Source organism: Chrysemys picta, chromosome 6, assembly GCF_011386835.1.
Source record: "Chrysemys picta bellii isolate R12L10 chromosome 6, ASM1138683v2, whole genome shotgun sequence".
NCBI classification, from domain to species: Eukaryota; Metazoa; Chordata; order Testudines; family Emydidae; genus Chrysemys; species Chrysemys picta.
In genome coordinates, this window is record NC_088796.1 from 20,602,530 (window position 1) to 20,657,263 (window position 54,734).

The window sequence follows — 54,734 nt, forward strand, 5'->3', positions numbered from 1 at the left end:
TCCCTTCCAGTCCTACATTTCTGTGATTCTATAAAAAGGCATCTGTATGTCAATTAAACAATAGTTCCATATTCTAACTGTAGGGGAATTTTGTTTATGTATGCGTGCATGCATATGCGGGATGTGGGTGTGTGTGTGTGGTGGGGGGTGTTTGTTTTTTAACAGCTTGCAGAACCAACGGCTGACAATAACAACAAGGGAAATTGATGTTTAAAAGGAAAATGTCATGAAATACGCTGCCAGTATGAGCTAAGGCTACCCATCTTCTTGTGCAGTGTTTGAAACGTGCATATATTTTTGGAATAGACGGAACAGGTAAAAGCAGCTTTTGTCAAAATTCTCTCCATCACCTGGGTCATTTCCTTATAGTGGGATCTAATGGCATGGCATTTGTGATTGCAAGAGATTAGTACAGGCTTCAAAATTCAGGGTATGCAGTTCTTGGTTCATCCATTATAAAGATATAGTCACTCAGATACTATGGTGAGGGACAACATAAGATAAAGATAAGATAAGCTATTCCTCTCTGGGTTTGGATTCTGAAACCATCCCCACCGCAACACATCAGAGTTTTGATTCTGGTCCATGTCTAGTGACAAGGTGTTAGCAAAGCCCTACAGAGAACCTGTAGAACCTCTATCAGTAAAATGTATCGTATAGGAGAGAAAAGTGGGTTCCCACAGCAATAATAATCAGAACAACTGGAAGGAGAGTTGACAACTGGTGAGGGTAAAAAGTGCTTTGCCAGCAAAAAATAGAATAAAATAGATTACACGGAGACAAATGCAGTCCATGGTGGGTCATTTCCATTTCTCTTGCAAGTTCATTCCCCTGGGAAAGCATTTTGCAGGCACTTAACAGTGGCCACAGCTGGAATAAGGTGACCGCACCATTTCATTACGCTGACAAAGAGCTGAGAGATGACCTAAGTGCCTGGCAGGGTTTAAGTCAGCACTGCAATGGCATGACACATGTGGCAATCAGGTTGACTTCAGTCAGTGAGGAATTTATATGCACAGATGCTTTGAGTGGAAAGGATTCATTGGGTCAGATTCTGCTCTGCGTTATATCAGTGTATGTCTGGAGTAACTCTATTAACTTTCAACACTGGCTTCAATGGGAATTGGATTGTGGCCATATAATTGTGTGGGGTTTTAACCACTTAAAACATTGGGAATCACAGTTTTAAGTGGTTAAATCCCTGCATCCTATTTTGGAAAAAAAGAAATGATGTTAATGGAGATATCCCATCCCCTAGAACTGGAAGGGACCTTGAAAGGTCATTGAGTCCAGCCCCCTGCCTTCACTAGCAGGACCAAGTACTGATTTTGTCCCAGAGCCCTAAGTGGCCCCTTCAAGGATTGAACTCACAACCCTAGGTTTAGCAGGCCAATACTCAAACCACTCAGCTATCCCTCCCCCCAGATTTTTGAAAATTCTGCCCTCTATTTGCCCATTGATTTGTAAATGTGCTTGTTGATTTTTGAGCACTTACCAGCGGAGTTGCATGCTCTGCCTGGGAAAATGTAGAGCAGGTATCAGCAACCTTTGGCATGCGGCCTGCCAGGGTAAGCACCCTAGCGGGCCGGGCCGGTTTGTTTATCTGCTGCATCCGCAGGTTCGGCCAATCACGGCTCCCACTGGCCCCGGTTCGCCGCTCCAGGCCAATGGGGGCTGCGGGAAATGGTAGCCAGCACATCCCTCGGCCCGCGCCACTTCTAGCAGCCCCCATTGGCCTGGAACAGTGAACCGCGGCCAGTGGGAGCCGTGATTGGCCGAACCTGCGGACGCAGCAGGTAAACAAACCGGCCTGGCCCGCCAGGGTGATTACCCTGGCAGGCCGCATGCCAAAGGTTGCCAATCCCTGAGTAGAGCTATCATTTCTGACAATTGATTTCAATAGGAATCACACATGTGCTACTGGGGTAGAATGTAGCTCTGAGTGATCAATTTAATTGTGTCTTGTCTTTATAGCAGTGTACTAAGATACATTCTTTCCTGCAATAATACGTGCATTTATATAAGGCCTTCCATCCATAGACCTCCAAGATGTTCGCGAAGGCGGATAAACACCATCATCCCCCTTTTACAGATGGGGAACTGAGCCATGGAACGTTGTTGTGATCAGCCTCAGGGTGTCCAGGCTACCTTGAGACTATGATGTCCTTATTTCTGCAGTGCCTTCCCGACATTACAAACATGAGAAAATAGCTGTTATTCTTTGTACCTCGTCCTTCGCTAAGTATATGGTATTTGGCAGCATGGAGAGAGAGGCTTGGAAATCTTTCTGGAACATTTATAGGCATTGTTGTATCTGTTGTTATGATGAACCACTTAGTGGAAAGATTTGGGGATCTAGTTACTCTCCCTTCAATGCTTATAACTCTCACCTTAGGCCAGCAGGGCAGAGCAATGAGGGTCCTCTGTGTCCTGGCGTTATGGTTTGTCTGCTTCAAGTTAACTGAAAAAGTCAAAATATTGAGCACAAACAAACCCCAAAGGAGGATTTTGATCCCTCAAACCCCTCCTGCCCGTCCCTTAACCTACCCAAACACACCCCTCACATGCCACAGAGTTCCCCCCGAGAGCTTGGAACAAGGATCAGAATTTGGCCCTAAAAATGTTTAATGTGTATATTGTATTCTTACTCTATGTTATGAGGCCAGTCCTGGCCCATTGAAGACAATGGGATTTTTGCCATCAACTTCAATGAGAGCATGATCATCTTATAAATGTAAGAAGGGAGATGAGATGATACTCACCATAGCTACTTCACAGAGGTGCTGGAAGACTTAATGAACATGTGTGAACTGTTTTGAGATCCTTTCCCCAAAGGCACTACACAAGTGCTAAGTGGTGGGAGGAGAGATAGCTCAGTGGTTTGTGCATTGGCCTGCTAAACCACGGGTTGTGAGTTCAATCCTTGAAGGGGCCACTTAGGGCTCTGGGACAAAATCAGTACTTGGTCCTGCTAGTGAAGGCAGGGGGCTGGACTCAATAACCAAGGTCCCTTCCAGTGTGTGATTTTTTTTTTTTTTAGTATTATTATTTCATGTTACTCTATGTTGCTTTCTACAGACATTCGATTACAAGATTTTCAGTCTTGGTGTAATCCCATTGTCTTCAGTGCAGTCACACCAACATACGCCTGGCCCTATGACATAACCTCCCCCTGCCACTGCACACACACAAATAGCAGCAAAGCAATTTAAACTCCTGTACTGGCTATCATACCTTTCAGACTCTAAATCTTCTTTAAAATCTAGGTGTAAATTGTCAGCAGAGGGATTTAGAGGTACAATTTTAATTAGTGGCATTGGGAGTCACATGGTGAAAATCCACCCACTCACGACAATGAAAATACCTCTCCTTCCCCTCCTGTACCGGCAAAATGTCAGTGAAAACCTCCTAAGACAAAAATCACTTTTCTGTCACATTGTTGTTTCTATCAGTTTAAGGTCATGCCATTTATACTCAATTTGCATTCGGTGCTAGCAGGATTAACTTCCTTCATGTGTCAATGGTTTATTCCTACGGCCTTGCCCTCATCTCGCTACTTCTTGACCCTACTAGGTCTCACATGATTATTTCAAATTAAACCATGTTACAAATCCCAGTTTCGTTCCTGGAAAAATACTCATAGAGAAAGATTTGGCATCTCTTGGTTATGTGCAATTCTGAAGCTCTAGGGAAAGCGGCAGCTCTTGCTTTGTGAAATGTTCACAGCTGATAAAACATTATTATTTGATATTACAGCAGGGCCAGAGTCACCAACCAAGCTCAGAGTCCCATTGTGCTACGTACTCGTGCGTACACATAAAGACAGTCCCTGCCCTAAAAGCTTATTTTCCTAAATTCATAAAATTTCACACTGAGACTATGGTAGTCTGCAATTTTCTGTAGCACTCATCTTGAAGGGAATTCAATCAATGGGAAGAAATGTAAAATAATGCAGGTGGTTGGATAATGCAGGAGTGGTGTATAACACAAACTGCAGCACCGTTTTTTTTTTTATGTAGGTTACAGAACTTTGCACACCTACAATTTTGTGACTGATACTAACTCTCCTTTTATTGCCTTTGTGCTTTGGGTTTATACACACCTGCCTTCCAGGTAAACCAGACACCTATATGTCCTGATTTCTAGAAGTGCTGGGCACCCACAACGTCCACTGAGGTCAATGGGAACTGCAAATGCTCAGCACCTTTTTAAAATCAGGCCAGTAGTGGCATTACCTTCCTTGCACCTATCCTCTGGATTACAAGGAGAGAAGGAGGTCATGTTGAGGTGCACGTGGATAGGTAATATAGGAGGGGACATGATTTTAAATCAGTGTAACATCTGAAGTGGTGTGTTTTTAGAGAAAACCTGGTTCAAGTAGCTTCTTGCTATACTTAATCCTGCCTCAGTGTGGGAAGGGGATAGACCAAATGACCTCTTGAGGTCCCTTCCAGCCCTCCTTTCTACTAGGATTCTCAGTAAACCCATTAAGGAACACCAAAGATTTTAGATTATTTTTAAACAGCTGCAACTGCTGTTGTGTTCTGCTGGTATTCGTTGTATAGACACTTGTCCCTCTTGGTTTGTTTTATATTTACCAGATATTCAGCAATAGTTAGATGTCTAGGAAAATCACGAATCACGCACACGCGTGCACCCACCTACACACACATATACGTATTCACACTAAATGCTTTTCACCAACAAGCTCAGCACTCAGTTCAGAAACGAACATGTCCCCTTCCACACCAATTTGCCATAATCAGTGAGATATGTAATGGAACTGAAGGTTTAAGAGGGAGAGCTGAGCTTGCTTCTCTTGGAAGGGATTGAGCCCATGTTGTGCCATATGATTCCACTGTTGCCAGCTCTCATGATTTTACTGTTAGTCTTCCGTTGTTTGGTGTTTTCTTTAAATCACTAACTTCTGGAGTCACGGGGTTACATGAGAATCTCAGCTTTCATTTAAAAAAAATGTAAGTTCCAGGCTGTCATGGTTGTGGAGAAAATGTGACCCGAGTGTACCGAAAGCTTAAAAAACAGAAAGTAAATTAAAAGAAAAAAAATGTAGGATTGGGGGGGAGGGTGTTAGGTTTTTGTTTTGTTTTGTTTTGAAATCTCGTGATTTTAAAGCAAATCTCATGAGCTGGGGGAGCCTGACTCATGATTTATGAATGCTTGCAGTTGTCAGTACTGTGCTACACATACCTTACTTCTGATTGGCTCTACAAAAGCACGTGGTGTGAGATCCTCACCCTTGCTCCAGCCTCTTTACACTGCATAAAACACCAGAGGGGCATAAAGCGGCCCTGAAAGTCCCATATCCAGCTAAGGAAGGATTCCTTGGGGCAGACAGTGGGGAAGGCAGACATAAAGCTCACAAGCCCCTCACAAGCCCTGGCCTAGGGGGCATGCCTGGGGTGGGGACAAAGCACGTAGCACGGAGGAGATTCCAGGAAGTCCACAGAGTAACCTAGGGAGACTGCCACAATTTAGACAGCTCGTCATAACCTACACAATCTCACCCTTGGGCCTTTAATTATTTAGTCAGTAGAAGAGGAAAGAAGTCCTTGGTGCTTTTCTTTAGCCTCATTTTTGGCTCTCTCCGGTTGGTTACTTTGCATTTCCATAGCACATGTCACATAAGGATTTTAAAGTGCTTCACAAATGTGAGTAAAGTAGTCTCTTCCCATTTACACATGGGGAAACTGAGGCACAGACTGGCTAAGGATTGATGTTCAATGAGCCATAACGGGGTCAGCAACTTTGCAATTTGATTTCAATGGGATCTAGAGGCCTAAATAACTTTGAGGATCCGGGCCTAAATGAGTTGCCTAAAGTCATACAGCCTCCTTCCAGACCCTCACTCTAGACAACTACTGTTTCCTGAATGTCTAGATATGGAAAGATGTGCTCCAGGGTTGCTGCTACTCATGCCCAGTTTTGCAAATAGCCTTAGACAACAATGTCGTATTTCAAGACACAACACCACAGATGACAACATTTTGAGGATTTTGCCACTATCCGTGATAACTAATCTGTCTCATGGACCATCTGCATTACTACTTACTTTATTTAAAACAAAACAAAACCAAACAAAAAATTCTTCCTCAGCTTTGGATGCCTGAACAATACACACCCACATTCCTCAAAAATCACAAAAGTTAACTCCCTAGGCCTTAGATTTAGCCCCTGAAATATGGTTTGTAGATTCCGCACTGAGATAGCCATCACAATTGCTTTTGAGCATTTCCCTTGAAATATTGTTCTTTTAAAAGTTTTGGCTTTTGATGGTATCTTTTCCTAACAGGCTCGCTCTTCTGCGTGTTACACGGCTGCAAGTTCTTTAGTTCTTTTTACATCTAAAGTGCCACTTCTCCTTCTTCCAGAAGTTCATTGTGTGGTAGAGAATAGAAATAAGAGCCAGCTGACTCAGTTTTGTTTAACACGTCAGTGCTGGTTTACTCAAGCTGACAGCTGCCTGCTGTAGAACAAGCATCTAGATACTTGGATATTTTCTAGACTTCGCAGAGAATAGATCTGAAGCATCAGACTCACCATAATTCTCTTTGATTGGAAATGCTGCCTATTGTTGTAGTGTAGAATGGTTGGTTGGTTGCTTGGGTGGGGGCGTGGGTGGGTTTGTGCTGCATTTTCCGTACTGCGTTTCAGGAAGTGATTTTTGCTGGACAGTTCACCAGTAATAATGGCTATATTTGGTAGCAGCAAAAAGCAGGTTTGGACCTTAGATTTATAGAATAGGTATGCATAATCGCTAGGGTGAACTTTCAGAATCATTACCCTCCCAAAATGTCTCTCTTTGATCTTTTCTTATTTCCTTATGGCACAATTCACATCAGACCCCAGTGTTTCCACTTAAGCATCCAGTGTTTGTTCTTAGGAGCCCAAAACCAAGTGGTTTCCTTGTGTGAATCTGCTAGGGATTTTCCTGCTAAGAAAAATACCAATGGGCTTTTTTTTTTCAATGTAGTGAGATATCTGAGCTTGGGCAAAGCCAGTTTTATAGATATTTATTGGTCAGAAATGTTATTAGATCCGAGCTAAGTTCCTATTTCTCTGGTGTCTCCTAAAGCCCCTTGGTGAATTATTAAGGATACCGCTACCATAAATAAGATGGTTAGTAGGGCACAGCACATGCCCTTGGTCTTTCAGTTAGTTGCAAAACTGATGTTTGGGCAAAAATCTTCATGGGAACAGGATTTGTGACCTGTGATCTCCTTAGCAGGCTGCAGCGATCTCCTTAGTTAGCAGAAACTATCCTGATTTCATCTAAACATAATTTGGCCCAATTTAAGCATATATAGGGGTTGTATTATTATCCTTGTCTAGCACAGGTTCTCAAGCAATAGGATGGGCCTGGAGAGAACTCAAGACATTTCAAAAGAAAGGGGGAAACCTGGATACTCATGAACAGTGGGCTTATAAAAATCCCTTGGCTGGGCTATCATGCATACCAGATATCTTGTGCAGCCAGACAGTTGACCTGATTATCAGACATGCATGGACAGCTTTGAAAATTCCCCTGCTTTCAGAGGCTGCAAAATTGGCCACATAAAAGCAGGTTCACCCAGATGAGACCCTTTGAATACGTGACTATGTTCCAACATACTCGATGGGGTATATGTTGTCAAAATCTCCTCCTCATTCACCAAGGCCTGAAATAGCAGACTATTGTGTTTGCACTCAGTGTACTCTATGGAACTTAATAAACTGAAAGATTCCGTCTGTCACATTAAATAAATCCCTAAATACATACTTATTTACTTCTGCTTCTATCTGTTCTCAAACACTGTAGCTCTGTACAGTACCCTGTGATTCTATTATGAGGGACTCTATAAAAATGTATTGCTGTTTAAGACATGGGAATACTTTAATATTACTATGACATGGATCATTTTTGGTTGCAGATCAAATTATTTGGAAAGGACCACCTCATAGAGGATATCAATAGGCAGACTTTCTTCAATACAGTAAGCCTCTCAGAGGACTTACTGTGCCCAAATCAGTGGAAGAGAAGGAAAATTGGAAAAACTGGATACTCTCTTGCCTTCTGTCAGCAGGACTCGAGGCGAGATGTACATGTATAAAGGAGACTCAAGAATGTATAAACAGTCAGATCCAGGCAGAAACACAAAGAATTAAAATTCTTAAACATCAGACTTGAGTCTCTTTCTGTGAGATTTGTCCCTATAGAGAGTTTCACAGGAACAGGATTTGGCCTGGAGTGAGAACCTGTCACTGATACCACTGGCACATCTATGGCAGATGACTCATGCAGACGCTTCATCATAATAGCCAACAGGGATAATGCTTACATAAGGAAGGGCAAACTGTTTACCATCTCATGCACAAACTTGCTTCCCTTAATTCACCTATTTGTTTAACAAAGAAATACGGTGGCTGAGATGAGGAACATGCCACTCTCTGAGTTTGAGCCCCAGTCTGTTTACCTCGTAATATCCCTGGGTATGAACACTCAACAGGATTATGTGCCCCTCCTATGTTTTCTTGGTGAAAACTCCTTTCAACAACCCAATGCAGAATTGTAAAGCCTCCAGGATGTATTTCTTTGGGCACTGACATTGATTCCCCCTATCCTTACATGTGAAGACCCCAAGGATCACATTTTGAGGTAGTCATGTGCAGTTTGCACACCCGACACTCACCCCGCTTACCTGTGGGTACACATCCCCCATTGTACGTTCGTGAATCCCCAGGTATTTGTTCCTATAAGTTGGGCATATATAAATGTGGCAGTTGTGTATCGTAACTTGAAAAATCTGGCCTTTGTGTGTCCTTGGTTTCATTGCCTAAGGATGGGTAACAGCACTAATAGCAAAGGATGATGGGACACCAGAGATGGCAGCGTCTGGCTCTTGTTGTAGCTTTGTTTCAAGCCACTAGCACATGCTCACACCCACACACCCTGCCATACATAAAAGCCATAGGAAAATAAGATTAGCGCTGCCTATTATAGGGCAGGCACATCTGAAAAGTGCCCTTCAGATTCTGTACATATAAAATCTCGGCGAATGACTCTAGGGTCCATCTCAGAAAAGCTTAATGGCAGGAAGCCATAATATATTAAAACAGTAGATTAAAACAAACAAGAGCATTTTGGATCAGATTACACATCACTTTCCTCACGTCTGACAACAGAAGAAATCAAAGGCAGTAAAAGACAATCGTAGACCATAATGGTCTAATAACTCTGTGATAAAAGTACTTGTGGGAGTAGGCTGCTACTAGCTCAGCACAGTCTTCAGGATACAAAACAATCCTTAAAATCCACAGTGGTGTACTCAAGAGCATTACAGCTTAAGTGCTCGTTTAAGACTTCCTCGAAAATGCAACATGCTCACTTGAGAAACGTAATTAGGCCTCACTTGCGGGTGATGTTCACACATTGTGGATCATCCTTAAAAATGACAGGGTGTGGGGGGGGAGGGGGAAATGTCCCAGCACACTGAAGTGTGCATTATGCCTCTCTCTCCATCATCTCACATGGAAAAAAATCCACTAATAATGCATTGCCTGAGTGTGTCACTCAGGGTGCTGTTGTAGCATGTGGCAATGGCTGAAGGTAAGAAGATGGTGCATCTTAGTCTAATCTGAAAATGAATAAATTGTAGTAATTTAAGACAGTGGAGCGAGGGAGAGCGGAGATTTTTAAACATTCCATATTTAACACATAGCAAAAAATGAACAGCAAAAGTTATTACCTCTATTAGAATAGACCTCAATAGGCAGTGGGGCCTCATTGTGCTAGGTGTTGTACGAATATATGACAAGAGACAATCCCTGGCCCAAAGAGCTTGCATTCTAAATAGGCAAGACAGACAATGGATGAGAGGGAAAACAGCATCACAGAGAGGTGAAGTAACGTGCCCAACTCACACAGCAAGTCAGTGGGAGACCCAGGAATAGAAGCCATATCTTGTGACTCCCAGTCCAATGCTCTATTCACTAGAAGATCATGCTGCCTCTTGACCAGTAAATGTCTGATTCTACAGATCCTTACTGGCATGAGTAAGGACTACTCCAGTGACTAAAGTTTTGCTGGATTGGATTTCCCCCCCTGTAAAGAGCAGTGCACATCTATAGAGCTGCATAAATTATAATATATCTATATCAAGCCAACTGCCTTTAAAATATTTTTAACTTTGTTTGCAATGTCCTTCTAGCATCTCAAACACAAAATTAATTTTGACCTGAAATGGTGACAGACCTTTTAAACTATCACATCACCACCGGTTATGTTCTAAATGACGGGGAAATCCAGGGAAAATACACAAAATACTCCTGACACAAAATTTGATGAATGCGGCTGTGTCTTTGGAACTCTACAGGGGTTGGAATTCACCCAAATCTCAGGTAAGATGCCGTTTGTAAGAGCCCTTTTACAGATTCTCCCCCAACCTATAGATCAGAATACCCCCTTAATTGATTTTGGATCACTGGATCCACTAGTTGTAGGTTCAGTAGTCCCCCGCACCGGTCCTGCCTCTCCTAAAGAGAAAGGATTCAGTACAACTGGCAATATCCTCAGACCCAATTGTGAACTGCATGTATAGCATTTTGTTTTATTTAACTGTGTTGTTAGGTTGCATTGTTTGCAATGGTTTGTTAATGCCATTTAATTGCACAGTATTTGTCACATGACTCCTCAAAGTTGCTCTACAGGATAAATTTCGTCTGACTAAAAAAATAGTACAGTCTTTCCTCCACTGCTGAGACTAAAATCTGGTTTCCATCTCATCCCCCATAGTATTTTGCTTGCAACGTTAGGGTTACCATTTTTTAAAATAACAAAAAGAGGACATAATCAAGCTAGCCCAGTATTACTTATTCTCACACTTCTTATCAAACTGTCTGTACTGGGCTAGCCTGATTATCACTTCAAAAGTTTTTTTTCTCTTAATTGGCCCCTCAGAGTTGGTAAGACAACTCCCACCTGTTCATGCTCTCTGTATGTGTGCATATATATCTCCTCAATATATGTTCCATTCTATATGCATCCGAAGAAGTGGGCTGTAGCCCACGCAAGCTTATGCTCTAATAAATTTGTTAGTCTCTAAGGTGCCACAAGTACTCCTGTTCTTTTTGCGGATACAGACTAACACGGCTGCTACTCTGAAACCGGTTACTAGAGAAAGTAGTGCAGGGCTGGAATGGTTCCCTCTGGTTTTTATATAGTACTTTAAATCTCCTTTGAGTTGTGTTATTACTCTTTCAAATGAGTGTTTACCCAGTGGTTTTTCTTGCCTGCTTTAGAAGGTAATGTGGAGATATCATCAAAATATATTCTGACTCTAAATAATTCATATAAATACTGGCCAAAGCCCTAGTTAAGCACTTGGAAATAACATGGTTGCCATTTCAGTACATAGACAACGCACACACCCTACCTTGTGGCAATAAAATGAGAAATATTAATTCAAATCTGAGATGTGTTATCAAAAAATCTTATATTTAAGGCTAGTCAAAAAATATTTTTCTGCAAATCATTTCAAACATTTTTGCTTTGATCAAAGTTTTTCAAGATTTTTTTAAAACTTTTATTGCAAAACAAATTACATCTAATTTTTTAAAAATTTAAATAAATAAAAAGTGTTCATTTTAGTTTTGTTCCCTCCTCCCCAGACCTCTTTTCTCTCCCTTTTCCCCTCAGAGATAAAAGGAGGGAGGGGAAGGAGAACCTCCCCAAAAATACAAAATTTTCAGTTCAATAGGAAATAAAATGTTTTGAGAAGTTTTGTTGAAAAGTCATTTCCTTTGAAAATCCGTGTTTAATTAAACAAAAAATGTAAAAAACAAAAACACAATCAGCTCTACTTATGATGATGTTGAATGGAGAAAAATGGTATTGTGCGAGGATTCTCAGCTGGTATAAATCAATTTAGCCAATTTACACCAGCTGAGGATCTGGTAATGGATTGTTGCATACAGAGGTATCATCCCGGGAGACTCCTACTCTGTAGCATATAGAGGGACAATGATGTAAGGTAAGGATGGATTCTGAATTTCCCTCATTCTGATATACCAAATGGGATTGATTCTACCCCTGATTTGGGGCACTGATCCATGTGCATGGGAATGGTTTTACATGTCACTTGAATATTTTTGTGTATGTTTAATAATTTTTAAGAAAGGTTCAAAATTACCATTTGGATGGGTTTTTTTTTTTTTTTATAGTTTGAGCATATGCATGGGGATCTCTGACTTCTACAGGCCTGCTATTAAGGGAGTTATTAGAAGGGCAAAAAGTTTGCAGGAAAATAGGAAGAAAAGTTCTTCAATTTTTTTAATTGAATTCTTCAGTTCAATTAATATGCCTGAATATGTGGCTTAAATGTTCACCCTCTTGTGTCTCCACGAGCCCTTTTATCACCATAACCTGAAAAGCATCAGAGAAAAAAATTCACTTAAATTTATCTCCTGGACTACTGTTTTAATCTTGTTCTTAATCACTTAAGTTCTGATCAGAGCCCATTGGCATTAACAGAAATATTCCCATTGGGTCAATGGGCACTGGATTTTTAAAATCTTCTTAATTAAGTTCCTGGGAGTTGAAGTTATTATAAACATGTGTGGGGAAACTCAGGGCATTATTTATTGAATACTCGATTCTCTCTCACTCATAGTAAGAACTAAATTCTGAACCCACTTAAGACAATATCAAGGCATTTCTTAACGTCAAGAGAGTTGAGTATTTTGCCATATTGTTTCTATACATATGTCCTGAGTTTCAATTTGGATTGCTTTGTGCCCTGCCTACCAATTAGTTCCTCACTGGCTGTGGTTATGGGAGCAGTAATCCTAATTTTTATGCCATCATTTTAGACAAGTGTCATAATATTTTAAAGAGCCTGTCTCCTACAACGATAGGCATTACAGGAGTCAGTATATCAGGTTTGAACATAATATTCACACCTTACCATTGAAAACTATATGTGATGGATAACAGCGAGTTCTATAAATTCCTGGGTGACAATAGGAATTTTGTCATTGACTCCAGTGGGGCCAGGATTTCACCCCTAATCTTCATCACAATAAATGATCTCTATGTATTTTGACATCTCTGTCCGACATTATTATAATCTCTGGGATTTCTAATTCAGAATAATCTCCAGATCATCCTTTCCTTATCTTGCCCGTTGTTTAGATCACCACAATTCAATTTCCCCTTTAAATTGTATTCACCTCCACTGCGGTTTTATATTGTTCAAAGCTTGTCTTCTGCAACTGCATTAGGTGCACTGCTGCGTCTGTCTGGGACTATTGTTTGGGGAGAGATTTCTATTTATAATAGCTCTTTTCAGATGCTGCAGTATGTGTGTAGCTGTTATGCTTTCAGGTCTGCTGGAGTATTTCTCCTTTCTGCTGCTGTGGAAGGTTTTCCTTGCCACTAGGGAGTGTAAATGTTTCTTCGCATGCATTTCTGAAAGACCCTTGAAACCTTTCCATAAATCAGTACAAGTTAGTTTTGGTTTTTAGATTATTGTGGATAATGTATTTTATGTCAAGATAATGAGACTAAGCCTTGACTTTTAGTTCTAAGTCCTTCATAGTGGGTCTTATCCCTGAAAGGTACTGAGCACCCACAGCGGTCATTAAAGTTAATGGGAGTGTTCAGTGGTCAGTACCATTAAGCATCAAGTCCATTATATTTATTTTGAACTCAGCAGCTCTTACCTTTCATATTAATTTTGCTTTATACTGAAATGCTAACTAGCCACAAATATAGCTTTACCCTTATTCCAAATAGACTTTCTCCTTCTAATGACATATTGTTCTGAGGTTTGAATCACTGCCAATTATTCTGTATTTTAAAAACAGTAATAGCACTAATATAGCACTTTTCTTTTTAAAGCTACTTACCCCAGTACTCAAGCTGCAATATTTTTTCCTTTGTTCGCCACTGTGAGAGAGAATGAAATATATCCTAGAGTTTTCAGATTTGTTCTACTCTGGACTGGTAACACTTTGCGTATGCACACGCACAATCATGCAGCGTCTCCACACAGAGGGTATGTGCTTTTTCACTCATTTAGGGGGCCACACAAATAACCACCCACACACATGCAAAAAAGAGAGCGGAAGATTACTATTCCTACAGAGATCACGTCAACAGTGTACCAGTAATGATCAGAAAATATCCCACAAAAACAAATCTGTAATACAGTTTCGATACCAACTAGTTCTTAATTGCAATGTGCACTCACTATTTTTCCTGATCTTCCCTTACATTATCTCACCCTTCCCTACCCCATGAATCATGTGATCTAGTCTTAAACTCTTGTCCTTTGAGAACAATAGGAATGACACCTTTAGTGCTTTCGCCTTACTTTATGGCCTCATGATCTCTTGCCCTTTGGAGTTCAAATGTCACATCAGGCAGCAGGCAGGCAATTTTTGATGTAACCTCTGAACTCCAAATGATAAAAGACTGTGCAGCTCAAGGAGACAATCCATCTCAGTACAGTCACATAAAGAATGCCACTCAGACAGTAGATGCAAATTAAATAACATTTTCCTGGCAGTTACTGCGGAATCCAGATTCAGAGGGGAAACAAACCAGATTTGAAATGCATTCCAAATTTAGAACTCAACGTGTTCAAAGTGAGAGAAGAGGGTTGTGAATGTGGTAACGGAAAGGCTTCAAAGTCATGAATTATAAATAAGTCACTTACACGTTGTCCGATGGATTTATAAATCAGTCTTTTGTTTGTTTGTTTAAGGTTTAGTGTAGTTTGTAATCTGCTGGCTGCTGTATCACTTGCCTTTTTGGCCATTAGAACGCCCTACAAACCCTGTGTCAATGGTAGATAAGTGTTAACAGGTGTTATGCAATATAAGCGTTAACGTCACCGCATTGGCATATACGGGATAAGGGATGTCCTAAAAACCAGATGGTATCTCCGGGACTATGCAGATTCTCTCTAGGTACAGCATTCATTGCATGGCACACATGCTACACAGCAAAAGTCCAGTTAGGATAGCAAAGGTCGGACTAAATCGTGAATGCTCATAGAATCATCTTAAAAGTTTGGCACAAAGAGAGGCAGCCAAAAAGGATAGTGGGCAGGATCCAGGGACCTGTCTTCCCCTCGACTCTTTGCAGGAACATTTTTCTGGGAGATAGGTAGTGGTTGAGGAGGGGGAATGCTACAGAGTCTGTCTGATGTCAGCAGGGGCCTTCTTGAAGACTGAAGGGAAAGGTTACTGCATTCTTTGTTCCTCATTGCAGTACGAGGCTCTGGTATCAAGGCAGTTGCAGATCCAAAGTGCAGTCTTGCAACCCAGCTGTCTGTCTTTCTCATTGCTTGCCAGCATTGACTTTCTCCCATTGAGCAAAGTGAACTTCTGGGATGCCATCCCATGGGGTATATTTTCTTCTCAACGTGGCCTACTTCCTGCTTATGCAGACAATGATGCCTGTCTAGCTGGGCACACCCACCCACACAATAATAGGGTGAATCATAACTTTTGCAAGTTAACCTAACAGAGGAGATGTCAGCATCTTTAAAAGCACCACGTGGCTCCTGGCTCTTGCAATACCAAGTCACATCGGGGATTTTTAAAGATACTCTTGTAACTTAAAGTTGTAACATGTTGGGCCGTGTCCAATTAAAATCACATAGGTACACGTTTTAAGCCAGCACTCAGAGGAATTAAAAAGCCAATGGCAAGCTCTTCCGGCTGGCTTTGTAATAAGAGGTAACAAGAAGCACTAAGCCCATTCTTTCTTGTGGTCTGCCCCTGTGTGCTGCTCCAGTGGCATATTAGGGGCTGGCTTTCACAACAAGTTCAGAGCCAAAGTAAGGGGTCTGTGCTGGCCCCACCTACTAACCTTCAGCCAAAGGGGCTTGGGCAAGGTGGGGCATCAACATGGCCTGAACAATCTAAGCTCTGGCTATTCTCGGTCTCCCATGTGGTGTCACGGGAAGCATAGTTTTCAGAGTAGCAGCCATGTTAGTCTGTATCTGCAAAAAGAACAGGAGTACTTGTGGCACCTTAGAGACTAACAAATTTATTTGAGCATAAGCATAGCGAACGTGAGAACAGCTTGATGAGGTCTAATTTAGGCTGGCACCCAGGTAGCTACATGGCTGACCCAGATTACTGGAGGCATAAAAGTAGCTTAAAGCAGTGGTTCTCAACCAGGGGTACGTGTACCCCTGGGGGTACTCAGACGTCTTCCATGGGGTACATCAAGTCATCTAGATATTTGCCTAGTTTTACAACAGGCTACCTAAAAAGCCCTAGCAAAGTCAGTACAAACCAAAATTTCATGCAGACAATGACTTGTTTATAGTACTCTCTCTGTTATACACTGAAATGTAAGTACAATATTTATATTCCAAATGATTTCTTTTATAATTATATGGTAAAAAATGAGAAAGTAAGCAATTTTCCAGTAATAGTGTGCTGTGACACTTTTGTATTTTTATGTCTGATTTTTGTGAGCAAGTAGTTTTTAAGTGATGTGAAACTTGGGGGTACCCAAGACAAAATCAGACTCCTGAAAGGGATACAGTAGTCTGGAAAGGTTGAGAACCACTGGCTTAACTCCATCACCCCACTTGTGCTGAGGCATAAAAACAAGGGAACTATTTCAAGAATTGTACTGCCAATGCCACGGATGGGGTCTCAAAACAAGAAAGTAGACAAGCATGTTACCTTGTGCTTCATGACAAATTTATGGAGAAAATAACTTAAATGTTTCCTTTCTACTTTGAGAAAACAATAATTAGAGAGACAAATTCTATTTTCAGATTCCTAAGAGGTTCTTACCACCCGAGTAAAAATGAGTTTTATGATACCTGTCATTAACAGAAGATTTATAGTTATCTTCATGCAACTGTATCTATTTTTCAAACAACAAATACAAATCCTGCCATGCTTACTCCGGCAACACTCCATTCTAAAAGATAGGGACCACAACTGGCAGAGCCCCTAAGCATGTGTTTAACTTTATGCACGAGTAGTTTGTTCATGTGCTTGAAATTAAGCACACACTTAAGTGCTTGGTTGAATTAGGGTTTATAGCAAACAGCTGGGGGGGGGGGGGATTCTGTTCCCTTTCCCCATGCAGAGATCCCCTGTGCTGTCTATTACCCAAGCATTCCACAGGAGTCCAGAATTATGCTCACAGCAATTGAAGACATGAAAGGTCCATTTCACCCATCCCCCAGCCGGTGCAGGATTGTTCCCTACATTATGTTTTCCAGTGCTTGTTCAGTCTAGTTTTAAAAAGTGTCAAGCGATGAGGCTTCCATTTTTAAAAATCATATTCTTCAGAAGCTTGGATGTTATTTAGACCTATTGAAGTAGTCGGTGTCTTTTAAAGATGGAAAATCCCTTTGGAAATGCCCTTGAAACAGAGCTGCTAGAGAAATGGCCCACCACCACCCCCTTGAATTCTCCCTCCCTTCCCCCATCCAACCATGTCGTTCCACACACACACACACACACACACACACACAGAAAAGAGATCAGTAATGAGAGCTCACTAATGGATTGGCTTAAGTATAGAACAACATCCCATCACTGTTCTAGAAAATAATCAATCAAGCACTTAATTTTAAACATAAAAAGTAAGCTGCCTAGAGACTGTTAATAGATAACCAAATAAATTAGCAGTTGTAGGTGGGATTTGAAACTAGGTCAAATCTGTCTCTCACCATCTTTTTGAGCCTACTGTTACAAATGGTGCCCTTGGATTTGTGCTAAATTTCATACCTTCTCATAATGGAAAATCCTCGGTGATCCAATACTGCTTCACAGCTGGACCATGACTACAAGGGATTGTGAATAAATTTTATATCTACTTTCATATATTGATCTGAACTTGGCTTTGTATCAAACACTCAGTGGTGTCATAGCAAATGTTGGGGGTGGAAGCAGAGCAGAAGATACGAGAAAACAGTAGCACATGCATCAGATGAAGTGGGTATTCACCCACGAAAGCTTATGCTCCAATACATCTGTTCGTCTTTAAGGTGCCACAGGACTCTCTGTTGCTTTTTAAAGAGAAAACATTTATCCATAAGAAAATAGACTGTACATAAGCAGCCCAGACGTATACTGGACCTTACCCCTTATATAGAGAATGACAAGAAGAAAGTGCTGCAAGTGATCTTCTGTGGCGGTGTTTCTCCTTACATAAAAGTCTTGTTCTCAGTTGTTTTAGCCACCATGTTATGTGATGAGTTAAGATACTAAGGTCTAATTGTCAAGAGCTGCCAATAACCCAATGGAAGTAAGTGAAAGTTATGGGAGCTCACACCTCTGAAAAAGTCAGACCTAGATTGTATCGATTACTGAAAGATATACAGAAGGATAAACTTCTACCCTAACAGAATTAACAGCTTTGACTATTGGGATTGTTGATTTACCAAAACATGTGGAGATACTTGCATGTGTAGAGAATCCACTACTCACCATGGGGGCGGGGAAGCACATCTAAACTGATTAGTGAACTCCAACCTGGATGTACCCAGAATGTGCGGCTGTAGGACACCAGGCTACCACACAGGAATAAAACGCCATTATTTCCACTGAAAAGCAAGGGCATCTAGAATAGATGAGTTAAACATAGAAAGCGTACGCTTTCTGTTTATCACGCAAAGAAAAAGAAGTTAGCACAGAGAATGTTGGATATTGGTCTGGAAAAAAATCTTCCTTCACATATTCAGAGAGACATCTCAATTATTTCTTTAAAAAAAAAATTTAATGTCAATATCCATCTTAATGGCAAGTGGTACATCAGATTATACAAATAATTCATTGTATACTAAACTGAAGTTCCTGTTCAATTTAATATCCATGTCTTGCATTTAAAGCAAATATTGGAACATGTAAGGTATTAAAAAAATAAAAGGAACTATTATCTATTTCAGTTCATGCTAAGTTCCAACATTCTGAGTGGGATAGAGGGGGGAAGTTAAAAGGAGCCTCTGAATGCCTTGTGTGAAATCCCTGACCCCACTGAACTCAATAGCAAAATGCTCGTTGACTTTACTGGTGCCAGGGTTTCTCCCCTTATGTATTAGAGAAAAGCCCACACTCCACTGTGGAAGTAGGGCACCACTTTCGGAAGCTATCACTTATTTAAGTAGATAATTAAGGAGATAGCTTTTCTTACTTGTGGTTGAATACAATTTCAGCATCCAGATGGACAGCAAAACTACCATGACGACAACCTAGTCACAAGCCAATTCTTCCAAAACATATTGTTTGCAAATGTTTATAATTCCTGTTTCTTCCCTCAGGACACCATTGCTTCTATTTCCCGTCTCCCTCTGGTTTTTGAAGTGACCTGTTGGGATTTAGTTGCTGAGCTCTTATTAATGAAATAGGGGTTACACAGCCAAACCCAGGCAGCCCACCTGCAAATATTTACATCCGCCCTCTCCTCCATAGGTCTTTTGAGCAATGCCTTGAAAACGAACTGTGGTTCTGTAAATGGAGTACCATTTATAACCACCATGAAGCTAGATTATTGTCCAAGGACCTGAGCCTCCCATCCAATTCATCCAGAGCAGAGAAGCTCAGAATCTGGTAAGTCTGGAGTTAGTAGCCACAAACCCTTAAAACTTGCCTCAGCTGCAGCTGAATGCATACAAATGTACCAACAGGTAAAAGAAGATTTTAACCTTCCAACTACAACAGTTACAAAAGATGTTGACTATTAGAATGCTAAACAATGACGAGGCACAGAGATAGAAAGTTCCCAGAAAACGCTTGGTTATTGTACCCATATATACTTCCAAGTATGTACTTCCAGAGTACAATGACTTTGGCTGCAATGGAATTCGCATTAGCGTCTCTGCTTTCACAATTATTATTTTAACATGCAAGAAAAAAAAATGTAGTTTCTAAAAACACAATCATTAATAGTGCTGGTTAACTGTAATCGTATTTTATTATAATTTTGATGCTGTGATGAAATCTGTCAGACAAAACAATGTGTGAAATAGTAAGAGAGAGTGATACTATACTCTAAAAAAAGAAAAAAAACCACCAACTCACTGAGAAAGGATCAGTCTGCTAAAAGCTAGAAAATTAAATGACTTCCACACTATGGGCTAATAGCAACAATAGTCTGAACAGGTTTGTTAATTATCCCACTTGTGGTTAGCATACATAAAAACTGAATATCTTCTAGTACTGGGGATAAATGTAATGCCTCATAATTAATGCCAACTAATATTCCCTCTACATTCTTCAGTACGAAAACAAAAAGCCAATCAATTTGTATAATATTACAATGTTCACATGAAGTTAGCCTTCCATTTCCAACTTTGGGTAGATTCCTAATTTTGCTGGTAACAGTGCATATCAGAAGACCTATATATTCAAGGCTTTTAAGAGGCATTCACAGGAAAATTTTATAAATACACCTCTACCCCGATATAACATGAATTCGGATATAACGCAGTAAAACAGCGCTCCGGGGAGGTGGGGCTGCACACGCCGGCGGATCAAAGCAAGTTCAATATAACACAGTTTCACCTATAACACGGTAAGATTTTTTGGCTCCCGAGGACAGCGTTATATCGGGGTAGAGGTGTAAACTATATTCTGTTACCCCATAACAGTCAAAGCAGAGAAGTGGGATTGGAGACAAGCAGTTTTCTGTATAATGGGAGGTGTACGGTTAAAAATGTACTCCAAGGTATGCTGCAAGAATTGTTATTCTGGTGTTCTGATTTTTCAAATCCTGGTCAGAGGCTTTCCCATGTTAGTGCTCAATTTCGCCCAGCAATGCAGGTGGATAACTCTCACGGATTCCATCTGAGGGAAGCAGTTGGCTCTTGGTGGTCTATTCTCCCATCTGTGTGGTGGGTGGATGCAGGGAAGAGGATAAAAGGAGAGGATGGAAACGTATGTGACTAACTCCCATTAGTGCCAAGAGGAGTTATGAGCATACCAATGCTCCCTCTGGCCCCTCATTAGGCAAGAGAATAGACTCTGACTGGGACTGAAGGAATTTAAAGGCAATTGGAGCTCCTGGAGAAAGACAAATTTAGCTATACAGTGCCTGGCCATCACTCCTTCAGTCTCTCCAACACAGACCCTACTAAGCAGGGAAAAGGCCATTGTAATAATGTACATAGAGAAGGAAAAATGTCATATGAAATTTGTCGCAGTGTAGAGACTATACAAACCCATGGGCCAGACGGTGTGGATCGTGGAGCAAGATGCAGCGTAAGTGTTGAAAATCAGAACGCTAGACAGAGAGTACTCTCAATTCATCTGGCTTCCACGGGCATAAATCCCAGCACAACATATCAGCGGCAGGGAGTCGAGCATGAAAATAGGGCGCGGCACAGGGGTGGGCAAACTATGGCCCACAGGCCACATCTGGCATGCGGGACCTGCCCGGCCTCCAAGTTTCTGGCCCGGAAGGCTAGCCTCCGGCCCTCCCCCGCTGCCCCCCGTCTCCCGCAGCCTCAGCTCGTACGCTCTGCCGCTGGCACAATGCTCTGGGCGGCGGGGCTGTGAGCTCCTGGGGCAGCGCAACTGGAGAGCCCGGCCTGACCAGGTCTCTGTGCTGTGTGGTGGCGGCGGCAGCAGCATGGGCCAGCTCCAGCCGAGCGGCGCGGCTGTAGCACCGCCAGTCACTGGTGCTGCAGGCAGTGCGGTAAGGGGGCAGGGAGGTTGGATAGAGGGCAGGGGAGTTCAGGGTAGTGGTCAGGGGTGTGGATGGTGGTCGGGGGGGGGGAACAGGGGGTTGAATGGAGCGGGGTCCCAGAGGGGCCATCAGGAATGAGGAAGGGTTGGATGGGGCGGCGGGTGTCCGGGGGCAGTCAGGAGACAGGGAGCGGGGTGTGTGTGGATGAGGCAGGGGTCCCAGAGGGGCCATCAGGGAACAGGAGGGGTTGGATGGGGCAAGAGTCCCAGGGGGTTGGGCCACGACCCCCACCCCTAACCGGCCCTCCATACAGTTTATGAAACCTGATGCGGCCCTCAGGCCAAAAAGTTTGCCCGCCCTTGGCACAGCAGCAGAAGCAGCCTCCTTTCGGTTGAAGAGCTGGGGGACTGTAAGAACCTGCTCAAAAAAAGTGGAGGGTGCAGGCCCTGTATACGATGTACTGAGTCAGCAGCAACCTCCTATGAAGCCCCCGGAGTAGTTTAAATGTAGCCTTTCCCTTTACACACACACTGGGAAGCTGAAATAGGGGTGGCAGTGGAAAAACCTTGTTCCTCCCTCAGGGAGAGTATTAGGCACAGTGTGTGTGTGTGTGGCTGAGGCAGGAAGTGTAATTTCCAACTCCCCAAACCAGTGTATCTAGCCCACTGGCTGATAAACAATTATGTTAATTTATGTCTCCAGCATCCTAAACGTCAACTCTTTCAACATAAAATGGAGCAAAACAAGGTTTTATGGCAACAGGGGCCTATGTTCTCCTTAAACAACCCTATCCCTGGAGAATCAGGAGCACAAACTATGTGCATCTCACAATTACCTGAGCAAGTAAAATTGTCTAATAATCACATCCCCTGCACTTCCACATCTTATGATTAGTTGATTCATCAATTTAAGCAATATGTGCGTGTTAGAACGACTTGCAAACAGCCTCCGGTATTCGGTGCTAATTATATAGGATAAACATTTGTATTCATGAAGCTGACAGCTAGACCAGTGCCTATAAATGAGCTCTCCCACAGAATACTTTTAATGGATTCTTCTAGCCCTCGAGGGAACGTCCCCAATATGAAGGGGCTGCTAATCCACACTCTATGATAATTCCATTCTGAATGTATTTCAAGCCAAAACCGAGAACTGCTGGGTAGTGGCCAGCAGCTGGGACTGTGCTGAATGCCCACTGCTTTATTTTATAAAACCTCCATAATTTAAATAGTTAGGACTAGACTGCATTCCTGGTGTATCCAAATGCCCCACTGAAATCAATGGAGATTTAGATGGGTCAGGATCAGGCCCTAAAAATAGCCCAGGGAATGTAATAGGGCAGAACTCGGTTTCTGGGTTAGGGAATTTATACCCACCGCAGCTGTTAGGATAAGAGGCATCCTGCACCCCTCATCTGGCACACCCACCACAATGTAAATTACTCCTAATATATCACTGGGGTTTTAATTGACAACATGAATTAAACTGGATCGATTATGCCCATGTAGCTCCATAGATATCCCACAAAAACCACAATGTCCTGACGCAGTGGAAAGCACAGAGCAGATCTATAAATCCTCAGAAGAGCCAGTTCAACTTTCTGAATTTGCTTAATCAAACAGAGAAAGCCCTTTGGAGAAGAGAAAAGCATTGGTTTGAAGGATAAGCCAACCCCCCTTACAACCAGCTACAGTGTTTGCTGTTGACAGTAACGAGGTTTGAAATATAGCTAGAACTCCATTTAAGTGGAGTGTGCTCCAAAAATATAACTCAGTCCTGGGTCATTTCTTTCACTTCATGCTCTCCACAGACAGAGATTTTCCTTCAGACAATGAGAAAGTTTCAAGAAAATGTAAACAAATCTCCTACAATGCCACTGTTCCAATGGGGCAAAGCTTGTCTGGGCTTTTGCAGAATCTCTTTTCTCCCAGGAAAACCAAAATAATCTTCTATGTTTTAAAAAATATACATATTTTTTTAAAAAATCAGAATTCAAAACACATCTGAAAATATATCTGTAAGAGAAGATGACTGGTAACTGTGTTAGCAATACTGCACCAGTAGCAAAAAATAATAATAATAGTACACTCTACCTGGAAGGCTGAAATGAATATATTCATGACATTAGTGCATATAAAGAACTCCCTGCAAAGAGCTTTAGATGCCAGTTTGTATCAAAGTTTTTTCAGTGCTTACTTTTGGGCCTGATGCTATGAAGTGCTCATTAGACCCAGGGGAATTGAGACCTCTCAGCACCTCACTGCATCAAGCCCTTCCTTCCTTCCTTCCCTTCTACCCACATCTCTCCAATAAAAAAAGAAAAACTTCAAATTCACGTCTCTGTTACAAAACTGCAACCCCACTGAAGCCACTGAGGTTAGAAGAGTGTACCAGAATGCTAGAGTTTGGCTATCTGTGTGCAATTTCTGATGTCTGCATTGTTGCACCATTAAGTGTGTTCTTCTATGCTGCACGTCACAGCTGTTGATTAGTGAAGAAGGATTTTGCCTCCCTGCAGACAGGATTTACACAAAGCGGACAGCGGAGGGTTAACTGCTTGGAGCAGATTTCATTCGACTGGATATGTGAATAGACCAAGTCTGCCAGTGCCTGAAAGACAGAGTATTAAAAAGCAGACGTGAGTGAACCACTTGCAAAAAACATGCACATCACCAAACTAACGAGTTAGCCAGACCAACAATCGGTCAGACCAAGGGATGTGTCGTGACACCAATTTTTTAATATAACTTCCCCTTGATTTCAATGGGGACCTTGATTTTAAAAATTCATTGGCATAATATTGACCCTAAAAAGGAACATTTCTGCTTTTCTGGCAATCTCAATAAATAGGTGACTGAAAATGATGAGAGAAAAATTGCTTTTCTTTGTCAAAACAACATTCAAAATAAGTATCAATTAAAAAATAACAGTGACAAAGGAAAATAGCTTGTGGTCTATGAACTACAGAGTATGGGGAATTCTATTTTAATAGTCAAACTCAGAATGTTTTAATAATAGGAGAGGAAACCAACAATCTGCTAGAGCTTTCCAGAGGACTGCTAAGCTGTATTTTCTACTAAAACTATGGTAACAATACGGATACCTTGGAGAACAATGGATTTCCATTAAGAGACTCTGCTCTTCTGATGTTTTCAACTCCACACTGAATCAAAAACAAGAGAGGAGAGAAAAATAAAGAGCTGTTGTGGAAAAAAACCCAATACCCCAGTAGCTTTTTTGAAGAACATTTTCTACATCATTTAGAGGTTGCCCTAAAATGACTGAATTAACTGTAATAATATTTTTTCAGCACGGCTAAAATGATGAGCAGACAAAATTTTACTTTGATACCAGGTTCCCCAAACCCCTTATTTATTGATCATACAAATCAGTTAAAATAAAATGGGTCAAAATCAGCTCTCAGCTACACTGATAAAAATTCAAAGTAACATCTCTGAAGCCAATTCAGATTAACTCCAGATTTACACCAGTGTAACAGCAGAACGTGACCCAAATCCCATACCAACATTTAACCATAAGATCGGCGCTAAAAACAGGGGGAAAGAAATTTGGGCGCAGAATTGCCCAAGCAATGATGAGACCTGAAGTGATGTTTACCTCATTTGCTAAAACTTGTGCATATTCAATATCCAGCTCATAGAGAGTTTCAATGTGGTCACTGGTAAATGCTATTGGAACCAACAAAATGTTCTTCTTTCCCCTTTTACAGAGTCCTTCAATAGTTTCATCTGTCTGAGGACCCAGCCAGGGCATTGGGCCAACCTACGAGAAAGTGGGAGGAAAAAAAAAAAAAAAATCTTTCTTCAAGCTTTGATAAAATTAATTCTACAAGAATTATATTCTGTCATCATTTAATTAACCTACACATATTCTTATTTATTCAATGAAGAATCAAATTTGTGTTTATCTTATGTTTAGCAGTATCTTTGTCCACCTCTCCATCTATTACTTTTTGATGAAGAGACACTGCCTCTCTGTTTAGACCCCCAGACAATCCATCATGACAACAAGCAGACTCCTATGACACTGCATTTACTTATATTAAACAACACATATTTTGAGTGGATGATTGGCTTTTAGAGGGGCACTTAAAAAAATTACTACAAATAAAATAAGCGTCCTTTGTTTTTCATTCCAACGCTCCCCCGCCACGGCTATTGAGCAGGATTTACCTGCCTTTAAAGAATTTTTCCATTTTTAAGACTAAATAAGCCGATGGTGTTCTTTAACATCCAAAAAGTACAGATGCAGAGCTAACACGATACTTTACTTGCTGCTTCCTAGCTTTAGAACAAACAACTCTGCCCCCGTAACTGTAACACATTTGAGAAATGTAAATTACTGACATGTAATTCTGATGAGGCTAACATTTCTTAAAGTTCCTTCATTTCAGTTGGAGTTTACAAATGTCATGTGCAAAGAGAGATATAAATCAACCCATTCTGCATTACCTGCTTTAAAAAAAATGAAGTCTATTTGGATTGGGCTCATGTCCTTAACAATGGACGTAATCATATAAGCGATCTTTTGGAAGGTCTCTAAGCAATATTTCAGCAGACTTTATCATAGTTCATTTGCTTCCCATTTCCAGCTGCTAGTCAGAGAAAAATCCCCACCATTGGGTGAGCATATGAGGAGTACTGGAGAATCTCTGGGCTATCAGAAGTTTACTTGGGAATGATGCATCAAGAACTTCTGTGAAATGGCAAAAATTTTACGTGTGGCCGTTAAATATATATAGAAGATAACACCCAGGCACAAAGAGCACCATTCCATTGGAACTCAGATACGTCCAGAAAGTAGGAGAGAGAGGAAGAGAGAAGAGATCATACTAAACTTTGATGACTAAGGGGCTGCAGGTGGCTTTTAACAACTTCCTTCTGACCACATACCTTGGACTGCCACACGAGCCTATAGGGGTTGGAAAAGTTGAGCTTCTCCATGACTCTTTGGACAGTAGCTCCCACCTCTTGAGGGTATGGATCGCCACGGTTCACTACCTGCAACACAGAAACACTGGCCTTTCAGTCTTCGTGAATGTTATGTTTTCTCATGTGCAAAGAACATCTAAAAATGTTCAGTCTCAATCACTCATTTTAAACGAAAGGAAGCAAGCAAGCAAAGTCTCCATGCGTGAGCACAGTGCATGTATCCCCTGCAACAGGCTGCAGCAGCTGTGCCTCGCACAATGGCAGATGTTTGTGCAGGCAACAGAAATCGTTAACCGATACATATACCACAATGAACATAACTATTATTATTTTACTGGATAATTCAGAATTTAAGAGTTATAAACTCTCAGTCTGAAGTGTAACAGACCTATCTTAGCTATTGCAAAGAATAGTTGCTCCTGATTTCATGTGTATGTTTTCAGTCACTAGCTGGAGTCACAAATGGTTTCTTTTCAATTACTTTAGCATCAAACTGACATTTCACAGGCTTCCTTTATTGCATGCATGTAATTGCCTTCCAACAGAGGATCTCAAAGCATTTTAAAAATATTTAATCCTCATAATACCTCTGTGGGTTTGATATTTTACAGATACTTTAATATTTTATGGATGAGAAAACGGAGGCACAGAGAGCGTAAGTGACTTGGCCAAGTCACAGAGTGAGCCAGTAGCAGAACTAGAAATAAAGCTGAGGAGTACTGAGTCCTATCCCCGGCCTCAGACTGGAGAAAGCTCATGTTTACTATTTATATTCTCTTCAATTCAAGTGAAGCAGTAGTACAGACATGTTGGGGAAAAGCGCCTCATTGTGCCCAGTGCCCTAGCAGTATTACTCTGCACTACAGGACAGGCCACTCACAGTGCATTCAGTGTCAATTTCTCCCCTTGCCAGCAAAGTCTGGGACAGCAGTGGAGGCAGCAACACATTGGGGAATGGAACAGGGGAAGAAGAGGAATGTTCCATGCCATTCAACATGACTCCTGTTGGCTGATTCAAGGAGCAGTGCTGATGGGCATTCAAGTGAAACAGTAAAACAAAGGATGGGTAACCGGGAAGTCAATGCAGGAAAAGGGGAGCAACTAAAGCAGAAAACAAGATGTGTGTCCTTACAGCTCTGAAAAGAGCCAGCAGGAACTCTGCAGACCCATAAGGGAAAAACAAAAGAAAGAAAAATGCACGTTAAAATTTGGAAGTCAAGAGTCATAGTTCTGCCCCTGGTTCAGCTGCTCACCTGATGTGTGGCCTTGGGTAGATAACTCAACTTCTCCATGGCTCTCTTTCCCTTCCCACCTTTTGTCTGTCTTATCTATTTAGACTCTCAGCTCTTCAGAGGAGGAACTGTCCCTCACCATGTGCTTGTACAGTGCTTGGCACAATGGGGCCCAGATCTCTGCTGGGGGCTCTAAGTGCTACCTTCGTAAAAATAAATAAATAATACTGCTGATGTCCACTGTTCCCTCTGCCATTAACCACTAGATGGCAGCATATTCCAAGAATATGAGTCTCCCAGGGCTAGGCAATAGCAAAAGGAAAGGACCAAAGATTACTTTTAATACAGTACTTCTGAAACAGCAGTACCCTGCATCTCAGCCTTGACTGGCACTGGAATGACTTCCAGAACAGAGAACACTGTTTTGAATTACGCCAGTAGACTGTGACCTATTCCACAAGTTTTTTACTTGTAAAAATAATAAAAAGACCCCAGTGGACATTATTAGAAGGTGAACCATGACACACACAATTTGACTGAACTGGGACACTCTGAACCATTAGTATTGAAAACATTTTAAATGTGTGTTTATGGAACAAGACAGCTTTACAGAAGAATTCATTATGAAATTGTCCTTTGCCACATCACCAGATTGTTCCTCTTCACACAAATGAAGACAGATTCTGCAGCCTCAACTTATGTGGTACAATGCCACTGTTTTTTTTTCCCCCCCAAAATGATTAGAAGCCACTGTATTGAAGTTGCTAGTTACTGCCAGCCCACTGTGTTAAAATCTCCCACTCTAGATGGTCTATTCTAAACGTGCAAAGATTCTACTCTCATTGCTTCAGGGAGAGTAATTTCTTTTTGAAAGGTGAGAAAACAATTAGTTCCCCACCCCACCCCCGCCGCCCCCATTATCCTCATGTAGAAGCGATGGGCAAGAAGTAGGTTTTGTTCCTTGTCTGGTCTAATCCTGATGGCCTACAAGCTGCAGGCTACTCAAAACTTTGCTTTGCCTGAGATGCAACCCATCAGACCAATAACGTGACTCTCCCATGCAACGGAGTTTTAACAACTTCAGAGGTGACTTCATGTTACTTACAGACATTGGGAGCGAGTGAGCCGAGAAAAGAATGACAACATCTTTCCTTTTCTCAGGTGGAAACAGATCCAGTTCTTTTTGTATGTGGTCTGCAAAGCACTGTAAGAGAGAGGCAAAAGAGTAAAGATCGGTAACAGGAGATGCACCCATCTGCTCAAAATAATGCGCACAAATTGGCTGGGCACTGCTCTGCTTTGTGTTAGCTCACCATAAGAGCTTCTGACGAGACAGCAAAGGTTCTTTTTTTAGTAGCATGCCAGTGGGAGTTTGATCAATAATGTGTACAATAAAATGTTCAGTAAATAATGAATTACAGTGCCTAAATCAAAACCCATTGAAGTCCATTGATAGGCTCCCAATGAACTTTGGATCAGCTACTTGGACTTCAGGTACAGGACACAAGTTAAGATATTACAGCAAATTGAATCAGTGTCTGTCCGCACACCCGCAGCCAACCTGCTCTCACTGACAGAAGCCCGCTGTGTAAAATGCATGTCCTAAAGAATAACAAACTTGGGCTTTGATGGACCTACAGGGAGAGCAGGTTCCCTCTTTCAGAATGCTCTGCCCCCAACCCAACATTTAAATCTGTGGGCTGATAGAATGAGTTCCTTATCTGAGGTCAACTGATAGGACAGAACATGGGGAGACAGATGGTTTCAGTTAACCAAGACCTTAAAACCAAAGCCTTGTTTCCCCACATGGAAGACTAGGGAATGATTCTGACCTTAGAGTCACAGCAGTGACTGAGATCAGAACCTAGCCCAAGATATACATGTCCAGGTGGCAAGGAAACATACAGAAAGGAAAAGAAGCTGACTTAACAACTTGCACAAGTTTGCGGTGACTGTCTGCAGCTCCCTACCAGACACATTGCAACACCACCACCACAGATAGGATAAAAACATTACAAAAAATTAAACTTTAATTTCTGTTGCAATGATACAATCAGAGGCTGAGCCAGCCCTTCACTTACAGGCTCCCTTGGGCATGGAGAAATGCATGTTGATTAGCTTACAAAACGCAGCTGTATTTGTGTGCAATCCATCTAATGGAGAGCAGCATTTGGTAGATTATCTGATCATGCAGCGGATTCCTGAACTCTGCTGAGACATCTCAGTGAAAGAAGTGAACGGCATGCGCAAGTGCCAAGAACTACTGTTCTCTCTTGGTCTCCCCTCAGTCACTTGCACTCTAGTCAGTCAGAGACCAGCGTGAAAATGCAAAAGTCAAAGGCAGAAGAAGAAGAAAAGCTCCCAACTCTGCTTTTCACGCTCCCCTGGCATCTCTCTCTCTGTCTCTTCCCAGCAAAAGCAGCCACTAACATCTTCCCTGGAAAAGAAGGAGCAGAATGTGGCTGCTGTTAAGTGTTTCTGCTGCAGCTACTGCTGTGGCCAGCATTACCCACCTCTCTGATGCCAGACAAGGGCTTTAGAATAATACAAAACCACATTAGTGCTATTATTAAAAGCCCAGCACATGCACTCCACCTCTTTAAACTAAAAAAAAAGGGCTCCTCCCTCAGTCAAGCACATTACCGCTTCCCCCCCCCTCCTCACTTCTTTTCGAAGGGAGTCCTAATTCTGTTCCCACTGAAGTCAATGAGAAGTCTACCGTGAACTTCAATGGGAGGATAATCGAGCCCCTTAGGCTGTGGATCTCAGGGTGACATTACTAGCACGGATTACATGGAGATCTATGGAAGCAATGCAAGCTTCCACACATTAATCCTGAACTAACACTGCCCCCAGTAATTTCAGACCTAGCACATAGGATATAAATTTTATATTATAAAATACAACATAACATTGAAATATTCCTTTTGTTCTGAGGTTTTTAACATTTTGAAACAATCTAAATCAGGGAACAAGCTTGTGTCCCTTTAAGACTAGTAGTCTCATGGGGTACGTCCACACAGCAAAAAAAAATAACCCCATGGCAGCGAGTCTCAGAGCCTGGGTCAGCTAACTTGGGCTCCCGGGGCTTGTTCTGCAAAGCTAAAAATAGCAGTGTAGATGTTCAGGCCTGGGCTGGAGCCCGGACTCTGAGACTCCCTTGCCAGGTTTCAGAGCCTGGGCTCCAGCCCCAGCCTGAGTGTCTCCACAGCTATTTTTAGCCCCACTGCAGGAGCTCAAGTCAGCTGACCTGGTCTCTGAGACTTACTGCTGTGGGTTTTCTCTTGCTGTGGAGACGTACCCTCAATAACTCCAAGTCGAATCTGCTCAATTGACAAGCAAAAAGAGTTTTCCTGACAGCCACAATGGTTTGCATACAAACTCCATACCTGAATGAGAAGGGGATGTGTGGGCCACCTGTCAATAATGCTCCATTTCATCTTTGGCTTCTCCCCCTTTTTATTATAGTAGCGATAAATGGCATTTAGGCTGCTTCCTGAAATGCACAAAATTAGGAGATTAGCAGGAGCTTTAGCTATACATTCATCAGAAGTATGGATGCTGCCAGACAAAAAGAGTTTTGCAACCAGCCATTTCAATATTTTAAGGACTAGGTATCAAATACATTACACTGCAAATCAGAACTGAGAGCATAAGAGTAGAAAAAAATCTTTACCTCATGATGTCTATATAACTAATAGATCTTTTCTACCTGCCAACTAAATCCTCAACTAAAGCAAAGTTATTTTCAGGAGCTATTAAGGGAGCATTATACTAAGCATCACCGTGTGATGCAGAAAACCCAAAAGCATGTTATATTGTATGGGGAGGATGGGTCCCTGCTTTAAACTGAAATGTACACTAAGCATTATCACCTGTCCTAGGGCCAGGGGAGAGGGTGGAAATATATACCTCTAGAACATGCACATACTCCGGTTATGTAGGTTTCTGATTTTGTTGGCACTGATAGTGGCTCTAATGGTTAGAGCAGGTGACTGTGAGTCAGGACTCCTGGGTTCCAATTCTGGCTATGCAACTCACTTATGTAACTTCAGGAAAGTGCCCTTTTATGGAGCTGTGCTTCAGTTTACCTATATGTAAAATTGGTACAACCCCTCATAGGGATGTTGTGAGGCATGGAGGTCTAACAAGACCTATAAATTTAAAATTCCTTATTGTTAGAGAACAGGCTTCTACTTATAATCAGGAAACTTAAAGCAGGCCAACCAGGAAGTTAGTTTCGAGGAAGGCAGGCTGGGTTTTCATTCACATCCCAAAAGTTCCCACATGCTTTCATAAGCCTCTTGTGCTTGGACTCTCAGCTCTTCGGATACATTTGTCTATATGCTGTTTATCTTCCTCTTTTACTGCACTTTCACAGACACACTCACCCGTGGTAGAACAGCTGTACTGCGGATACTGTGTGAATGCAATAGCCCTTTCAACGCCATCTTTCTCCATCTCTTCAATTGCTTCTTCTGTCAAAGGATGGACATACCGAAATCCAATATAGTATTTGTGAGGTGCTGCCAGCAGAAAGGGAAAAAGAAATAGCAGCTGATCACTTTATCTGCAAACGCTTGGATTTTAAAATCCCCTTCTGACCAGCTGCAGCCCAGCCTCCTCCCTGACTTAACAACAGCCAAAATGACAATCACGATGTTTACAAGATGCTGAAAATCTCTTCCCGGTTTGTGATAAGTTAGGCTGTGGAGAAATAATAATTGTATATGTGCTAGAGACTTACCATGAGCTGTGAATCAGAGTTTTGGAAATGTATATATTTTAGTTGCTGAAGATCCTAGCACTGACAGTAGCAGCATTAATCTGTAAAATTCTCCCTCACCTCCAAACATGGAGATCATTTTGATGTATTCTACAGGCCAGCACGAGACAGAGTACAATGGCATGTTACATGTTTGACAATAGTGCAGTATCAAGAAGGCATGTTCAACTAAGTTAAAAGGAAATGATCAACCTGGCTCATGCCAGATGGGAACCATGTCACTTTAAAATACAAAAATCGTAACACAGCTCACTTCCTAAGAGCAGTTAGCTCAATGGGAATAGAATTCTTGTATTCCAAATGATTGGGTTAAGGAATGTGAGCATGTCTGGCTAAACATACCGAACAGCTAAATGCAGATCACACAAGCACATCAACAGAGGAATCAATTTCATAAGAACGGGATATTGGGTCAGACCAATGGTCCATCTAGTCCAGTATCCTGTCTTCCAGCAGTGGGCAGTGCCAAGTACTTCAGAGGGAATGAATAGAACAGGGCAATTTATCAAGTGATCCATCCCCGGTCATCCAGTCCCAGGTTCTAGCAATCCTTTCCAGTGCTCTGGTGTAGGATTCACTATCAACAGACCTCCTGGTATTGAAGTATATTGTAAAAATGCACATTTCTAATTAAAAATAAAAAAGCTGGCAATTCTTTACATGTCTTACAAGTTGTGATTTTCTTAAGGTTCCCTGCTTGCTGTGGGAAGAACAAAATGCTTAAAGAATCAGGGCATGTGTTATTTACTTAGATTGAAAACTCTTTGGGGCTGGGACCATCCTTTTACTCTGTATATGTACAGTGCCTACCACACTAGGATCTTGAGACTCCTAGGGGCTACCACAATACAAATAGTAAATAAGAACATACACACATGTGCACATCCTCTCCTCCACTGCCTACAATCAAAAGATAAAACATAGTACAGTCAAAATAATATAAGCAGTTCCCATGATCCCACTGTGCTTTTCCCTCCATTAAAGCAATACTGTCTTCCCCATGGTTAGTCAAGTCCTTGCTTTTGACCCTGCCAGCAGGTAGGGGATCTTGGGGGACAACTACTGCACTGGTGGGGTGTAAAATAAACTTTATTAAGAAAATGCAAAAACAGGGAAAATTCAATAGTGAGGGGTATGGGGTTTGTTAAGGTAGACAATTGGGGAGGGGTTTCTTTTAGTAAATAGGATAGGGGGTTTCAATAGTGGGGTACAATACAGTGGGGTACAATACAGTTGGTAACCAATTAACACTGAAGTATAAATGTAACAGGTAGCTAACAGTTTCTATGTAAAGGGTGTGTCACAGCAGCATATAACCAACTAACAGTTATGGGTAAAATGTGTTAAATAACCAACAACTTTAGGTAAAAATGTGTCACAGTGGTGTAAATGTAAAATGTGAGGGGTGTTAGAGAGAAAAAGGGTAACCAATGGGGTTTTATGCTAGACTTCAGTAATACAATTGAGGTCTGGCAGCAGTAGGAGCAGGGTGAGCACGTGGGGGAAGGGATTAAGAGAGAGAGAGAGAGAGCAGACAGGCTGCAAGTTTAAACAGCAGAGAGACAACCATACAGAACACAGGAAAATCTTATCTATGATTTAACTTAACCAAGACTACACAAATTAGCAAGTAACAAAACACAATGCAACAATTCTTTAAGCCTAATTTACAGAGTACACTGCAAGCAATTTTCTAAACCTAACTTAACCACAACTATGCAAAATGAAATTACAATTTATCTAGACTAAAGGCTAAATCTAACCTAATGGGTGCACCTTATACTAGGGGTAGTTCCAGAGGGCAGAGTGTGCCCAGGATACAGCTTCAAGGGGGGAGGAGGGGTGTTTAACTAGTGGTGGCTGCAAGCAGGCTCATTTCTAGCAGCAAAGGCGCTGCGGAGCTAGAAGCAGATTACAGATACAGACCAAGGAGTTAGCTTGGGTCTGCCTGAGAAAGCCAGCAGGTAAAACAAGGGGGGGGGTGTGTGCAAGAGGTTTTTCCTTACCAATCCCCAAAGCAGCAGCAGGAACAGCAGTTTCAGCATCAGAGGACGCAGAGAGGACTTGATTCGCTTACAATAATCAGGAGATCTCCAGCAACAAATTTGTTGTTCGTGGGAGGGGAGTTTAAAAACGGGGGTACGCTCAAAAACAAACGAGAGCGGGGAGAGGGCCCCCCAAAGACCCCTAGCTGATCAGACCAGGTGGCAAAGCAAGGACCTTCTCCGGGGGTCTGATCAGAAAATGTCTGGTTTTAAGGGCAAATTCAGGCAGTTTCCCGCCAGTAACTTTGATTGGTTCCCCTTAATCCAGGGTAGGGTGACCAGATGTCCTGATTTTATAGGGACAGTCCTGATATTTGGGGCTTTTTCTTATATAGGCTCCTATTACCCCCCATCTCCGTAATTTTTCACATTTGCTATCTGGTCACCCTAATCCAGGGGAGGAGAGAAGGCAGGGAAACTGCAGGTAGGCACAGGACATGTCTGGGCAAGTTCTGAGTCACAGGTATGACTCATATGCTCAGCTATGTGGTCACTTTAGGTCTCGCATACCTGGGCAGAGCACCCTACACCGAGCCGGGTCCGAACAAAGAAGCTAGACAAAGGAGCGAAAAAGCCCCCTCCCCCCACCCCGAGCAGAGCAATGGCTCCAGTCACTCTGCACAGGCCATTTTCATGAGCAGGGCCAGGCTGTGACTTTGGTCAGTTCCATGCGGGCACTCAGCACAAACAGAAAGGAAGGGGGGAAAAGGAATCCAGCAGGGGGACAGCTGTCACAGACAGCGTTATGCATTTAAAGAGAGTTAGTGAGGTCTGCTACTGCTGCTCCTAGCTGAGATCTGAGGAGCACTGGGGTCAACCAAGGCTGCTTATCAAAATCTGGATAAATTTTAAGACCAGGGATCTATCCCAATACAGCTGCTTCCTCCAAAAAACTATTAATTATCATTTCAGAACTAGATCGCTGGTGACCCAGAACCCCTAAGGCAGAGACTACATGTGCTTTTCTATAATCCACATTTCTCCTCCTAGAACAAACTATATGCTGATACCTTAAAGATGAAAGCTGGAAAATAGAAAAATGCAAAATGTTGTCCTTTGAACTATCAGATCATAACTCTGTGCTACCCATCTGGAAATCAAACCCAGAATGACTGTACTCAAAATAACAATGCAATGGATGCTGCCAAACCCACCTCTAAGGGAAGGACTCAAACAACCTCTGTTAAAAGCAACAGAGGGTCCTGTGGCACCTTTGAGACTAACAGAAGTACTGGGAGCATAAGCTTTCGTGGGTAAGAACCTCACTTCTTCAGATGCAAGCTTGATTTTTTTACAGATTCAGACTAACACGGCTACCCCTCTGATACTTAACCTCTGTTAAGACAGACTTAGCTATGCCTTCAAACAGCAAAAGTTTTAATGGAACAGAAACAAAAAGATTTGGGAAAAATTATTGCTGAACTGGGAAAAACAGCACAGACAAACAGGAGATAAAGGAATATAAATTTCTTATTAGATATACAGACCAGTAATCATCTGTACTAACAATTCATATATGTTAAACAAAGATATTTCAGCTTTGATAAGAAAGCCAGCATTATTCTGACCAAAGAAGGTCCTGGTCTTGCAAACATGTGTATAAGTATCTTTACACACATTAGTCGTCTCATTATATTCACTGGGATTATCTGTATATGTAAAATTACTCCTGTGCTTATGTGTTTGATGGTCACGTGTTAAGGAAGCAACAGGCATCCAGAATGGTAAAGCCCTAAATTTTCCAAGTGTCTGGTGGTTTGGGGTTGCCCTGATTTTTCTGGGTCCCAAACCTGAAATGCCTTAAAAGGGCATGATTTTAAGGAAGTGCAGAGCATCCAACCTCTGAAAATCAGGCCCCTGTTAGGTAGCATCCAAAGGATTTTAAGGTGTTTCAATTTTGGCACACAAAATTGCTACTTACATTTGAAAGTTTAGGTTGTTAAAACACCCCAAAATACGTGTACTGCTTTAAAAAACGGCTTTCTTTTACCATAACTTACATTCACATCATCAGGATGACTCGGATTAGGGTAAAGTTTTGTCTACACTTAAAAATTTTGCCACTTTAACTATGCTGGAGTATTTAAAGTGTCATCACTCCCTACCCCTCCTCCCCACGCCAGCGGAGATACAGTTGTACCAGTATAAAAGTGCTTATTTTGGCATATCTTATCCTTGTTTGGCAACGTAAAATAAGACATACTAGTATAAAGTGCACTATACTAGTATAGCTGTATCTACACTTGGGCTTTTACCAGTATAACTATATCAGTAAATATCACACCTCTCAGCAACATAGTTATGCTAGTAAAACTTTTTAAGTGCAGACCAAACATAATGAAATTTCAGAACTCTGAAAAGCACTCCAGAAACGTTACAGCTCTTGCTGAAGGTGCACTTTTGACTTTTCAAGCTATTTTAAGGCAATGCAGTGATGCATTTGGCCTCACTAAATCCTCCAAGGTCACCTTTAACAACAAATTGTTAGCCCGCCCTACTTCTAAAATTGCAGTTACTGTCTAGGCAGTAAAGTACATCTCTAAATAATGGATACCAAGTCAGATGTAAAGGCTGCACAAACAGATAAAGACAGGGTGGCTTTCTTTTGGTGACCACATTGTAAAGTAAGAGGGAGTGATACACTCTGAGAAGAATAGATAAAGCTTCCTAAAGCCATCAGCTTCAGGATCTATTGCAAACCTGACCTATTTAGAAACTACTTTTATACAAAAAATAAACTACTGCATTTACTGCTACAGCAGGATGTAATTTCTGAGCCCAAGCTCTGGATGAAGTTTATTCTTTGGCTACACTTGCAAGGATTTTCGTTTCAATGGAGTTAAACTACAGTGTCTGAAAGAAAGGGTTGAATACAATTCACACAAAACAAACTCATGAGTCAGGGGTGCGTGTAAGAAAGTAAAGACCATTTTGGCTTCAGCATGATTACCTTTTAAGATTGCAACTTTTTGCTTCCTAGTTCCAAATTCTTTACAACTTTCATAGCTAAGCCTCACCTACCCAAGTTTTAAATGGGTCCTAAAATACAAAGAATTATGAATAACTTGGAGTCAAAAGCATATGGAATCTTTCCAGACACCGATGTGGGTTCCATGACATGCCAACTGATTCAGCAGCTGATTCCAATGCCAAGGAAATGGGGAGAAAACAAGTGTTTGTGGACTCCAAGCACAGTTAAGTTACGGGACTGAACACAAGCTCTCCTCGTGGGCCAAAAACAAAGACTTACTTTGTCTTGCTTTTGCAGTTTTCCCGGTAACTTTGTAATATCAGGTTAACAGGACTGGGAAAGGACTTCTGGCATTAATCCACAGCAAAGGTACTCTGTGGAAGCCAGAGCAAGCTTCCCCACTCTTCCCCACCAAGTTATTCTTTAGCCTGTCTGCCGACTGTCCCAAGGGAGCAAAACATGCTGCAGAGACTGGCTTACTTAGAACTAAGGTGAGCCCTGTGGCTCATTTCAACTAGAGCAGCCATCAGATGATCATTGCTTTTTGGCAACTACCAAATGGGTATGACTAGAGATGACAAGGAACTAAAAAGGAACCAATCCAAAGACAACTGTGGCCAAGCATACTGTACTTAATCCCCAGTGACAATGGGCACAGGGGCAGAACTACTGTGCCTTTTCAGGGCATTCCCTCAAGAGGTGAGACACACAGGAAAAGCCTGGCACTGCTGAACCTATTCTATGGAAACAGAGAGAAACTGGTTTCCCCATGCTGCCAGACAAGCATATTCCAATCATAGCATAAAAGTTCAAGTAGAAAAGATTCTTGGCTTACAGCACCTTATGTGCCATAGTTCTATTATCCTCACAAATATCCAGGAGAGGTACAAATGTTTCAAATTCCCAACAGCTGCTCACTGTGACCAGCATGAGATGAACATATAGAAGTCTAGGCTTAATCTACACACAAACTTGCACCAGTTTAACTCAAATCCAATTTTAAACCGATTCAGTTAAACTGGTTGTGATGGAGTAGACTCCCCACACGAGCCCTGCAAGAGCTGAATTATGCCAGCTGGGCCCAATCAGCTAAATAGGCTGCAAGCAGGGGAGATTTAAGCTGGAGGTGGCTAATTAAGGACACACTCACCTGTGCAGGAACAGGCAAGGCCTATATAAAGCCAGATGGTTTGCTACAGAGGCTATGAAAGGCTTCAGTCACTCCCTGCATGGAGGGAGTTAGAGGTTGGCAAATGGGGGGGGGAGCCTGATATGTAGGAAGAAGCTCAGAGAAACAGCAGCAAGAGGTAGGACTGCATAAGGACTGTGGCTGCTTGTTATAGGGCCCCTGGCTAGAACCCAGTGTGGTGGGTGGGCCTGAGTTCCCTTACTAGCCACTGGGGTGTGGCCAAAGGCATTGGAGACACCAGGTCTGGAAAGACTGTGAAATACCTGGAAGAGAAGGACTTTAGTTACCTGGCTGGAGAGCCAAGGCATGAAGAGAGTGCTGATGATCCAGGAATGAGCAGAGCAGTAGAGCAAGACAAAATGGGGCAAGACACCACCAGAGGAAGAGCACAGACTGACAATGCTAATTCCTAAGATAGCCAGCAGGAGGTGCCACTTGCAGTGAGTTGATTCTGTGACTCAACTGGTGGAGAATGTGAGCAATGATGGTTTCCCCTGATACAAGGGGAGTGGGAGACACTGAGAAGCTGTTTAGACAGCTGCCTATGATACAAGGGGAGCAGGAAAGGCTAGATGAGAGACACCTGAGGCAAAATAACAATGGAACCACCATGTATGGAGGCTGTCTTTGCAGAAGGCAGGTGTACCTTCCCAGGCTGGACCACAGAGCTGCTGCTCCCAGCGAAGGGGGCTGAAAAGCAACAAAGGGGGATACAGGCCCTGATGAGGCAGATTCTAGAGAACCAGCAGCAAGAGCGAGAGGCACTATATGAGGTAATTAGCTGAAGAACAGTACTACTTGCTCAAGATTCTCCAAGAGATGAGCAAGGGCCAAAAAGGCTAGGGCAAGAAGAGAGGCCCCAGGGTAGGGAGGCCAGAAGCCCAAGCAGGGCAGTGTTATGCCTGTGGCAGAGGGGACAGTTTAGGCACTGATGGGGCTGTGAACTGGAAGACTGCCCGGGTCACTGTGGGAGTGACAGAGGGTTTGAAAGACTGTACCTCCCAGAAGGGGAGGAAAACGCGGAGTGACCCAGCTGGAGGGCCAAGTCATGAGGAGGAGGATGCTGTTACAGGAGCAAGAGAGGGTCTGCAGACCAGAGAGAGACAGAGTGATGGCGTGCAACCGCGGGTGAGGATGTTGATCTCATGAGCCAAACCCCAGAGCAGCCAGGAGGATGAGCCCAACTAGTGGCGAGTGGAGCACCCTGGGACACTGGTGCAGACTCCTGCATGAACACTCTTAAAATGGTTTAAACATGACTTGTATCAATTTAGCTTAAGTCAGTGAGGATTTAAGAGTGCTCAACAGTGAAGGTTTGGACAGGTTGAAAAACCACTATTGGTAAAACCTACGTTAGTTTGTGTGGGAGTCAATCGCAACAAGAGTCACCCCTCCTTGATACGGATTTCTCCTGATAAAGCTGAGTGGCTAAGCTGACAGAGGCCCTAGGATTTGGGGGGAGACAGACATTTACATGGAATAACAATTTTCTCCCATTTTCAAACCTTACCCTAGCTGAAGGAGAACATACAGTCTTTGTATCTTGTGGATGCTGTCCAAACCAAACCGTTAAGCCTTATCTATCGCTCTAGCTTCAAGGGAGGGTCCCTCATGTCCTGGGGTGGTGCTGACAGCAGTAATCTTGCTTATACTGCAGAATTAAACTGTGAAACAGCATGTTTCTGTGCCACCCCCTTCCTCTAATGACTGTAATAAGATCAAGCCAAGTTTATGTTAAGCCTTTTAGCTACGACTGACAATTAGATTCAGGAACAGTTTAAAGGATCCAGAGTGTAGATAATCATAGATGTGAGACTGTAGTAGGAAGTTATATCTACTCAAAGAAACCACTAGATGGAGTCATGATCTGTCTCTCTCTCTCTCTCACACACACCCCCCCCCCCCCCCCCCCCAAATGCTCCATCCACTGCATATGTCTAACTTAGTAAGCGTTTTGTGTCAGGAGTCGTATCTTTGTGTATTAAACAGGACGGAGCAAGCACACACACACTGTCAGGGATTAGGGCCTGCAGCAGAATCTGTCTCCTGGCAACTCAACAAGCACAAGAGGCCTGCAGCTGGCTACCTGATTGCACCACCTGATTGGTCAGGAAGGGCAAATGCCTGACTTTTAAACCCAGCAGCAACTCTCTGGCTGCTCAATGCATTCATGCCCATAGGTGTGACCCTCCTGATGTCTGCCGCTCCTCACTTTGCTCTTGCCCTGCTCCTAAACCCATTCCTGCCTTGTCTCCCTGCCTTGTTCCTGCTCAGTCCTTGCTACCTCACCTAGCTCCTAGTTCCAGCTTCCTCACCCTGACCCTAGCTCCCGATCCCAGCTCTGACCCCTGGCTTGGCTCTTAGTTCCTGGTTCCTGCTCAGACTCCTGGTGTGGCTACTGGTTTCAACCTCTGGCTCTGACCCTTGGATTAGCTCCGCCCACTAAGCCTGACTCCTACTCTTCCCAATAGACATGACCACCCATGGCCCAGTCTTCTCCCCCCCACACACACCCACTACAACAAACAGAACAATCTCCTAAACAACTGTACGGAAGGGTATAAGTACCAGTTTGAGGAGACATTTCATCCAGCAGTTTCACCATGCCTTCTCCCTGTGTTACAGTCCACTTTTTAATTGGCGACCCTCCTCCGATCTTGCTATATTGTTCTTGGATTTTCGGTGTGCGACGTTTGGCAATAAATGGTGCCAGCTTACTGAAACGTTCAAAAGCAGGGTGAGTTAGTAACATATCCCCCATCACCTCCCCTCCAGCATCTTAAAAACAACAAAAATCATCCAACCCACCACCAGCCTCCAAAACACAGCAAGCTAATAATGTTCAGTCTCATTCTATGCATGGCTTGTTTTGTATCGTTTTATAATACCATTTAATCTAATTCACGTGAATAAATTTGCCAGTTGGCAGTAAACAAAGAGTTGTGATCACCGGTTAAAGGTCTCATCCTGTAGCCCCCAGTTTCTGGAGGACTGCAATATAATTTCTCATTACCAAGTTCACATGAGACAGTCAGTACAAAGTTCTTGGCCTAAAGCACTGCAGCCAGCTAGAAGGACTTTCTGATGTCCAAGTATATAGCCTACAACACCACTCACATACTAACACGCCATGTGAACCAAGTGTTTCTTACTTTTGTACTGGAAGCGTCATCAGGTCCTTATCTAGGAAAAGCCTAAGTAGGAAATCGTGGACATCTCCCAGTGTTTCTGGGCCACCCATGTTTAACATCAAGATTCCTGTTTTAGTTTTCCTATTAAAAGAAAAAAAATATATAGTTTGAAATCTTTTTCTATTTCGCCCTGTAATCAGCTGCCACCTTTTACAGCTACAGGCTAATCAGCCTGACCCCCTGCTCTCGTTCTAGTGTGCAAAATGAGGATCATGTTAAACTAATCAAGAGGTAAATGCTGATATCCTTAGTCACATTTAGCAGTCCCTTACTCCATCCCCGTGAGATCAATGGGGCGATTCAAGGTATACGTTTCTACTCAACAAGAGTAAGGTTATAAGAATCTGGCCCTGAGACACTTGACAAAATACTATGTGCCGAATTAGCAAGTGCAATCTATTTATGCTCAGTAAGCATCAGAGCCAGCAAACTCACACCTACATGTGGCCTTTTTAAATCAAGTATTTTGCATCCCATAGCTGAAGTAACTCTCCAGTATACATTCTTTAATAATAAACACCACAAGTAAATGAATACAGCGGTTTCCATACCTCAGCTAAATGCCAGCTGCACATTTTAGGTTCACCAGAAAACATATTACACTACAGAGAACAATCCTGTCCAAGCAGGGGGTGAGCTAGTTAAGATGTCCTAGCCCTGTATGTCTTCTCCATCTCTTAACTACTTTCTGAAATGAAGAGCCAGTCCATACACCAAGGCATTAATCCCCGTTTATGAACATCCTGGGTTCTTGACTCAGCTCTGGCCCTGTCCTGCACCTTAAAGGGCACAGACAGACCAAAAACTGGGAGCAAATGGCCAGCAGAGAATTCCCCTATCAGACGGAAACTCCCTGCTGGAGCAAGTGTTCTGGCTCCATACTCTGGTTCTGCTGCACCCTACCCTCCCACTTGGAACAGTGGAGTGCCAGAGCTTCACCCTGCTAGTCCTACCTACCACTGGAATATGGTTCATCAAGGATCCTGCATCAGACGAAGGACAGAATCAAGCCTGTTATGGTAACTAACAAGCATTTGGACTTTGTACAGGGTCTGAGATCCATAAGATTTGGATCTTTTATACAGTCTGAGATGAGGAGCCTCTCTTCCCCCTTCTGTCGTTTCCATATCTGCAAACACCGCACAGGTGCATTTGTTTGCAAAGTCCTTTGAGATCCTTGAATGAAAGGCACTAATTATTATTAACAAGAGTGTACTAAATGGTGTCTCAAATTATGCAATAACTGCATTATTAAGCTGCTATCTCACTCTACTATACATTATCTTCTTAAAATACAAATAGCTATGCTTCAGGATGGCTTGTTAAGATTTTCAAAACAGTCTCAGGGATTTAGACACTAACTTTCAAATGAAAGATACTGGCCTAATTCCCATAGCCTACTCCAAAAAAATCTTAACCACTGTTTATTTCCCTGCTCCTTTCTCCCCTTCACCCTACTAAACACTGCACAAGATGTAACAGGGCATAAGGGTAAATATTTTTATCATCTATATTCCAATAGTGCCTGGAAGCTCTGGTCATGAAGACGCCCTTGTGCTAGATGCTTACAAAACACAGAACAAAAAGATGATCCCAGCCCCAAAGAACTGAATATCTAAATAGCCGACAATGGACAACAGAACAGATGGATACAGACATATAAATGAGGGAAGCACAAGGAAACAGTGAGACGATTGTAAGGCTTTAAAACCAGAGCACTGTAAAGTAAAGCAATACCATTTTGGAGAGAGACAGAGAGCAACTACCTGTAGGACACACACACACACTTCATGTCAGCACAGATGAGGCCTGTGAATAACTCCTTACCTCTTTTCAGGCTGAATTTGAGGCTCTGTGCTTTTTGTTTGTGTGGCGGCGGCTGCTGTTGACTGACCTCTCCATTGTATTTGGACTCTCACTTGACTGCAGCTGCTGCTTTTTGTGCCTGGAGAGAAGGTTAAATGTATTGTTAGTTTATTACTGGGCAGAGGATTCTGTTTATGAGACATATGCTGCCTTCCCCCAATATCTCTTTAAATGTGCTTGGTGGTCTCCTGATATTTGGCGTTTCTTTTCAAGCCCCATCTCCTGGAGCCAAGCAATTTAAGGAAAAATCATGGATTTCATACAATTTTTAAAAGGGTAAGTGTCTAGCCCCCATGGTTGCAGAGAAAAGCTGAAAAACATGACCTGAGTGTGCCTTAAAGGCTCAAAAACCAGGAAAGCAAAGAACCAAAACTTATTTTTTGAAACATCTTATCATTTTAAAGTCAATCTCATGATTTTTAGGGCCTGACTCATGAATTTTGAACACTTGGGGCTGGCAATGCTGTAAGAGACACCACTTCAGCATGAAAGGAAGTGAAGTACCTTCAGCTCAGAGTGGAGGTACAATGAAATGGTTGTGCAGTGAAAACTGCAATATTGTAACTATTCTATGGACAAATGACTTTTTTTTTTTAAATGAAGATATCCTATCTGCTAGAACTGGAAGGGACCTTGGAAGGTCATCAAGTCCAGCCCCCTGCCTTCACTAGCAGGACCAAGTACTGATTTTTACCCCAGATCCCTAAATGGCCCCCTCAAGGATTGAACTTGTAACCCTGGGTTTAGCAGGCCAATGCTCAAACCACTGAGCTATCCCTCCCCCCTTCAGTCACCAAGACTGTCAAGCTGCTGCCAGAATCTTTCACAAGCACTAAATTTACAAAACATTAAAATACACCCATCCATATATAAATATTATACGGATTAAAAAACATTTAAAAATCAGCCCCTGAATTTCAGGGCTTTTAAACATTTGCTGCAATGTAGCTTAATGTATTTGAGCCCTGGACTGTTCCTAGCTTGACCCTGTGCTCCAGTAGACTGATCCAGCAATTCCATCGGATCAGTTCAGGGCCAGTTCAACCAGGGTTCTTTAACTTCACTCTAGGCAGCCATCTCTCTCATTGCTTTCACTCAATTCTTCCCATCACTCCATGGCTCTAGCCTCAGCCAGACTTTGCCCAAAGCCCAAAGGCAGAGATGGATAAGAAGACTACACTTGTTAATGGGGGTTATTAGTGGTTTAAGCACTTAGACACATCTAAATATTAATAGTGGGTTAAAAGGTTGTGATCTAAGGGACTGAGGTGATTTAAGCACTTTCGGTGCCTGAAGGATTGTTTTTTCTCCTTCTCTGAAAATCTTAATTTACTAGATTTATAAAGTTTGTATAGTACAGTCGACATTATACTATACAATGCAAAAGTGAAGCTTTCAGCTGCATTGTAAATATGTATATCTCATTGTTTCACTGGTTAAATGTGTGGTTTTTATATTTATTTCTCTGTTTCATAAGGGATTTCCCATAGAATATACAGGATGTGCAACACTACTATTGGAACTCTATTTCACATATCTTTTGTGATTTAAACTGTTCAAGCTTAATGTTATGTTAACACAGGTTTTCTTATTTAATTTTCAAAATACCATAAACATTTTATCCCTCAGAGCTAGGGCACAATAAAATTTCAAGAGGCCACTTCTGCCCTTAAATATGCACACACAATTACTTTCACAGCGTACACAAATGCAGAAATGCCTCCTTAACATGTTGCCATATTAAATTATCACAACTGTATCACACATTCCATGTTTACCATTGCTCACACTGCAAGGGAGACTAGAAAAGGGTCCCCCACTTACAAGACTATATAAAAAGATTTCACTTTCTAAGCCACAGTCTACAGTACGTTTGCTTTACACAGAAGCACCATTAAAATACCTGGAAAACTGACTTGGAACTGTAAAAAACTAATCACAACTTTTCAGCATCTAAAGTTTTTCTAAAGCACAATCTTGTTAATTTTTCAATGAGTAATAATTGACAAAATGTTTTTAAGAGAAGGGAAAAAATTATATTACAGGGTTATTGAACCAGATTCCAGATAGGGGGGAAAAAACCCACATTTTGAAATGCTAAGGCTTCACATTCCTCTTCAATTAGATAAAAACTTTGTAAATCGAACAGAATACAACAATAGTTGTGTATGTCAATCACCTCTCACATGACCAAATAATCCAGCTAGACATTTTTATCTCTAAAGAATTCTGTTTGCTGTATTTCTTATTCCCAGTATTCTAAGTAGCTCTTAGATCTACATATACATACTACCACTTCCTCATTCACGTGCACCCAATAAAATAAAACCATACATCTGCACGCTCAAGTTACCTTAAATCATATTCCTCATCAATTATATTGCATTCTTCCTTTTAAAAAACTGTTAGACTGTCTGAGCATACATCGTTACACTGACTCAGTAACATTTAAGGAAAAAAATCTATAGATGTACTTTTAAAACAAAAATAAAAAGTGCTCTGCTAATTATATTTAAACCATTGTTAGCATTTACTTAAAATGTTAGTCACTGTTCTGTATGCTATTTTTCACAGAGCCCTGGTGATAAATAAGGGGCAAAAAGACAGAGACCATACAATCTTAATAAAACATTTCTGACAATATGCAAATAACCATGTTAAGGTTAAAGACAGACCATAAAAGCCAAGGACTCTTGAGGAAAAGGCATTTCAGCAGTCCCATGTTTTGCCTAGGGCCCTAGGCATTTGCAGCGGGTTGGATCACTAGATCAGTTACTCACTTTTACCAGAGGTGGTGTTCAGCAAACAAGCTGAGTTTACAATAGTTTTTTTTCTCAGCAAAGAACCACCTTGCTTTTTTGGTTGTATGTCTCAGTTACTTTAATTCAGGGATTTTTATTTAAACTTTTTTCTTTAATAGTACCACTTGAATCAATTTCCTACCATAATCTCCATTCACTTACACGGACACTGGAAAAAAGATACACACAAAGTATGTGTAGTAAGGGACGTGTTCTGTTTCACAATCAACAGGCCTAGTGCTCATTAATTACTAACATTTTCTATATTAAACCCTTTTCAATCAAAGCTGAGAGGGGGAAGGGGATTCAAATTCCAGCTTTGTAACAAAAAAGAGAGGCAGATTTAGGGTTAAATACTAAAAAGCGATGACCCAACTGAACTTTAGTCAAACCCAAGCTATTGGGCTCATTATAGGAGTAACTGGATGAAAGTCTACAGCTTGCATTATACAGGAGGTCCAACTAAATTATCTAATGGATCCTTCTGGGATTTAATATCTATGAAATTTTACATGCCCAGCTCAACCCTTTTGTATTCATCTCCACAACTGACCTGCTGCATTCTATGTCTCATCTTATTTGTATGAGTTAAATTCTAAAATGTTTGGGGGACCAACTCCATAGAAGTGACTTTCACATATCTCAGCCTACATGGCATGTTTCCTGACAACCCGAGAGACCACTTCTTTCCTTTCCCATAACCAAAGACTACCAGGAAAGCTGAGGAATGTCATTCGTCCCCAAATTTATATGGCAGGTGGTTGTTAATAGAATGTTTTCAAGGGCAGTCCCTTCCCCACTGGCCTGACAGAGCCAAGTTTGTTGATCATAAGGGCATGGCACAAGTCTCATCTCTTTTCACAGGCTGTAGTCTGTTGGGGGGAGCATGTTTCCTTTTAAATTGATTTTAATATACTAAATATAACAAATGACCTTTTAAATTAAATTCTGTAGATGTCCAAAGTGGCTACATTTTATAAGTGAAAATAACTAAATAAATAATAATAATTGCTATTGTATGGCAACAAATCCTGGTGGTTCTATCGCTGAAGGCAGCCGCTTAAGGATTATACTGCATAGTTTTAGAAGACAGCAATGTCAATCTCCTGACCCAGGAATTTTCTGGGGATATGGCGAGTGGCTGGGAAAGTTAAGTAGGGAGGGTCTGTTTTGGGGGGAGTTAGAAAGGGCTCATCATTCACATTGGGTCTATGTGAATTTTTGTATCCTTTCCAAAATAATACACTGTCCATGCACTTTGAGAACTGATCTATTTTATAAAATAATTTTTGTAGTTCTTCAACTGTTTGAGTTTCTGGCTTTTTAAAACCAAAAATCTATTTTTGATGCAAAAATCAGAGGCACCCATACCCAAGTTTTAAGGCAGCTAAGCATAAACTCTCCCAACCACCACAGCTTGCAATAGGAACAGAAAGGATTGTCCGTGCTCCAAAGGGCTCTACTTTGTGTCAGAAAGAATAAAGACAAGATATTAGAGAGTCAAGGTAGGTAAAGTAATATATTTTATTGAACCAACTTCTGCCAGTGAGAGAGACAAGCTTTCAAGCCACACAGAGCTCTTCAGGTCACCAACAGAAGTTGGTCTAATAAAAGATATTACTTCTCTGATATCCTGGGCCCAACATGGCTACACCACCACTGCATAAAGGCAAAATACTCATCTAAGTGCTCCCTGATAAATAACCTGTGTCTGCAAGGCCCAGTTATAATAGACGTGATTCCCAGTCTCCCATGGTCACCTGAAGTGGGTTTGCTTTTACACTGGTGTCGACAAAGCTGTAATTGGGTCTGCGTGCAGAAGTTCAGATTTCCCTGCAAACAGTCAGTACAGATGTTGGGCCAGACTCAACGTAATGGTACAAGCCCACTGATTGAGGTTGATGGCTGTAACTGATGGCAGAATTTGACTCCCTCCCTGGCTTCCAGAGACACCTACTGCACCAAGACAGAGCACACAACACTGGTTACCCGCCTGCAACAGCTTGTAGAGCGCACTGCTGACCCTGGGCACCAGAGACAGGTTCTGGTGCAAGGGCAGCATGCTGGCTCAGATGGAGTAAGCGCCCACAACGTGCTTGGCACTATGTAAAGAGACAGACTATGCCTACAATCTACACAGGCAAACAACACGAAAAATGGGAGAGACAAAGCAGAGCAGAAGCTTGAAAACTTTGCACTGAACTGGGGCCCTGGCTCTGGGTGCCTCAGCACTGGCCAGGCCACTTACTGCACGCGTGAAACCCTCAGTGGGGGCACTTGCCCTGGTGCTGCCTTCACAGAAACCGGCCCTGCCCCACCCGGGCGCACTGTCCCTGGGCTCCAGCTGCCCGCAGCACCCAGCGTCATCTACAGGGACTCCCGCTGCCAGCCACTAACTACCTCGCTGCAGCAGGACGCACCAGTCACCCCAGGGCTCCTGCTGCGGCTGCTAATCACGCAGCGTTATGCAAACGCTTTTCATTGAAAGGGCGCGTTGCGTAACACAGTCCCGGCTGCAGAGCCCCCCTGCGGAGGGGGGGGTGTCTTCTCGTGCCCTCTGCTTGCACTCAGCCCAAGGAAAAGTGTTACATGTGCCCTGGACAGGGGCCGCTACCGCCACCACCGCCCGGGCTACCGGGCTCAAGTGGGCAGCATGTGGGAGAAGTTAAATCTTTTCTTGTCCTCCCTGCGCTCAGACCATCCGCCGCCCGGGGCTCAAGGGGGAAGAGTTTGCTCCAGAAATGCTCCTCCATCCCTGCCTCCCCGGGGGGGTTTCCCACCCATGCGCCGCACTGCCCGGCCGCGCTCCGTGCGAAAGCCCTTTGTTTATGTAACGCAGCCAGGCGTTAATCTGCCTCCCAGCTGCACAAACCCCTCTCGGAATTGCTGCTCCCTTAGCAATGCAGCGGCGGGGGTCACTTCCCCGCCCCCCAGGAACGGAGGGTTTAGGGGGCCAGGGACGGGCAAGAAAACATCCCGGCTCTCCCAAGTCCGACCCCTCCCGGGCAGCCAGCAAGTGCAGCGAGCGGCAGGAGAGCCCCCGGCCCGCCCGCTGGCGGAGCCCTGGGGGCAGGCTGCAATTTCCACAGCACGCTTCCTTCAGCCCAGGGCATCCCGGCCACCCTTAAAATGCGGTTGGAAACTTACATGGACACAACACTCGGTTTGCAGCTCTGAAGGCAGCAGCCATGTTTGTGTGAACTAAATACATTCCCTTAGTCTGCAGACGCCCGGGGAAAAGGGTTCCCTTCCCCTGCTGAACGTGCCTTAGCACTAGTTGGAGTGGGCTCGCCTCTCTCTGCCTCCTCTTTCCTCCCTGTCAAGATCCTCCTGTGTCATCCCGCCCGCCGTTTTCTTGCGTTAGGAAGACATGCGTTTGCCTGGCCTGGAAGGGGTGGGGACAGGGAGAGAGGCAGGTCCCAGCGCTAGAGATCCTCCCCCTTCCTTTGATTGTTAAAGATCCAACTCCTAGCCACCAGCAAACCAGCTGCCAGCGCAGCGAGAGGGAGCGTGACTCGGATCTCAGAGCAAAGACAAGGATCTGCTAGTTGCAGATGGCTTAAGAGCTGGGGCAAACAGCCAACACTAAAGTGACAGCAAAAGTTAGACTGATTTGTAAACAGGTCTCCTTTTCTTTGGAGGGATTTGAGTCCCAAATTAATTTAAACCAAAGAGATATCAAGTATTCTAAAAAGTGTGGCCAACATTTTCTATCGTGGATGTCCAAAGTTAAGCACCTACATTCATATGTAGGCACCTCAATAGGTTTTCTGACTTTCAGAGGTACACAGCCTGGACCGCTCAGTTATGGGTGCTCAGCATCTCTGGACCTCATGCTGCTTATTTAGGCCCCGATCTTGCAAACACTTAAGAGGAAGTCCATAAATAAGGGTTTACCGATTTGGGGTTTTAGGTACCAAATTTTAGGCACTCAAGTTTGAAAAATTTAACCTTTTATTTTTATAGCTAGTGGCAAAAGAATAATTGTTTATACTAATTTATCTTCTCTTGTTTTAAAATAGAAGATTGGTGCAGAACATGGAAGAAAGTTGTCTCTTTAATTATTGAATTGCGAGGTTCATGCAGTCAAGTATCAGAGGGGTAGCCGCAGCAGCGTAGTATCTCCAAAGCCTAGGGCAGCAAATCTGCAGGGGTGGCAAATTTGAGCACCCACAGAAAAGCTCCCCTGCTCCAGCTCGCCTGCCGCGCAGCAGGGTCCTGTTTCTCTCCCCTCCCTCCCAGGGCCAAGAAACAGCTGTTTGGGGGGCAGGGAGGAGGGAGAACGCGCTGGGGCGGGGATTTGTGGAAGGGATCCAATAGGGGCAGGAAGGGGGCGGAGTTGGGGCAGGACTTTGGGGAAGGTGTTAGAATGGGGGCGGGGAAAGGGTGGAGTTGGGGCCAGCGGCAATTATTTCAGGGCCTAGGGGTGGCAAAATCATTAATCCGCCACTGAGTAGCCCTGTTAGTCTGTATCCACAAAAACAACGAATCTGGTGGCACTTTAAAGACTAACAGATTTATTTGGGCATAAGCTTTTGTGGGCTAAAACCCATTTCTTCAGATGCATGGAGTGAAAATTACAGATACAGGCATAAATATACTGACACCTGACAAGAAGGGAGTTACCTTACAAGTGGAGAACCAGTTTTGACAGGGCCAATTCAATCAGGGTGTGTCCCAGGTCCTGTAGCAACTTCAGAAAAAAACCACATAAAAACAGTTCCTTTCCTCACTGACCTTGGGGTCACCAGCTGTCTATTGCAGGCTTGTGTAAACCTTCCCCTCTTGCCCTTTTCTCCAACTTTCCTTGAAGAGGCTAAGCAGATTTCTAGGGCTTGGTAGGTGCAGAAGGACCCACGAGTTACTCTTGCTTCCTCTGTTTGGGGTCTGTCAGTTGGTTGAGACACACCTACTGCAGTCTCTTCCAAAGCTCCTTGCTGGCCCTTTGCCTGAAGAAATCCAATAACACATCCTGTTCTGAGCTTTTTATATCCGTCTCCTCCTTTCCCAGAACACATTGCTGCCAAGCCTCCATTTGGTCTGAAATCAGTAACAGGCTTGTGTCGGACCTGGGCCTGTCTTATTCCCTAGCCAGATGTTGTGCTCAAATTAATTTTCTCCTCCAAATATTTGTCTACTCTCAACAATATATACATTTTTTGTCCATTTTCTTCTTGGTAATTTTGTCAGAGATTAATGTATGAGTTCAATCCATTGAGGTTCAGATTCATAGCAGAGATGGTGAGCTTTGTAGTTGCAAAGAGTTCCTTTAGAATTCAGTTAGTAGGTTATAGTCCAATGTCCAAATATCATATTCAGGGCGTTGCAGCGTAACTGGGACCTCAGTTTTGCAACTCAAACTTCCCCCGATATTCATGCAGCTGATCTGTAGAAGTTGGAGGGGCATTATCTGAACCAATTTGGCCCAAAAACTAGCATTTACAAAACCGAGGATGAATAGAAATATGTTCGTATTTTAAAATGGAAAGATTTTAATTTGTAATAATCCTCTTGTATTGTTTGCAACCCAGACATCACAGCATTTCTCTAGAAGAGAGAGAAAACCTGAAAGTGAAATTGACTAAAAACGGTAACAGAATATACCCCTGCACACTACTGTAGTAATTTTTGTACAAGGCATGTCTTGTGAGGTATCTAAAAACTCATAACTTGCTGATCAATAATATCATGGCAAAATGCATGTAGCAGCAGCATTATATGAGAAGTTTTAAACATAAGCTGAGATCATGACTTATGTTTTCCAGAGAAGTCTGGGGAGTGGCCAAACCAGTTCCTCAGGCCTGGTCTACACTACGAGTTTAGGTCGAATTTAGCAGCATTAAATCGAATTAAGCCTGGACACGTCCACACGACGAAGCCCTTTTTTTCTACTTAAAGGGCCCTTTACACTGGTTTCTTTACTCCACCTCTGACGAGGGGATTAGCGCTGAAATCGGCCTTTCTGGGTCGGATTTGGGGTAGTGTGGACGGAATTCGACGGTATTGGCCTCCGGGAGCTATCCCAGAGTGCTTTATTGTGACCGCTCTGGACAGCACTCTCAACTCAGATGCACTGACCAGGTAGACAGGAAAAGCCCCGCGAACTTTTGAATTTCATTTCCTGTTTGCTCAGCGTGGAGAGCACAGGTGACCATGCAGAGCTCATCAGCACAGGTAACCATAATGGAGTCCCAGGATCGCCAAAGAGCTCCAGCATGGACGGAATGGGAGGTATGGGATCTGCTCGCCATATGGGTAGACGAATCAGTGCTAGCTGAACTCCGTAGCAGTAAACGAAATGGCAAAATATTAGAAAAAGTCTCAAAGGCCATGAAGGACAGAGGCCATAACAGGGACGCACAGCATTGCCACGTGAAAATTAAGGAGCTAAGGCAAGCCTACCACAAAGCCAGAGAGGCAAACGGAAGGTCCGGGGCAGAGCCGCAGACATGCTGCTTCCACGCGGAGCTGCATGCCATGCTAGGGGGTGCAGCCACCACTACCCCAACTGTGTGCTTTGACTCCATCAATGGAGAATCACGCAACAGAGAAGTGGGTTCGGGGTACAAGGAAGATGATGATGGAGACAATGAAGATAGCTCACAGCAAGGAAGCGGAGAAACCGGTTTCCCCAACAGTCAGGATATCTTTATCACCCTGGACCTGGAACCAGTAACCTCTGAACTCACCCAAGGTGTGCTCCCAGACCCTGAGGGCACACAAGGGACCTCTGGTGAGTGTACCTTTTAAATATTACACATGATTTAAAAGCAAGTGTGTTTAATGATTAATTTGCCCTGGCAATTGCGGCCAGTACAGCTACTGGAAAAGTCTATTAATGTGTATGAGGATGGAGCGGAAATCCTCCAGGGACATCTCCAGAAAGCTCTCCTTCATGTACTCCCAAAGCCTTTGCAAAAGGTTTCTGGGGAGGGCTGCCTTATCCCGTCCGCCATGGTAGGACACTTTACCATGCCAGGCCAGTAGCACGTAGTCTGGAATCATTGCATAACAAAGCATGGCAGCGTATGGTCCCGGTGTTTGCTGGCATGCAGACAACATCCATTCTTTATCTCTCTTTGTTATCCTCAGGAGAGTAATATCATTCATGGTCACCTGGTTGAAATGGAGTGATTTTATTAAGGTGGTGCCCGTTCCTGCTCAGCTGAACAGAAATATTCCCTGCTGTTAGCCACGCGGTGGGGGGGAGGTCCCAGAATTCCCAGAGAATTGGGTGTGCGGGGGCAAGGGGGTTAGTTGAGTTTGTGCTGCATGTTAACCCGGAAACCGCAGCCCCTCCTTTTACATTGCAAACCCATTTTAAATGGCTAACCCAACGGGTGCTTGGTATGGGAAATGAGAGCGCTGCTGTTTGAAACCATTCCCACATGTTATGAAGGTTAAAAAAGCCAAAAGACTGTGGCTTACCATGGCTGCCTTCAAGCCGAATTCTGTTGCCTGGCATTGTGTGAGTGATCTCTCATACCAAACCGGCAGGCCCTCAATATAAGAGGAAAAATACGACCTTGTAACGAAAGCACATGTGCTGTGTAATGTGAACAGCAAAATTTAACATGAAAGAGTGTACCCATTGTTCTCTAAAATGTGTCTTTTTTAACCACCTCTCCCTTCTCCTCCACCAGCTGCAAATGTTTCTCCTTTGCAGAGGCTAGTGAAGATTAGCAGGAGAAAAAGGCGGACTCGGGATGATATGTTCTCGGAGCTCCAGATGTCCTCCCACGCTGACAGAGCACAGCACAATGCATGAAGGCAGTCAATGTCAGAGTGCAGAAAAGCACAATATGAACGAGAGGAGAAGTGGCGGGCTGAATCGCGGGCTGAAGAGAGCAAGTGGCGGGCTGAAGAGGATAGGTGGAGTCAGCTTGCTGACAGAAGGCAAGAGTCGATGCTCTGGCTGCTGGAGCATCAAACTGATAACCTCCAGCGTATGGATGAGCTGCAGGAAAGGCAGCAGGAACACAGACTGCCGCTACAGCCCCTGAGTAACCAACAGCCCTCCTCCCCAAGTTCCATAGC

The 54,734-nt window shown here is 42.9% G+C and overlaps 1 protein-coding gene across 3 annotated transcripts; it reads right to left on the bottom strand.

The window, feature by feature from the left end:
- Positions 1-23,109: 23,109 nt before the first annotated feature.
- FECH (ferrochelatase) lies at positions 23,110-50,145 on the bottom strand. Of its 3 annotated transcripts, none has more exons than XM_005296829.4 (11): positions 49,845-50,145; positions 43,858-43,975; positions 41,992-42,111; positions 41,408-41,556; positions 32,240-32,374; positions 31,238-31,344; positions 28,954-29,052; positions 26,578-26,685; positions 25,283-25,447; positions 24,768-24,827; positions 23,110-24,274 (listed from the first exon to the last, which is right to left on the bottom strand). In XM_005296829.4, the coding sequence occupies exons 1-11, from the start codon at positions 49,906-49,908 to the stop codon at positions 24,140-24,142; spliced, it is 1,260 nt and encodes a 419-aa protein (XP_005296886.2). In that variant the 5' UTR covers positions 49,909-50,145; the 3' UTR covers positions 23,110-24,139. The 3 variants fall into 3 exon arrangements, with proteins under 3 accessions (XP_005296886.2, XP_065454860.1, XP_065454859.1); XM_065598788.1 differs by having other exon boundaries at positions 23,996-24,274; positions 49,964-50,097; XM_065598787.1 differs by lacking the exon at positions 49,845-50,145 and adding an exon at positions 49,098-49,803 and having other exon boundaries at positions 23,996-24,274.
- Between the last annotated feature and the right edge of the window lie 4,589 nt (positions 50,146-54,734).

Coding starts and splice junctions, on each gene's coding strand:
- FECH (XM_005296829.4), bottom strand. CDS start 49,908: ATGTATTTAGTTCACACAAACATGGCTGCTGCCTTCAGAGCTGCAAAC. Junction 41,557..41,991: donor ATGACGCTTCCAGTACAAAA/GTAAGAAACACT, acceptor TGAACGTTTCAG/TAAGCTGGCACCATTTATTG. Junction 24,828..25,282: donor CACAAGTTTTAGCAAATGAG/GTAAACATCACT, acceptor TTTTTGATTCAG/TGTGGAGTTGAAAACATCAG.